This window comes from Cucumis sativus, chromosome 2 (genome assembly GCF_000004075.3).
Source record: "Cucumis sativus cultivar 9930 chromosome 2, Cucumber_9930_V3, whole genome shotgun sequence".
NCBI lineage: Eukaryota > Viridiplantae > Streptophyta > Magnoliopsida > Cucurbitales > Cucurbitaceae > Cucumis > Cucumis sativus.
Genome location: NC_026656.2, coordinates 10,056,141 through 10,128,229, shown reverse-complemented (window position 1 = coordinate 10,128,229; position 72,089 = coordinate 10,056,141). Strand labels below are relative to the sequence as shown.

General features: G+C 30.3%; 4 protein-coding genes across 7 annotated transcripts; 3 read left to right on the top strand and 1 right to left on the bottom strand.

Moving 5' to 3' along the window:
- The first annotated feature begins 12,862 nt into the window (after positions 1–12,862).
- LOC101207524 (protein NRT1/ PTR FAMILY 5.2) lies at positions 12,863–18,550 on the top strand. Its single transcript, XM_004147112.3, has 5 exons — positions 12,863–13,087; positions 14,242–14,459; positions 16,258–16,823; positions 17,191–17,737; positions 17,981–18,550. The coding sequence occupies exons 1-5, from the start codon at positions 12,970–12,972 to the stop codon at positions 18,308–18,310; spliced, it is 1,779 nt and encodes a 592-aa protein (XP_004147160.1). The 5' UTR covers positions 12,863–12,969; the 3' UTR covers positions 18,311–18,550.
- A 3,143-nt stretch (positions 18,551–21,693) lies between these two features.
- Positions 21,694–31,410, bottom strand: LOC101213374 (methionine aminopeptidase 1B, chloroplastic). 3 transcript variants are annotated; one of them, XM_031881469.1, is made up of 10 exons: positions 30,907–31,402; positions 30,727–30,808; positions 29,649–29,886; positions 29,298–29,459; positions 29,184–29,225; positions 27,967–28,038; positions 27,473–27,552; positions 23,771–23,868; positions 23,571–23,618; positions 21,694–22,137 (listed from the first exon to the last, which is right to left on the bottom strand). In XM_031881469.1, exons 1-10 carry the CDS (start codon positions 31,046–31,048, stop codon positions 22,055–22,057), a joined length of 1,047 nt encoding a protein of 348 aa, XP_031737329.1. In that variant the 5' UTR covers positions 31,049–31,402; the 3' UTR covers positions 21,694–22,054. The 3 variants fall into 3 exon arrangements, with proteins under 3 accessions (XP_031737329.1, XP_004147182.1, XP_031737330.1); XM_004147134.3 differs by having other exon boundaries at positions 21,694–22,117; positions 30,907–31,387; XM_031881470.1 differs by lacking the exon at positions 21,694–22,137 and adding an exon at positions 22,166–22,468 and having other exon boundaries at positions 30,907–31,410.
- A 7,554-nt stretch (positions 31,411–38,964) lies between these two features.
- On the top strand, positions 38,965–48,947 carry LOC101213610. 2 transcript variants are annotated; one of them, XM_031880527.1, is made up of 24 exons: positions 38,965–39,360; positions 39,460–39,677; positions 39,829–39,934; positions 40,334–40,435; positions 40,523–40,582; positions 40,756–40,834; positions 40,969–41,116; positions 43,288–43,414; positions 43,543–43,723; positions 44,075–44,103; positions 44,247–44,398; positions 44,511–44,613; positions 44,794–44,889; positions 45,667–45,722; positions 45,922–46,045; positions 46,159–46,221; positions 46,323–46,382; positions 46,470–46,631; positions 47,303–47,340; positions 47,445–47,538; positions 47,685–47,821; positions 47,949–48,029; positions 48,146–48,251; positions 48,629–48,947. In XM_031880527.1, the coding sequence occupies exons 1-24, from the start codon at positions 39,184–39,186 to the stop codon at positions 48,707–48,709; spliced, it is 2,580 nt and encodes an 859-aa protein (XP_031736387.1). In that variant the 5' UTR covers positions 38,965–39,183; the 3' UTR covers positions 48,710–48,947. The 2 variants fall into 2 exon arrangements, with proteins under 2 accessions (XP_031736387.1, XP_031736386.1); XM_031880526.1 differs by having other exon boundaries at positions 47,267–47,340.
- Positions 48,948–55,663: 6,716 nt separating this feature from the next.
- Positions 55,664–65,988, top strand: LOC105434591. The gene is made up of 24 exons (XM_011650837.2): positions 55,664–56,011; positions 56,111–56,328; positions 56,480–56,585; positions 56,986–57,087; positions 57,175–57,234; positions 57,408–57,486; positions 57,614–57,761; positions 60,160–60,286; positions 60,414–60,594; positions 60,984–61,012; positions 61,152–61,303; positions 61,417–61,519; positions 61,693–61,788; positions 62,390–62,445; positions 62,604–62,727; positions 62,875–62,937; positions 63,038–63,097; positions 63,182–63,343; positions 64,011–64,084; positions 64,190–64,283; positions 64,410–64,546; positions 64,677–64,757; positions 64,874–64,979; positions 65,739–65,988. Exons 1-24 carry the CDS (start codon positions 55,835–55,837, stop codon positions 65,817–65,819), a joined length of 2,616 nt encoding a protein of 871 aa, XP_011649139.2. The 5' UTR covers positions 55,664–55,834; the 3' UTR covers positions 65,820–65,988.
- Positions 65,989–72,089: the final 6,101 nt, after the last annotated feature.

The window sequence follows — 72,089 nt, the reverse complement described above, 5'->3', positions numbered from 1 at the left end:
TCAATGTATACTTAATGTATACTTTTAGATACCTGGATGACTATTTGATTTTTTGTTTTGTTTTGTTTTATTTTTTTAAATTATGCCTGTAGACATTACTTTCTCTCTAAATTTCTTCGTTTGTTATCTACATTTTATTGGTGGTTTAAAAAACCAAACAAAAATTTGAAAACTAAAAATTAGCTTCTAAAAACTTGGTTTTCAATTTTTGTTTTTGAAATTTAACTTAGCATTCGTATTATTATTTTATAAGAAATAATGAATAAATAGATTTGATTTTCAAAAACAAAAAATAGAAAATGAAATGGTTGCTAAAGGAATCCTTATTTTTCAAGTTTTTAAGATAGCTTTGAAAATACATGTGATATTTTTTTTAGAGAAATAGTAAAAAATGATAAAAATGACAAAATGTTTATAAAATATAGCAAAATTTTAAATTTTAGTAATAATAGATATTGATAAACATATATAAGTTTCTATTAGTGATTTTTAGTGACATTGATAGACACTGATAAAAGTTTATAATTTTGTTAGACATTGATAGACACTAATAGATATTGTATGATATGTCTATCATTGATAGAATTTAAAATTTTGTTATATTTTACAAAAATATGTAAAGATTGACAACATATCATATAATTGTAAAAATAATTAGAGGTTCGTTATCTCTAACAAATTGATATTGGAGTCATCCTCTCGACATAGTCATACAGTGAGTGGAATTCTTGGGTGTTGAACAAAGAAATGAAGTGTGCCTTAGAAAATGTAGTTGTCAACGTTGCTTATGTATGAGTCTTTAGTAAGATTATTTGCTCAAGTTTAATTTAGATGGATGAGACAACTTTGTGGTTCAACTTGTAGGTGAGAGAAAAGTCCCACGTAATAATAAGCTAGATAAAACGATAAATTGTGAATTTATAAAAGGGGATAGTTATCTTCAATGGTATGAGATCTTTTGGGTTAAACCAAATTAAAACAACATTGCATTCGACATCCTTAAAAAATATAGCCAATACCAAATCACTAAAGTATAACATTTGTATCGTTGACCTCAAGGATAAAACGTTCGATTTTTGTATTCCACATACGTATGTCTATGGATACATACACATTTAGTAATGACATAACAGTTTGAGTGTTTGAAATTTCAAATAAAAAAAATAAAGTTGGTCACGATAAAAGAGAGAGTTGACATTGATTATATGATATTGTCTATTAAAGTACCAAGGGACCAAATATAGATTTCCATTGATAAATCCTTTTCAATTCGTTCACAATCCATGATGAGGAATGTGTGCTAGGAGAAAGACTTGAGGAATTCATTAATTTATGAAGAGTAATTAATATTTATAAGGGAGTATGGGAAAAATAGAAAAATACCCAAATATAATGGTCCAAATTTATTGTTTTTTTATTTTTTAAATTTATCGGAAAAACTCGAAAAATATGGTTCTAAAATCTTACACCTAAATTATTTAAAACTTTAATTCAAAATTTAGAAAGAAAAATGTGATAATTATGAAAACTAAACTTAAAATGAAGAAAAGTATGAAATTTTAAAATTTAGTAATAAAAGAAAAATCATACTTTCAAAGGGGGAAAATGACAAAAACGACATGTTTAGGTTTTAAATTTCAAAAGTAGCGCACTTTTTGAAAACTTACATTTTTATTTTTCTCAGACAATCTTGGTCGTAATTGTCCCTTAGATATAATTTTTGTTTTTAAAATTTTAAATAAAGAATATGTTCAAATTACCAAAATACCCTTGTTTTTTTTAACGTTCGATATTCACTTTTGTCAAACAAGCTTCTCGTTTCAATCGAGTTTGAATGTTTTGCTCTCAAGATTGACTGATTTTTGTGCGGCAAACCATACAAAGTGTATCCCAAGCTTAAATCTATAGAGACAATTAAACTTTGAACTATTTGATAGTTTAGGGGTTCATTTTAAGTTTATGATTTAAGGTTATTTGTGAAATATGAGGTAGATGAGTTATTTGTGAAATTTGAGGCTGTTGAAATTTTAATTTTGTATCTGGTTTTAAGTTAATGCAGATGATTTTGTTCTACAAATTTCAACAATAACATCCATTTGGGCTCATGTAGATGTTGAATCTCAAGCGAGATTGATGAAATTGTCTTGAGATTTGCTACGTTCCTCTGCATGATGTGAGGTTCTCGGTGGCAATTTCGTCTTAGATACATAACACATAACGCATGTAAAACCCTAATCTTGTGGCATCCCGACCAAGATTAACTTGAGTTTTAGGACAAAGATTACTGATTTTATTTTGTTAATATGTGTTTTCTGTTTGATAGATGCCTTTTGTCACCAAAATCCACAGTACAAATTTCTTCCTTGAAAACTTAACCTGTTGTTCAGATTTAGCGAAGACTGTCTCGAACACTACACACTCGATCGAGATTTAAAACCCTATATTAATCTTAGAACAAATATAAAACAACTCGCAACATAGATCCTTAAATAAGCACATAGATTATGTACAAAATATTTAAAAGAAACGACTGCTAGCCTAAGCAACAAGCAAATTACAATAAAAACGTAATTTGTAAACAACAGTAAGCTATATTCACATTTTTTTTCCTTGAGGGCTTCCAAAGATATGAAATTTGGGAGGAGGGAAAGGAGAGAAAGCACAAACAATTGCAAAATTTTTTCTATTTTTGATAATTTCTTAAAAAGAAACCTAACATGCTTTATTTTGATTTTTTTTATTTGATATAATTATGTTTAGGGGGAATTTTAAATATAATAAAATAAACCAAAATATTCACAACATATACAAAAATTTCATATTCTATCAAAGATACCGACATACTTCTATTAGTGGTTATTAATGATAATAATAGACACGGATAGAAGTTTATCAATATTTATTACTAATAAAATATGACGTTTTGCTATATTTTTTAAATATTTTATACAATTTTATCGTTTAAAATAATATTTTTTATATATCTTTTTATAATTTAAAACAAATTTGCAAATAATCAAAACATATAAATTAATGTTTGAATTATAAAATTTAAAAACAATTTTTAGAAACAGATTTCGAGATATTTAGTGGTTTGCCGAACACATATTTTTTGAACTCTTGAAAACATAAAATAAAATCTCAATAACATATCATAGATTATGTTTACTATTATATTTGTAAATTATTTAAAATTTGAAAATTAAACTTTAATATATTGATTTTTCTTTTCTTATTATAAACTATTTACGTTTTGGAGAAAAAAAAAACGAAAAATTCATTACATTTAATTTTTTATAAAAGGTAAATATTTTATCAATTTCACAAGTTTTAAAAAGAAATGTTTTTTCTAAAAATTAACTATAAATAGTATATTTAGTTAAAAAAGACTATCATCATTCTAAAAAAAATTGTGGATAAACAAACACAATTTTCAAAAACTAAAAAATAAGTTATGATAGGAGACTTTTATTTTTAAATTTACGGAATTTATAATAAAGGGTGCATCCACTTATAAGTTTCTATTTGACAATTAAATTATTAAATTCATATGCTTTTTTAAACATATACAAAAACCATAATTAAAACATTAGGATGAACCAAATATAATATTTGATGATTAGGTAGAAAATTTAAAATGAAATCATTAGCAAACAATACCTAACAATTGTTCTCACATCCTCTTGACATTAGAAATTTGAATTCACACTTTGATTTTGAATTTGTTGAACTAAATAAGAAAATGATTGGTTAATCTTCCATTACTATAACATTTTCATACCACTCTGTACTGTGAATGTGATATAAACTAAATTGTAGCAGTATAGCAATGAGTAAGTTTATTGAACAATCAAATCAACTTTATTATAAAAGAAAATGTGAAATTGAAAAGTCAAAAATGATGTTCCATTAGAAATTTGATCCTATTTTAGCTAATAGGAGTCAACGAGAAGAACATCAATGTATGGATGATGGTTACATTGCCATACCACATTTCTTTCCCCTACAAATTTATTTCATATAAGTCCTAATATTTTATATACTTTTTCTAATTTTTGCTTTAATTTTTTTATATATATATTTTTTCTTTCTAGGATTAAAACATTCTTCACCAAAAAAAAAATTTAATTTTTTATAAACTTATTAAATACAAAATTGAGAGGCTAAAAATATAATCAAAAACCTAATGGATAGATAGGTTAATGTTTGTTTTTTTTTTCAGATGTCAAATAGGTTGCTATGAACAGAAAATTGTAATGAATTAGGCACCATCTAATTAGATACCAAATCAACAAATTATTGTAAATTTGAACTCCCAAAAAGCTAGGATTTGGATATTCTGCACTTAGTTTCCTTACCCTATGGATTGTGTCACCTACTGGATTTGAATGGCTTGAAACCAGTCAATAAAAATAGACCCAAACCACTTTTTTGCACATCTTATGAGGTTATTCAAAATTTAATTGATTCAGTCAAGCTAAGTATTGCTCCTATGAAACAACTATGTTAAAACATAGACTAAACAGAAAACAGAAACAATAAAAATAACCTGCAAAACAATAAAACGTTAATGGCTGAGAGGCATGAAGCAATCTCTTTAAGACGTTTCGCGACTCTGTTAGGAGTGCAAGCAGTTTGAAGATGGATGCCTCTTCGTTTCTAGGATAAAACATCCCAATCACCTTTGTCTCAATCAAAATTACTACATCGAAATTAAACAAAATGCTAACATTTTCTTATTGTTTTAAAGAGATAGAGAGGAATGAAAAATAAGGAAGAACAGAGAGGAGGAAGTAAAAATCTTTTAGATATTCTTTAACAGTGGAGAAGAGCCTTTTTATAGATTTGATTCACACCGATTCACATAGACAAAAAAAATGGCTCAATGGTTAGAAAACGGTTCAATGGTAAGAGACGTAAATATGTAATAGAAGAAAAATAGATTTAAGAAAATAAAACACATATATATTTAAAGAAATGACTTTGAAAGGAAAATAAAAATTGTTTTCTCTATAAAAAAAACAATGTTATCTTTTCATCTCTTTTAAAATAAGGGTACCATTGGGATTGAAACCCACAACTTAAGGCAAAGTATTTAAAGGGGCTTCCACATGCTAATATAAGTTATAAGTTATGTGGGATTATTTATGGTAATAAGATATATTTTTTTTCAAATAAAAGTTTTCATCACCAAATATGCTTTTTTTTTTTATTTAGTTTGAGAATATATTTTATTTTAGTGAAAAGTAATTAACCAAACTTTTAGATATAGCAATTATTGTAAATTATCACTCTTTTTTTTTTTTTTTATTGATATGCTTTTTAATTCTTATGAATATAAGAATATAGTTTGAGGATATAAAATATTGTGAGTGGATTTCGAAATCAAGGTCAAAAGAGTCAAAAAGAGTAGAAGAAGACTGAAGGAATGTGCATAGGAACAAACAGGGTCTGGTCGACCTTATTGACTTGGTATAGCCTAAACGTTAGGGAATGAAATCTTGTGTGACTAGCAAGAATGTTGGGTCAGTTGACCTCAGGTCAAAGAAGATCCATGCATAATTCGTCCAATATAGGATATGGAAAAAGTGTAAGCACCCTTTCACTCTTTATACGACGAAAAGCCAAACAATAAAATGAGTAGAGGTAGAATGCCTCAAAGATGTGGCAAACACATATAAACTACCCAAGGCGATGAGTAAAGGCGATGGACGCCAAATAATGTGAAAAACCTTGGAGGCGGTAAATGATTGAGACACATAGAAGATGACAAATGGTTCTGAACACATAACTATAAGTGTGATAATGAGACCAAGTGAATAGCTAATATGACACTCTGCCACGACTTAAATTGAGATAGCTTTAAATATTCCAAGTGCATGAATAAAGCAAGGGCACAAACTAGGGGTAGCTAGAAATCTTGAAAAAGACTCAACGACATTCAATGGCAATCGTTAACGATACTGATTTTTCTGGACCTACTAGTATATGTGTAATTGTGTGTGTGTTCAAGGTTGAACACTCAATCAGAAAATTTAGAGAAAACTTCATTGAACAAGGCAACAAAAGAAGAGGAAGATAAAGTTTAGAATTTAAAAGTACATAATCCTCAATACACATTCTCATAATTGATTAAGTCTTAGTGAGAAAATACTTTACATAAATCTATGCTACTCAAGTAAGAGATTTCAACATTTCTAAAAGATTAACTTATGGATGCATGACTGGGCTTTTTCCAACGCCAAAATGTGTCAAAGCATAATGAATGTTTGATTTGAATATTTAAAAGAGTGATTTTATAAAATTGTCACTCATTAAGCCTTTGCATCATACAATTTTTGTTTGTTGTTACGTTTTTTCCCTCCCAGATAGCAGAGTTCCAAGTGCCTATTAAACAAAGAAGTCCTTACACTTTTATTTGTTCTGAATCCTAGGTATTGTCGCCTACGAGAGTAAAGTCAAGTATTAGAGCGAAAAGGCTTTTCCATGAGATAGAAAATGAAAACTATTAGCTAGATTTGTGAATAAGTGATTGCATGATAATGAACAAGGAATGTCTGTCTTTCTGCTAAAGAGAATGTATTGAACACTATGTCCATAATGGATCACAACATTGTTAAGGATTTTGTTCTGTTATGCATTGAAACTTATAAATTTGAATTTTTGTGAACAAATTCGCTTTAAAAGACGTTTTAAGATTGTTTACTTCTGGATGAGTTGAATTTTAATGTTTTAAATTAAGACTTGATATGGGTAGCTTCAAGTTAAATTAACACAAGCTAGTAGAACATGAGTTTATGAGAGCGAATGAGTTCATGAACACGTGTTAATTTTCTCCAAAATTCAACAAGATTTATTGTCAAATTACCCAACTAATGTATGCCAGCGCACATGCAAACCATATATGCATAACAATTTGACACTTAACGTGCAATTAGTTAGAAGATTAAGTGGAAGAGAACTTGATGAACAACACTAATAACTTATCATAAAAAATGGGTTTAATTAGGTCCAACGTATAAACTGTATTCATAAAAGTGGAAGAGAACTTGATGAACAACACTCATAGTCTCTACTGATACTCGAATGAATAATTGGTTTAATTAGGTCCAACCTATAAACCGTATCCGAGAGGACGAAGCCTTTTTGTTCAAGACTTGGAGTCAACATTTAAGGGAACAACCTATATCCTAACCCTAAAAGTAGGAATAAGTGACATTTAATTTCATCTTGCACCCTACATTCCCAACTATCCCACCGGTCTTGCCTCTAAAATATGAGGTTTATTAGGTCATTGTTGATGAACTATCTAACCTATGAAAATTTAAGGATATTTCCGTGTGAACAAGAGTTCATAATTAGCTCAAGATTAAGGTCGAACTACCTATATTCAAAATAATAAGTTCTAGCTAGTTAATGGTGTTATAATATAAAAATGATTATTTCATAGTTGGTCTTATACAATCTCATTGGATAGGATGCCCTCACTCACATGTCTCTACATGAGCGTCTTGGGATCATTCCGCTTATACTAACTATAAAGTAGGTTGCATCCATAATGTTCCCAAAATAAGATGTCCAACCTTATTCCTATACTATAGACCATTTAGACTATTACTCGAACTGTTGATCCTCGTTTATGTCCCTACATAAAGTTCAAGTACTCATACTATAGTTAAGGAAACTTACGTATTGAATTTTGAGTTTTATCAAAAGCAAATCTCTTATTTAATAACAATTTATTGAACAATACTTCAACAACAATTTTATCGAATAACATAAACTTTTAACATTCACAAATCAGAAGTTTTAGAACATAAAACCCAATATGTTTAAGGTGTTTGAATTATTGAGTACGCGGTGAGATTGTTTTTTCAAACAAAAATGAGTTTCATGGTTATCTTTTCTTTTTGTTGATTGTTATTAGACAATTAGTATGTTAAGAGTTAGTTATCAACATGTTGTTATTTCTGATCCAAGCTGGAAGGAGATCTCTGGTTGGTCGTGTGATAGTTCCATCAATGAAACTAATCTTATTATTCACAGAGAGTCCAATGGTCATTGCTCGACTCCAAGAGAGACATAATTCTCCTCAATCAATTGCTCCGTGACAAGTACTAAGTTCGTATTATCGTTGTGATGAAGGAAATAAGGATTCAAATATCCTTGGTTTTGATCGAGAGAGGTTTGGACAGAGGTATCAGACTGATTTGAATCAGGATTTTTCTTGGTTTTTCGGTGAGGTGTGTGACACATTGATGGTCGGAGTCTTCATCGTTGCAGCGGAAGGTTTCAGTGGCAGAATATGAACGATATTCAACCACCATAAAGTTTAGGAGGAAAGGGTGTGCTCTGATACCACATTGAACAGAGTTTTGAATAAGCTTTCACTCATTTTATTTATGAACAAGTGAGAGAATTTATACAAGTTTGTACATGAGAGTTTTAATAATGGTTGTAACAGAAATGAAACTATTTTAACAAGTTGGAGGTTGAAGAACGAACCTTTTCTCTTCTCCTACAAGAAGAACAACAAAGGTCAATCAGATCCTTTGCCTCCTTAACACCTGCAATGACATTTGCAGTAAGTTCAAACTCTTCAAAAGGTAACCCCACAAACAAACAAAGAAAAGAAAGGCCTATGTGTACCCATTGCAATCTTCTTGGACATATAGTAGACAAATGCTACAAAATTCATGGATATCCTCTTGGATATAGAACAAAATAGCAACAGTAGAGAAATAATACTACTGTCAATTCAGTAACAACTCAGAATGATGAGACTGCACCTCAAGGGACAACGAAACTCAGTTCAATTCCAAAGATTAACAACACTACAGAAGCCTTGATACAGTGTCAAAATCTTCTTAATCAGCTTCAGTCCCAAATAAACACTTCCAGTCAACAATCTACCTCTCACATAGCAGTACTTCTTATCCATCTTCCTTATGGATAATAGACTCTGGAGCATCCACTCATATCTCTTGTTGCAAGTCTCTTTTTGCATTAATTTAATCATGCTCTATATCAATTTGTTTGCCAAACAAACAAGTTTTTTAAGTTAAAAATGCTGGTATTGTAAAATTATCAGAATCCATAGAGCTGCAAAATGTATTATACATACCAAAATTTTCATTCAATCTTATATCAGTGAGTGCATTGACAAAGGACATGTCAGTAAATATTAGCTTCTCTAATAACACTTGTGTGATTCAGAACAAGTTCTCTTTGAAGTAGATTCACAGTGCTGAACTTCTATACGGTCTCTATGTCTTCAATTTTACAAGAGACTCCAATGTGCATTTATCTATCTGTACTGTAACTAATAATGAAACTTCTTTGTGGCATCAAAGACTTGGTCATCCGTAAGCCTTGGTCATTTTTGTAACAACTATTGTTAAAACTCTCATGTACAGACTTGTATAAATTACCTCACTTATTCATAAATAAAATGAGTGAAAGTTTATTCAAAACTATGTTCAATAATTGTTAAATTGAGGTTTGTTTGAAAACCTAAGTTATGCAATGCGATTTATAACAACTCCGAATAAAACAAAATTCCAAAGGAATGTTGTTGCTGTTTTTCCTGCTATTAGTTAATGTTTTGGGTTAGAATAGTAGCTCGATGTTCAAGTCACACCTCCAATCGAGTTCTAAGATGGCCGGATCAAGAGGTGAGAAATAATGGATGAAAATTGGGTGCTTAAGGAAAAGGGTAATGGAACTTTGAGCCAAAATTAAATAGCCCAATCGACCTTGACCTCGGTCAAGAATAAGGCAAAGGTTAATCTTCTCTATTAAAGGACCAGAGCATATTATGACCTATTTGGGTTGTGGAAAGATGATGATATGGGTTGAAAGCCCAAAACCAACCTTCTCGACCTCTATCTTGCCCAATGACAAGAAAGGATATGAGGTCGAGGCCAACCTTCTCCATTTGGTACGCCTCAGTCCATTCAGCTTGGGAGACTACCTATCTTATCTAAGATTAGGAAATTCATATCCTAATTAATTCTAGATGGACAAAGATAAACCCTATATCAAATTCTTCTATAAATACACATTTATAACTTCAAAACTAATTCTGACTTCTTCACTACTTTATAACTTTCTCTTACAACTCTCTCTTACTGACTTAGGCATCAAAGTCAATTTTCTTTGTTATGCGGGCTCTTTATTCTACAAATTACAAATTCAACCGTTGGTATCAAGTGAAGGTTAGGTGCACTTTTCTTAATCAATTGCTAAATTAAAATTTGACATCAACAACAAATATATATCTTATGAAAAAATATTCATATAATTTGGTACGAGTGTAAAACGATTATCCATAAGCCACACATAACCAATAACTTGATCTACTTGTGGGAGTGTATTATTCCAAAGTCAACATCTACTACTTTTTTTCTTATTCTTTTTAGAAAATTTCAAACAATCGAATCTTTTGCTTGTAACAACCCACTTGGCATAGACAATCTTAGAACAGAAAATGAATAATAAATGAAAGAGCCATTTAAATGTTTGATGCTTATCCATCACAAAAAAATACAAAAGAAAAAAAAAACGTTCGAACAAAAGGGTATAAAGAATGCTTCATAATATCCAATTCTAGAAACGTAATTAGGTATATAGAGAGTAAAAATATAAGTGGAAAAGAGAGAGAAAATAGAAATTATGGGGACAGTTTAAAGGTTAGGGATTCTATTTCAAGTTAATTGATTTGTTTGAAAATCATAACTATAGGGAACAAATTATTTTTTAAATTTCAAAAACAATCATTTTTAAAATATCATAACTTCTGTTTTTAGGTACGAATTAGAATTTCCATATTTATTGTTTTTATAAGACTTATTCTATTTCTTTTAAGAAATTAAGTTTTTTCAAAATAGTTTGTAAAATGAAAAATATTTTGAAAAACAGAAAAATCTAAGTATAATGAATTTTGTTTTTAGGAGGGTTGTTATACCAAATATAAATAGTTTGTCAATTTTTCTATTCTCGAAAAATCGAAAAATCACCTTAAAAAAATGGCGAACTATTTAAAAATTAACGGAAAAAAAGCATCAATAGACATCAATAAATTTCTATCAATGAAGCACGTATTATTTTCTATCATTGATGGTATCAGAGATATAATTCTATTAGTGATAGATCACATGTATTAATTAAGTTTCTATTGCTCTAGACACTGGTAAACTAATTCTACTAACATTTGGAATGTAGAAAATTTGGTTATAATTTGTAAATAGTTTGACCTACTTTTCTATATATTTAAAAAACCTCCAAACATTTTTATCATTATTAATTATTTTGTTTTAATGAAAAATACTATTGAAAAATTTATGATAACATGACTCAACTTACTTTTTTTAAATTGCAAAAGTAGCAAATTTAAAAATCAATAATCCTATGAATACCGTTTTAGTCCTACGATTATATTTGGTTTCACAAATTTTTCCATATTTTCAATATACAAAAACGAAAAAAATTGTGTCATGATTTATTTTTTTTCTAAATATTTTTATAATTTGTTGTAATTTTTTTTAAATAGCTCATTTTACTGTATATTTGAAAGTATCTCTATTTTTAAATCAATAAAAAATATTGATTTTGTATTGGTGAATATAATCATGTATGATTCAATATGATTGATAATTAATAAATACGTTCTGGATATAAATTTTAACTATTTTAATACTCTTTCATAGATCTTTTCATGCAAAATTGATAACAATATGTAGTTTGTAGGGTTGGGAAGACTTAGACTTATTTTCTATACCAAATAATACATCAACTTCGATATCAATTAGTAGTTTCTTTATGCTATACAATAATTATTACATTAAATCAAAACAAAATCAGACATCCTTCCAAAAAAAAAATTTAAGAAAACATTTACCTTCTAATTACTTTTGAATGTGTGGGAAGGTAGCTATGTATCGCTACCTCGAGTTAAAAAATGATGTGAAAATAACGTAGAAGTCTTAATCTTACCAAAATTTTGATAGTGATGAGTATTTTTTTAAAATAAATTGTACGAATTAAACGAAAAGTTAATAAATGAATCTCAAATTGGTAATCATTTAATTTTTTATTATTATTTTTGAAAGTTGGGTTTATTTCTTTTCAATTCCATAAAATAACTTGAATTTTTTTGAAGTAAAGGAGTTGAATTTTTAGCCCAATTAAAAAGAAAAATAATTTTTGTTTTCTTTTAAATTTACATTCATCTTAAAAAATTTGTTTGATTTTTTAAAACATCCATCAACTATGAGTAGAATAAGTGTTTATAAGCTTAATTGATTTTTAAAAATTTCAAAACAACCAACCAAACGATTACATTTTCTCAAACAAGGCCAACATCATGTCATTGATTTCACAACTCAAATTGGAAATGATTACCAAACAACAATTTAATAATTAATACTATGAAATGATGTAAATTGGAATGAAAGAGGGAGGTCAAAAGTGTCACTTAAAGAGAGTTAATTTGGGTGAGAGAAATAGAATCCATTTTTTTTTTTGTCTTTGAAAGGGTTTGATATTATTTCTCTTGAAAATTGTGTTAGTTGTACATTTTTTTTCACATATGGAGAGAGGAGAACAAACTTAATTATATTGTTATTCCATCCAGAAAGATGATTTTCTAAAAAGTATTCTCTGATAAGAAAGTTATATTGTTTTTGTTCTTCATCTGTTTGCTTCTCAGATATGTGTGTGCATATACATACACACGTGTATTTTATTATATTGATATACAATAGAAATGTACAATACAATACAAAGCAATGACTTTCTTTTTTCTTTTTTCCTTTTTCCTTTTTCCCTCCTCACTTGTCTCTTTGTCTATAAATATAGAATTAGCCATTAAATTTGCATCTGTCTCTGTGTGTGGCACAGCACAGCACAAATTCAGAATTTGAACTGTTGAAATATACTTATATATAGAGAGAAAAAGAAGAGAGAGAGATGGGCGTAGAAGAAGGTTTGGCTGATGACTACACACAAGATGGAACTGTGGATCTCAAGGGCAACCCAGTTCGTCGCTCCAAAAGGGGCGGATGGAGAGCTTGCTCCTTTGTTGTTGGTAACTCTCTTTTCTTCCTGATTTCGAATCTCCTCTCTATTCTCTCTCTTCGTCTTTTTTATATTTTGTTGAGTGTTTGTTTCATATTTGTTTATGTGTCCTTTTAGATGACAAATCTAAATTATTTTATGTTTAATTTGCATCCCTGCTCATTTGGTCTCTGTCATGTATATTCATATCAGTGCTTCTAAGGGATGGAACAGAATCATGGAAGGCTTCTTGATGCTTTGTTGTGTGGGTGTCTGTGTCGTCTTTATTTTCCATGGAGTAATTCTTGTTGGTTGGTGTTATGGAGGGATTTTGAAATTGTTAATGTCACTTTTTGTCAATTTGAAATCTGAAATATTGTTTTAGTTACTTAAAATTAACTTAGTATTTATGTTTATACGAGTGATAATTGAAAATGATAAAAATAATTTTAGCTATTTTAATAATCACCCTCTCCAATATACTATTAGTTGTATATGGTTTTAGTAAAATTATGATACAAAGATATTTCATTTTGGATTCATGAAAAAGAGTGTTAATACTCAATCACCCCTAGACTATGTATAACAATGATAGCAACATATCAAAGGTGGAAGAGAAAACATAACTTTTTTGTTTTGGTTCTTTCCATTAGGTAGTATTTTGGTGGAATGGAGTATCTTATCTACCCATTATGGTTGGTTCATAATAATTCACATCCAACCTATCTTCAATTTTTTTTCTCTCTCTCTAGAATTATATATGGATATAGACAAACACTAGCCGCTTTAGTTTAGCTCATCACATCACAAAACATATCATACATTCAAGTGTAAAGTTGAAACGTAACCCTTAGCTTCTTCAAGTTGAAAAAAAAATCATTTATACATATATATTCTAGCTCGACTTAATCTCATAGAACAACCTACCCGACTCTACAATATTTAATTAGATATTAAATTTTGCGTATAGGTGGCCACCATGGATTGATTGAACCCCTAACCGATTCCTTGGTCCTTTGATGTTCTTATAATTTGTTATGTTGATACTATTAACAGAGAGTATGAATATTCTTTGGTTGCCACGTCATGATCGTTTTAGATAAGGCTTTAAGAATTTTATTTTCTAATATAAAGTAGTTAGAATTATATTTAAATTTTGTTGTTGATTTGGGTTTGTGGGTGCAGTGTATGAAGTGTTTGAAAGGATGGCATTTTATGGGATATCTTCAAATTTACTAATATATTTGACAAATAGACTGCACCAAGGGACAGTGGTTGCAGCCAATAATGTGACCAATTGGGTTGGAGCTGTATGGATGACTCCCATCTTGGGTGCTTATATTGCCGATGCCTATCTTGGTCGATTTTGGACCTTCATTGTTGCCTCTATTATTTACTTATCGGTATATATATTCTCTCTCTCAAATTATTAGAGTTTCACAGTTTTGTTTTGTTTCATAATCATTTTATTTTTTATTTCAAATAATTAAGTTTATAAATATAATTTAAACTACAATTCTTTTTGTTTTAATATTTACTTGCTTTTTATATAAAGCATTAAAAAAAACTTAGAAATAGTGTATAATTTTTGTTTTTAGAATTTGATTAAGGAATTCAAGTTTTTTTTTTATTTTCTACTGAAACAACATCACCATAAGAGAGGAAGATAAGTACAAAGTAATTTCAATAATGAATAGGAAGAGATAAACTAGTAAGAAATATGAATTTTAAAATGGAGTAGAATCCAAATCAAACATATATTATTCTTTAAGATACTCACAAATCAAGGAGTCTCGTTCAAATTTCTTCTTCTAATTAGTATTTTTAACTAGTTGAGGTTTGAATTATTGCATATAGTTTGGAAGTATATGTGAAATACGTAGGGTGGTTCCTAATTTTATATATTATTTATTGGTTGAAATTTGGACAAAAACTCTTAAGAAGGAACCAATAATTTAGACTCAAATGTTGACAACCTTGGCTGTCTTTTCTTGTTTTCTCTCAAATTTCTCATTTTTTGCAATAAAATGTTTTATTCAATCACTGTCAGTCTGACATTTGCTGTCACACTTTTTGACCAAAAGTCTATACTTTGAGTAAACTTAATTTTTTCATCAGCTTTATTATCATTAAAATAAGATGTCAAGTTCATTATTCATCACACATCTTTAAAAGAAGTTTGTCCTATTACTCCTTTTGGTAGTTGAAATAGCTAAAGAATAAGACTACGAGTTCAAAGATTATATGTTATTAAAATATAAACATAATATTTCTTTTGACTAATTGGAAAACTCTTATGAATATTATTGGTTTTCTTCCTAAAAAATATCAGACCTTTTAACTTTTTTTTAGATCAGAAAGACTTAAACTAAAGTTGAGGGAATCTTTTGGAACCTGAAAAATGTTTGAACATAAACTGTTTGTTTGAAAATTTGCATTTTCCAAATCTTTACGCAAACTAACTTTTAGGTATAGTTAACATAGTAACCAAGTTGACTAAATAACCAAAGTTAGAAAGAATTTAAAGTTTGTATTGGTTTTATCTCTAAAGTTTTAATATTATAAATTAAGTTTATAAACTTTTATAATTTATAAAATTCCATTAACTGAAGACTCAGAATCTTATTAAACATTAAATTTTAATTTGTATTTATTTATTTTATTTTAAATTTTTTTTAAAAATTTACTAGATATATAGAATTGAAAGTTAAAAAAATAGTTTGGTTAGACTTCCTATCATCAATGGTTGTATTTAGAAAAAACAGACTTCAGAATTTTTGGAACTAAACAACACAGCCATATAAAAAGTTTACAAATTAAACTTGTAATTTTTCTTATTTCATGCCATCACTATAACCTTCTTCATTTCCTATTTCATGTAATCACTATAAACTTGGATGACTTTACATTTGGTACGTGGTATCAATTCATATTGGGTCTGTTGCCCAAGTGAACATAGTTAATGATGAAATTGTTCTTTTTTTCTTCACATTTTGAATATATTTTTTTCTTTTTTTAAGCATAAAATATGTTGGAACAAATTAATTGAGGTTAAATCCTCCAACCTTCATTCTCATTTTCTTTTCTGTGAGAGTATTATTTGATATAAGATCACTATTACATATAAATTTTCTATGTATTTTTCTTGAATTTTATCAATACGTATGCCAACATTGTACCAACATTATGTTATACACACAGGGTATGTCACTTCTAACAATGGCTGTCTCACTCCCAACCCTACGGCCACCGCCGTGTGCCGATCCAACCTCCGGTCATTGTGAGAAGGCCTCCTCGCTGCAGCTTGCTGTCTACTTTGGTGCCCTCTACATCCTCGCGATAGGCACGGGTGGAACAAAGCCGAATATATCGACGATTGGTGCCGACCAATTCGACGACTTCCACCCGAAGGAAAAGAAGCAAAAGCTCTCGTTTTTCAACTGGTGGATGTTCAGTATTTTCTTTGGCACACTTTTTGCTAACATAATTCTGGTTTACATTCAAGACAACATTGGTTGGACCCTTGGTTATGGCCTTCCCACTCTTGGCCTCGCCATTTCTATTGGTATTTTCGTCGCCGGAATTCCATTCTACCGCCACAAGGTTCCTGCAGGAAGTCCGTTTTCTCGAATGGGTAAGGTTCTCGTGGCGGCCATAAGGAAGCGAAAACTGCCGCTGCCTAGGGACGTTAAGGAATTGTATGAGTTGGATTTGGAGGAGTATACGAAGAAGAGGAAGTTTAGGATGGAGGCCACTCCCTCTTTGAGGTATATGTTTGACAAATTTATTAACATTTTCTTATTTTAATTTTAAGGGAAAACATTTAAGTTTATTTTGTTGTCTATTTAATGTTTTCTTTTAGTTTAAAGAAAAAGTTAATAGATTTTTCTCACTCGAGTTATAGTTAAAAAAAAAAAAAAAACGAATAGGTTATCATACTACAAATTTCTCTAATAATACAAGGTGATATTTATGAGTTCTCATATTGAATCTTTGTTAAAATTTATTATTTATGTTAGACAATGAGTTCTAACTGAATATGTTTAGAAGGAAAGAAAAAACTAAAAATACATTGAAAAAATTGAAAAAAAATTATGATATTAACCCCATATATATTGTCTTCTTCTCCATCAGCTTCTTGAACAAAGCTTCAATAAAAACTGGTTCAACACATCCATGGCGGCTATGCACAGTAACAGAAGTGGAAGAAACAAAACAAATGATCAGAATGATTCCAATTCTATTTGCAACTTTTGTCCCAAGCATCATGTTGGCTCAAGTCAACACTCTGTTCATAAAACAGGGAACCACTCTAAACCGAAAAATCGGCAACTTTGAAATCCCGCCGGCCAGCTTGAGCGGTTTCGTCACCGTTTCGTTGCTTATAAGCATTGGACTTTACGATCGAGTCTTCGTCAAAATAATGAGGAAATTCACCAAAAATCCAAGAGGAATCACTCTGCTTCAGCGGATGGGCATTGGGATTGTCCTCCATATGTTGATCATGGTCGTTTGTTCTCTTGTCGAGCGGCGGCGCTTGGCGGTCGCCAAAGAGCATGGTGTTGTTCAAAGTGGCGCCCAAGTTCCATTGAGTATCTTCATTTTGCTACCGCAGTTTATTCTCATGGGGACTGCTGATGCCTTCATGGAGGTGTCTAAGATTGAGTTCTTCTACGATCAGGTATATATATCGTCTCGTTTAATAACGATCGTTATAGTTTAGCAAAATTAACTTGAAATGCTATATACACTGAAAAACTACTGCAAAAAATGTGGGTGAGAACTAAATATGAAAAAATTAAGTACAATATTTATAAAGAAATATAACAGTCTACTATGATAGATCACGATAAACCGTATCATGGCTAGCCAAGGTAGAACGTAAGCATTTGTGTCTGATCATTTATTCATATTCTTAACACAGGCACCAGAAAGCATGAAAAGTCTTGGGACTTCGTACTCGACAACAGCGATCGGGACAGGAAATTTTCTCAGTAGCTTCCTTCTCTCGACTGTTGCCAACCTTACCAGGCGAAATGGACGGAAGGGGTGGATCTTGAACAACTTAAATGCATCGCATCTCGACTACTACTATGGGTTTTTCGCGATTCTAAACTTTTTAAACTTCATCTTCTTCCTAGTGGTTTCAAGGTATTACGTATACAAAGCTGAAGTTTCAGACTCCATAAGATTGCTCACTGAAGAACTCAAAGAGAAGGCACCATCTAAAGAATCGTCAAACAACCCACATTGATTAAAGAGCCTTCTAAATGACTTTATAATTATTATCTGTAATCTTATGAGTTCTAATTTTCTTTTTAATAATCCATTTATAGTCTTGCTAAGTTTTTTCTTTTAATTTGCATGGGTTTGTGATGTAATATAATAGTTAAATACAGTTCACTCATGCAAGAGTAAAATTTAGTTTTAGTTTTTGAAATTAAAACATATATATATGTTTGATAAATGAGAATAGTTTGGCAAATTTTGTGCTTGTTTTTTTTTACCATTTTTGTATAGTTAATTATCATAAATATAACAAAATATCAAAATATTTACGGTTTGAGTAACAAAAATAAAAGTTCAAGAAGTCCATAAAATATTTCCATAAATTGTTTCACATTTGCTCTTTGATATGACAGACCATTTGTCACTTCTTCTTCTTCTTTTGTGATTTTATTCATCTTCTCTTCCGGGTTTCTTCCTCTTCTCTTTCAAATTTTCTTTTTTCGTTTGTGACGATAATTTAAAAATATCACAAATTCGTATTTTATGACAATTTTCTGTGTCAAATATATGTCAACCGTGACAGTTTTTTAGAAAATTAAATGTCATTGTTTTGCTATTGACAAGAATTTTTTTTTTTGAAAAGGTAATGATAAAATTATACAACAACAAGGAGGACCTCACAACCTGAGGTTAAGGCATAAAAGCGGAAAACGATCACATTGAGAAGAAAAATAAAACCCAAAAGACCGGCAACAGGCCGAAACAACCAAACAGATTCAAAAACCAACACCACCTAAAAAAACGAAAAAATCCCACAGCTCCGTGACAAGCGCAAAACAAAAACCAAATAAAAATTAACTGTCTAGAAACCGACACCAACGAGATCAAATAGAATACGAAATAAAATAGCCAAACCAAAGAAAAAAAAACAATGACAACCCCACAGCTCGGGGACAAGCATAAAATAAAAGCACACTAGATAAAACCATGAACTTCTTCCGACCAAGAAGTAGCACGAGCCCGAATGCATGACCGAATGAGTTGAAATAATCATAGGCTCACAAACCTGACCTCCATGAAGACGATGATTACGCTTCTGCCAAATGAAGTAAATCGTAGCACACTAGAGAAAACGCCACAACTTTTTTCTCACCCCCTTCCCTATGCCTTGATGATTACGCTCCTCCCGCCTCAAAGAAGCAACTGAAGCGGAGGAGGGAAAGGAAGATCCCAGAGGATGTCCTTGTGATGGATTGTGGACGTCGAAGAAAGGAGAAAGAGATCCGAGTCTTATCCACTACGACACAAAAGGTTGCAACTTAGTGAGAAGAAGAAGGATGTGAGAATATCAAAGTTGGTTTATTTTCATGCAAAGTAAAATTGTAACTTGTATATATGTACTCGAGTAAGGTTTAAGTTAATAAAGAGGAGTTTTAAGTTATAGTCATTATTTCTTGAGTTGTTGCAACTGCAATAGATGTGAAGGTCTCTAAGGCTCAAATGGAGGAGCTTCACAAAGAGATGAAAAAGAGTTATTTTGCTTACTAGGCGTTTAACGCATCATCTTACGGGAGGTATGCATTGAATGTCTAGGTAGCACACCCTTCATTTGATCGCGAAGTGTGACATTATGGGTGGAGCGTGACAGGTGGTATCAGAGCATAAGTTTTTGGGATGAGAAGAGTAAGAGCTGGAATGAAGGCTGAGTGGCTTGATGGAGTAAGGTTAAGAGGTTTGGTGACAGGCAAAAGTCGGTTTGTCTGGTTCGCCAAACTGAGGAAGAGTCCTTAGTAGTTAACCCAAGTAGTCTGGCTGCGTGATGCGAACCGTTTTACCAAGTTGCCGTTGTGACAAATGCAGTGTACGCGAAAGCTGAATCTTATCACATGACTCCTCAATGATGCATGAACTAATTTTGGCTGCATGCATTGTCACGTGAATTCCTTCGCATTGGCATGCAAAAGCTAACTTTGGCCGTATAAATTTCATGCGAGAGCGATTTCGACCATATGACTTTGGAAGTGTGAGAGCTAATTTCGGCCGCCTGATTCTAACGTGCGAGAGCTAACTTTGGATGCACATGAGCATGGATAAGTTAATTCGTTAGAGACCTTGACTTATGTTGATGTTGATTATGATGCGATGTGGTTTGTTCTCTAGTACTTGGTCCTCTTTTTTTTTTTTTCTTGGTTGAATGCATATGTTTGATTTAAGGAAACAGAGCACATAAAGTTCATCTTTGAGTGTGGAAAATTTGTTGATTCTTGGGAGAAAATTCTCTCTAAATCTTCTAGAGTAAAACTTGATCTCTCCTCATCAAATAAAGATAACTCCTCCATTTATAGAATTCTCAGTTAAAGTTGATGAGCTTAGGCTTTGTTGGTTTATGGATTAGACCAATGGACTCAACTACATAGATTTGGTCATACTTAGCATTTGAACTAAATTAAGTTTATTTTTTTTATTCGATTGAACTTTATCCAAAATAAATAATATTTAATTGAACAAAAATAATTAATTTGATCCAACAGTCATAATAAAAACACGAGACATCATCAGAATTGGACAATTTATATCTTTAATTTCAATTTAAGACACAAGTTAACTTTTAATTAGTCCCAAATTTAATTATGTGTTTTTGTCATTAATTTAGTAAACGATTGTCATTAATTTAGTAAAGACAATTTGCAATTGGTTCAAAATTTCTCGTTCAACAACCACTCGTATCTTAAGAAAACCTTGAAAGTAAAATTCTAAAAACAAAAAAATGTTTTTGAAAATAATTCTTTTTAGATTTCAAAACATAACATGATTTTTTATTAGAAATTCAACAACCAAACATAGAAATTTATAGATAAAAGTGGTTTATAAGTTCATTTTAAAAATTCAAAAACTAAAAGGTAAATGGATAATATATAACACATTTAAATTTTATATATTTCCAAATATGAAATCTAAAGGTATGACTCATCAATAACATCACCCAAATATCACTGATTTAATTTTAGGTTTAAATATTAATTCGTTCTTTATTTTTTTTAGTTTTTGTTTATTTTGATCACCATACTTTTAAAATACTCAATATGATCTTGATCTCTAGACTTTTAAAAGGTTCATTTAATCCCTATACTTCAACTTTGATTAATTTTAATCATTATACTTTGAAAACGAACATTTTAGTCCCAAAACTTAAAAAGATGTCCATTTTGATTTCTTCATTTTCATGGTTACTTCCATTTCTTGGGATCTAAATAGTCATTTTTTGATAATTCAAGAACCAAAATAAATATTTTGGAAAGTAGAGAAAAAAAAACCAAAATTCAAAGTAAAAAAAAACCAAAATTCAAAGTATAGGAACTAAATTTAACCTATAAAAGTACGGAAAACAAAATAAACAAAAACAAGAAGTACAAGAACCAAAGTCGTTTTCCTCTAATAACGTGTCAAATAGCAAATGGAAGGACTACGTAATATCCGAGAACTATAGATCTTTTCCGTACATAATGGTATACAGGCATCACCTAGGACATAAGTAACGGGATCAAATCCATCTTCCCCTGTGTATAAAGAATTAACTCACAGATTTGAATTATATACTAAAATTCAGCTGCTAAAGTTAGATGTAAGATGGACTAATGGATGCATAGTAGATATAGATATATCACACAGCTAATACATGTAATTTCTCAAGGGGTGGTCAAAATTTCAGCTCCCGTTCTAGTTATCAAAATAGTGTGCTCAAATTGAGCAGCTGGACTACCATCAGCTGTTAAAGTAGTCCAATTATCTGGCCATGTTCTGCAGTCAATGCCTCCCATCGTAAGAATTGGTTCTGCAATAAAGAAATTAAATCTACGAATATGAGAGGTAAATAAAATGATACATTTGAAGGTATGTTCAGTAAAGTTTCATTAGAGATGAAACAAAATTTAACAAGATTGTAATTGGAACACTCCCTATCTCCCTGGCTTGAAAAAGTTCCATAAGAGAGGAACAGTTTTAATATTTCAACAGTCACCTTTCCTTTATTTGCATGTTTTAGCTTTTACTTAAAAGGTAGTGTCCTTAATAACCACAACTGCTAACTACTGCATCTTGAATTAGATCGTGCACACACGTAGTTTTATCCTTACACACTCTCCCTCTCCCCCTGCTGTGGACAGTGGTTTTTTCTTATCAGTTTCTACACAGACAAGAAAGTGGATAGTTAGAGTAGTTTTTGCTACATCACAGCAAATAACTGACCTCCACAGCCAAAAATAAACATAGTGAGTAACTAATTAGTTATAAGATGGTTTCTTTGCCTGGAAAATTCTCTCAAATTCTTCATTAACCTTCATTATTCGAGAAAAACTATTCCTTTTTGGAAGTTTAAAATGTTTTTTGGCCTATATCCTTTCTGTATATTCCTTTTGAAGATGTGTGAATTGTATCTTAAAAGACTATTTGAGATTGATTTTCAGCATTCCTTGTGAAGTCAAACACGATATCTAATGCCAAGTTATCAGCTTGGATTCGAGTCATGACAAGAAATTAGATAGAATTTGCAACTCACAACAAGTTTCTTTGTCAAATAAAGTTCCTTAAAAGGTAGATTGAGATTCTTTGCAATACTCTATGAAGCTTTCGGAAGTCTGTTTCAACTTCTATGGGCAGTTCGTTGTTTATTCTCTTGATTCAATTTAATGTATTAATTCTCTGTTAAGGTTTTGACATTATCATTTGTTAGGGGTTGCAGTTCCTTTATATTTCTTTTTACTTTTTCTTCAGTCCTTTTGGAGTGTTTCTTTTGAGCAATAGTATATCTTTCCATCCTTTCAATGAAAGGTTTGACTCTTGTGAAATATATATATACTTAAACCAATGGGAGGGCCTTCTTCCTTTGAATTTTCAGGTGAAGAAATAGTTTTCCCTTTCTTCTATATTTGACCTTTTAATGATGATGTTTTTTTCTTTTCAGGCAAAAAAAAGGTGGAAAAAGAAATTTCCCACTAGCAAATCACATTATGAAATATGAATCAATTTTCTTCGACCATTAATGTACTCCACATCACTTTGATAAACTTTTAATAAAATTATCTGCACACAAACATCACATGTATAGTGTATTCATTTTGTTCATTTGCAGTTCAATGAAAATTTATTTTCTCCTTTCTATCCTCGACAATTCAATGTAGTGCCTATAAACACATTGAATTTCAATGAGATGCTAAAGATCAAAGTTACCAACAGCTTATAAAGCTAAATTTACCCAGAAAGGCAACAATGATTTTAGAGGCACTCACCAATTGTAAAGGTTTGACCTTCAACCATATGTCCAGGTTCCTCATTGCCTGGCCATACCAAATAACAATGAGTTACAAAAAAACAGACAATCATTTAGGTAAGAACTAAGATGCAGCAAAAGGATACCCAAAAGAGAGAGAGAGGGAGAGAGATGGAGAGAGGGAGAGAGATGGAGACAGAGAGAGAGGTAACCACTTACGGTGGTGATATATAAGTGGTTCAGAATGAAATACAGATCCCACACCATGCCCAACAAAACGGTCCACCACCCCATATCCATACTTTTCAGCATGTTCACTGGCAATTTTACATACTAGTTTAAAGAAACAGGTAGCTTGTAGAAATATATCAATATTTTAACGTGGCACAGAATAAAATAACAAATAGCACATATGCATTATAGTAATGAAGTTTCAGCAGGAGCACATTGCAAAACTATATATAAAATTATGATAACCACGCTTAACTAGAATTTGTAAGACTGTTTAATTCTACAGCTTTTAATTATCAAGTGCATTGTGTAAAAAATTGTCGCCTCCTGATCAAATATGTACACTTGCATAAACATGTAAACATGCGGAACATTGGACAACCAATAGTAAGCCATCCTGGATAGAGCAAATGCTAGGTCCACTTAAAAACAAAATTGCACCAGGAATGGAGTTAATGGGTTCTCTTTCTTTTATGGTGAGCGGTAGCTTATCTCTACACTCAAGGTGTGAGAGAGAACAACTGTTTTAGTATATGTCATACATGCATGGTTTTTCGTAGAAGCCTTAGGGACTCCCATTATCATGCTTGAGATAAGCCCTCAGAAACAAGGCAGAATTTATCGCTTAATGTGGTGAGCCTACCTTTGAAGAGCTATGGTTCCAGAGGAACTAGAACTTCAAGATCTTGTAGAATTTTTTAGGATTTTGGGACATTACTTCTTACAAAATTACTTTTGGGACATTAGAATTTTTGTGGCAATTATTTTGAGTGCCTACTCAGTTCTTTTTGTATTATTACTCTACCTGATATGTGAAAATTAGAAAGTGGTTGGTTATTCCTTTGTCTTGAAGTTTTCCTGTTGTATATTTCATCATTTTTCTAAAATTGCCCTATATAGGAGCCTTTGTGTGTTTAGAATTCCTCTCTAGTAAAAGCCTTGAGAATAAGAAAACTGTGATAAATTTTCTTGGGAAGGAGTTGACGAGGGAGAGATAGAGCAACTTCCTCTATGTATTTATCAATAGCTCAACTTTCTTAATTTCCTTTTATCATCGTCTGGGTGTTGATGTTCATACGAGCACATCATTAACAGTGCTAAGAAAAACTTGAAAAGAGATGAATGATGGGAGAAGAAAGCTTCCATGATTCTCTGTTTCTTAACTATTAATGATACAAGTTTTGAATGAATGGCCCAACATATTTATTTTTTCTAAAATAATTTCGTTTTACTTTGTATTTTCATTACAAAGGGCTCAAAGAATGGAATGAACTATTTGATAATTCCATTGTTAACAGGAATGGCCGAATGTTCCCAGACCATTTTCCTTTGCTCTTAGAGGCAGGAACAGGTCTTTGGGGATCCCACACCATTCAGATTCTACAATAGTTGGCTGTTGAATGTTGCTTTCTCAAAGTCTAATTAAAGAAACCTTGGAAGATGATCATTCTGCTGGTTAGGCTGATTTTGTAATAAATCAAAAGCTGCATAAAGTGAAAGACAGATGAAAAACCTGGTTGGCTGACTACAAATTAGAAAGGAAAGAAAGAGAATGACCTAACTTCAGAATTGGAATTCTTTGATGTAAAGGCAGTAAAAGAAGTCCTCCTGTCCTCGAGGAAGACATTCAGCTAGCAATCAAACGTTATTTCTTGACCTTGTACTCTATAGAAGAAAAGGACATAATTCAAAAGAGCAATCGGCTTTTTTGACCTCGTATTGTGTAGAAGGGACCTAATTTATTTTGCAAGCTATACTGGATAATCTTATAAAACAATTGGATTTTTTGAATGGTGTTCAGGGCAGAAAGTGAACTGGGAGAAATCGACATTGTATGGGATAAACATTGATGAAAACACTCTGCTATCAACAGCTTCTCAAATTAATTGCAAGGCTGGATCAGTCTTTCACATACTTGGGGCTGCCACACTACGTGATTACCCAAAAAATAGCTTTTTTGGCAACCAAATACAACACAAGGTGCACTTGAGACATGACAGATGGAAGAGATACAATCTGTCTAGAGGAGGCCACCTAAACCCTTTGCAATGCAGTTTTGGCGAATCTCCAACATAGTACATGTGCATTTTTCAAATGCCAAATACAGTAAGCAGTAAGAGCGGAAGGGGTTCTAAGATGAATCACCTTGTGAGATGGGAGCTAGACACAAAAGCTTTGCAAGAAGAAGGGAAGGGAATCGGCAATCTGAAAAATAGAAACCTAGCCTTGTTATTCAAGTGGAGCTGGAGGTTTTTGAAAGAACCTGATGCATTTTGGTGTAAAGTTGTGAAGACCATACATGGAGTCGATCTGCATCAGTGGCTCACTTCTGGGAAGTTTGGTCGGAGTTTACGGAGCCAATGGATTAATATTTAAAAGATTTACAGTCGTTTTGAATTTCTTGCAGTCTTCAAAGATAGAGAATGGAAAAACTATCTACTTTTGGTTTGACCCACAATGTTCAGACCAGCCTTTTGAGCTGACCGTCCCTCATCTTTTCCAGTGCTTCTGCCCCCAATGGCAGCATCAGTGACCATTGGAATTTGGTGACTTTCTCACGAAACTTATTGCATAGAAGACAACTAAAAGATGAGAAATTGTCAGAATTCCAGCAGCTGCTATGTAATTTAGAACTCTTCATCCCTCTATTCAAGGAATTCATCCTTGGAATCCTCTAGTAAGTTCATGGCTTAAGTCTTTATCAAGACAACCTTATTTGAACAGGATCCATTATATAGGTTGTACAACTGTGTCCTTGAGTTCTAAGATTAGGTCTTTATCAAGATGTCTGAATGCATCATCCCCACTTGATAAAGACATCTTCCAATCCCTGTGAAAATACAAGAGTCCAAAAAGAATTAATATTCTTATTTGGATTGTGATGTTTGGGTCCCTGAACTAGTTCAAGCTCTCATCCGCAATGCAACACAAGCTTCAAGCTCATTATTTATCTCCATGTATTTGTTCTCTTTGCTTAGCCAATGGTGAAGAGTTACAACATCTGTTTTCTCAATGCCCCATCTCTAGTAAATGTTGGTGGAAGCTCTTCGGATACTTTAATATACTTTGGGATTTTTGTACCTTCATTCCGCGATAATATTTCCCAAATGTCAAGAGGTCCTTTGCTTTCATCTAAAGCCCAAATATGATGGTCAAATGCAGTCAAAGCCTTTTTGCCTGAAATTAGGCTTGAATGCAAGCAATGAGTCTTTCACCACACACCGATTGGGTGGTCGGATTGATTTGGTTATGCTCGGCTCCTTGGTTCCTCTTAGTGTCCATAATTTAAACTCTTTGCTCATTATTCAATCCAAGAAATATGTCTCAATTGGAATGGCTTTCGTTTCTCCAGCTTAAATTACATTTACGTTTTAATAATGTATAGCAATAAAACTCAATGAACTATTACATTTGTTCTTTGGATGTATTTAGTAATGGAAAATGACGAGAGTGCTAAGGTTGTGTCAACCTAGTTGAGATAGTAGAATACACCCACTGATCCTACTTTTAGTATGTTCTCCACGATCATTATATCTCTTTGTATTTTGAGCATTAGTCTCTTTTTATTATATTATATCAATGAAAAGTTTTGTTTTTGTGTAGAACGAATTAAGCTTTTTGAAGAATTGGTATTCGATCATCAGATAAAAGTAGTTCCACAAATAAGCAAATTGAGAGTATATGAAATACCTGATTCTCTTCCCAATTTTCTTAAAACTAGCACCATCCTTGCATACAGCGATACCTCTATCGAGACATTCCTCAGTAACCTGAAATACCAAAGGAATTTAAACAATAAAAGGGAAAAAGAAAAGCAATACCATAGAATAGAATACTAGGATTAGTATAGAAATAAAGCTAGTACACAAAATTATTTTAACAGCAAAGAAAAAAGAGAAATTAGTACACCAGATATGAACAATTTATTCAAAAAAATTATTTTTTCTATCTTCTCTCTTGTATGTGAAATAGAGATATAATCAAATCAATAAGGAACATCCTAGGGGGGTTAAGGAGGATGCCCTGAAACTATAAAAAAAAAAGGACAAAAACAAAGAGGCAAACAATAAGCCTACCAAAGAAGTGGCAAAGGTGATGCATTACTTGCACTACAAACTTAGAATAACCTTCAATTTTAAGCCATTCATTATAAAATAACTTACTCCGAAAGTAACAAAAAGTACCTTCACGAGATTCCTCATTCCGTCACTTACATCTCCACAGAAATATGTCTTTGATGTGTCTCCATGATATCCCTAACATTTGAGGGGGAAAACTTAGCTATCTGTGAAGAAAACTAACACGTACATACTGCATGGAAACTAACCAAAATACAACGAATAGGGCAGATCTCACGTGCAGTTGTGCATGCAAATTTTTTAACCTTAAGAAACTCACTGGAAACTTGAAAACTCATTACCAGACAATTGGGAAATTTAACCCTAACTTGTACCGTACTTCACTTGAAGTCGAACATACCATTGGTGCTATTCCCAAGAGGTGAAAACAAGTTTTCCTATATATCTATCTGTTGATATAACTGTATTCTCTATATTGAGTGAATATATATGATAAATATACCCTTTTTATATTCTTTTAGACTGAAACAATTACACCAATGTAAAAGAAGCTATTTTTTAGTTGAATCCAAACTTTTTCCATTATGAAAAGATATCTAAATCCATGATTCCACATACTCCCTTCAACGTTCTCTTTCTTTTGTTTTGGAATCCTTAAATTAGGACAAACCCTATTCCTTCAAATCATTAAGGTAATGCTCGGGACAAGGAGTGGAGTTGTGAAGACTGTGAAGAGTTGTTTAGTCGTGAAGCATGCTCATAGTGTAAGGAGTTAATAAGACATAAAGTTGATGTTTTTTGGGTCATGTGGCACACGAACTTCTTGGGCCAAATAGGAGTGGAGTTAACCCCCAAATCCAACTTCTTGAGCCAAACACCCGACTAGAGTTAACTCTTTGAGGCCCATTATTCAAGTTATGATCGTCCCTTCAATGGTTATAACGAAACATAATTCTGTCAATCTTATTATCATTATGTGAATAGTCTCTTAATCCAAGATTTGAATCTCTGTGCTTGGTTGGGTTTAAAGGAAATCCCAATAACATTCATGTTTTTATTTCATTTTGGTATTATGGTGACTAAACAGTAGAGAATAGATATTTTCATCACTACATAGCTTTCAAAATATAGGTTTGCAGCATGTATGTAGAGTTTAATAAATCCAGCATTTAAGTAGATTCTAGAACGAAGATGTTCCAAGACTAATGGAAGAAATAGCACTGCCGCTATTACACAAACAATGCTATATGTACGAAACAAAAAGCAGAAAACACATATGGAGATGAACTAAAATCTAGAATGAGAAACAATTAAGAACATACATTTAGATAGACCGTCACATCAATGTTTATTATATCACCACTCTGCACAAAAGAATTATTGTTAGTGTAACAACCATGAATTTTGTGTCAGTATTTGACATACAAATATGGAACCTGTAATTGACGAGAGTCTGGTATTCCATGACACATGCATTCATTAACTGATGTGCAAACACTCTTTGGAAATCCGCCGTAGCCAAGAGGTGAAGGATAAGCACCAGCATCAATAATCATCTGATGCACTGCTTTGTCAATTTCATTTGTTGTTACTGAGGGCTGAAACAAAATCATGTGTCAAGAGAAACTCAAATATCATTTGACATTTAACATATCCACATCCTCCGAACAAGATGCCTAAACAACATTAAATCATAAATAATTACACACAATTTATCAACAGGGTTCCAATATCAATGTGCTAGATGATAAAGTAACTGATGTTGAATGTAGAAGCCAAAAACATACTCTAACTAGAGTTCCAGCATAGTCTAACACACGAGCGGCAAGCTGACAAGCAGCCCTCATTTGAGCAATTCCCTCAGAATCATGCATTTGATACTCACTTGAAATTTCTGGCAGTATAGAAGAACCAACATAAGGAGGCTTTTGTATGTGATCGGGCACAGGAAGACGTGGAGATACCTTCCCACGCCTCAATGGTTGTCTCTTTCTAACTTTTTGTACAATGCCAAGCTCACGCTCTCTACATGAAAAAATAAATAAACTATAAAGGTAGATAGAGCTACAATGAAATAATATGGAAGGTGGAAACTACAAGAAAAGTAACGACTTTCAGGAAATGACATCTGATTACAGTCTTTATTCATAAAGGAAGGACCATAGATAGCTAGCCGCATAAACCCTTTCTCACGGCTGAATATGAGTAGACAACTGTTTTTCCATCATATTGATCGGTCGACTCAATACTTTTTCTAAAATGGAAACAAGACTCGTTTATATAATGAAAAGAGGTTATTGCTCAAAATATAATCAAAGTTAATGCTAATCAACAGAAGCACGAGAAAAGAGTTTAGTAAGTACACTCAAATATCCCAACTAGATTGACACATCCATAGGATCCTCATCTATCTCACAAAATGTAGTCACTACATTGATATAACAAGATTACAATTTGAAATAAAAGTGTATAGAGAAACACCTCATACATTGGATATAAAAATGAGAGTAACGCCACGTATCATTCTACAAATCTTCTGGAGAGACTTGTAGAGGACCAATTTCAAAACTTTTTGGATTTCTCATAATTAACTACCCAAGAGTTCTAATCGAGGGATGGTAATCTATTTTCTTTAATAAACATTCAAAAATCGTAGATTTCACGATATAATAAAATGTCTAACTTAGCAAAGAGCACTACTATTAAGAAATACCACAAGACATCAAGCAGCCTAAACCAGCAAGTTAAGTATTATAAGCAGGGGATTCGACCGGAATCAAATAGAAAATAAACGTATAAGATGAAAGCATAATAAACAGTCTCGTACGTGCTTAAAGAGCCTTAAAGCCCGTGAGTCTGCAGTACCTCCTAATTCTCATGGCTTCCTCCAGACCCGATATTTTCTTGGATACAATGACAAGATTCTCATGAAACGGCTTTTGTTTCCCTGCAAAGAAAGAGAAAAAAATGGACCCATTACCGAAACGAATGATAAGAAATAGAATTAGAAGCAAGCTACAAGGTTTGAGGGAAGTTCGGGCATACTGGAACGATAAGAAGGAAGAAAATTAAGTGGCGCGCCCATGAAGGATGAGGACTTTGATGAAGATGAGAAATCATCGCCATGAGAGACTGAAGAGAGCAGCTTCAATGATGAAACTCGAACGAGTGAAGCGCCAGTTGCCATTTTTTGCAAGAACTTTCAACTAACGAACGACGGTAGCATGAGATGGAAGATAACGTTTTTGAGAAATAGGGGTGTAATTGAAAATGAGCGGGATCCGGTCGGATTTTTTTCATTATAACCGACCGGTTTAATTTGATTATGTAGGGATAAAGCGGGCCGATGTTCTTCTTTTCTTCTATGGTGCTAGAGAGAAAGATGGGGAATGATGTTACTGGCAGGCTGGTGAAAAAGAAAACTTGAATAGAAACCCTATGGTGGAGTGAACTTGGAATTCAACCCAACTGAATTGTGGTTTAAGTTTTAATAAAAACTCAACCAACTTCAATCAAACCAATTTGATTTGCTTTGATTCATTGGTTTGGTTTAGTCTATAGGTTTTATACCCCAAATAAAGTTTAATAAAGTTTAGGTGTTTTGAATAAAACAAGTATTCTACTTGAGTGGTGCCATGAAGGTGTAGTTAGGGGTTTTAGCTAGACTACACGAGAATAAGCTGAGTTTTGAGCTAGGCAAGAAAGGGCCTGACGAGGAAAGAAAGCTAAGAAAATTTAAGAGGACTTACTAATCTAGATTTGTCAACAGGTTACATGTAAGGTTAAAGTTAAACATGATTAGAGAAAATATTAAACTTACACATGTAGATCATAAAGAGCTATCAAGCTAAGGTGAGTTTAAGGATGACTAATCTAGTTTAAGTTTAGTATAAATAGACTTTGTTAAGTTTAAGAAAAAGTTACAAAGAAACTCTAAGCTAGCAAAAATCTGTCAAAAAAGGACTAGGCGAGAAGAGGAAAGAGGGAAGGTCAGACGATAAGAAGGGAGTGGAAGGGAAGGATGAGAAGAGGAAAGAAAATAGAGAAGTTTTTCTTTCAAGTCATGTCATGTTTATTGAGGATTTATTTATGAAAATAGAATATTATAATATTAAAGCTTATAAACTAAAGTTTCGAGACTATTTTAGTGTAGACTTGAATTTTATGTAAAGACATAAATGTGGATCAAGTTCGAATATATAGTCCAACCGTTGTGGATCAAGTTTGAGTATATAGCCCAACCGTTCTATAGTATATGAATAAAGATTGGGTGCCTTATTCTGAGGACATTTTGGATGTTGTCCGTTTTGTAGTTAGTACAAATGATGTGATTCTGATTCGTTTATGTAGAGACATGGAAGTTGGGACATCCTATGTAAAGAGTTTACATAAAACTGAAACTACAAAAATAGTCACTTTTAAGTTATAACATCATTGACTATATAAAACTAACTATTTCAATTATGATGATCCAGGTAACTTAGTCTTAATCTTGTGTTAACTATGAACTTCTGTTCACACGAAATCATCCTTAGATCTGCATAGGTGAGGGCAACTTAATAACGTTGTCCCAATAAGCCTCCAATTATAGGGATAAGATCGGGTGGATAGCTAGGGACATAGGATGCAAGACAAAATTCACTCCTACCTAAAGCATTAGTAGCTAATGTTGTTCCCTTAAAGATTGAATTCAGGTCTTGAACATGGGGCCACACCCTCCCATTGGCCCAAGAGGGATTCAGTTTATAGGTTGGACCTAAAACCAATTGTTCAATAGTGGATCAGTTGGACCTAAGGAGCAAGATGTAGTCGCGGGGGTAAAATGATACTTTGACAACCCAACCGAGATTACAAACAACTTGTTAAGGATTAACTTACTAATCATGATTATATCACATGGATACAAATATACTTATAGTGAGGAGAGTGCAACTACGGGACTTTAGTGGAATGACTCGTTAGTTAATAAATGTTGATTAGATTGGTCTAAAGAGTTTACCAAGTTAATCTTGGATTGTTGGAGCCCATAATCTATAGGTACATTAGGTTCTTCCACTAGCTCATAAGAAATTAACTTAGAACGTTTTGTTAGAATAATTCGAATTGTTCAACTTAGGTAAAGAGAGAGAAACTGATAAACATATTTGATATATATTCATATTTGGAAACTGTTCGGAATTGATGGAAATTGTCAAAATTGTGAAAAGTCAAAGTGTTGAGTTTTGACTTTGAAAAGTCAAACTTTTACCAACTTTATATTCAAATGTGATTTAATTTCGAAAAAATAAATGTAGATTCATGTTCAAGAGATCGAAATGAGTGAAGACGGACAAAATGGTAAAAAGTCAAATGTTGACTTTGGACTTGAAAAGGTCAAAGTTTGACTTTATTTTAAATGTCAAATTACCATATTACCCTTAGAGTAAAATTGTTGAGATTTGGCAAGCTCATTGCATGTGATTTGCAAGTAGTTTCATGCATGTAAGACATTTAGCCCACAATTGTTAGTAAAATGCCAAGTGTTGCATGTGAGACACATACCCCATTAATAGTTAGTGAAACGTCAAGTATTGAGATTAGGAAGCTCATTATATATATGCATGTAGTTTGCTTATAAAAGAGTCTATTGCAAATGTGTAAAAACTCTTGACTTTTGAAAAAAATTGTTATTTGGAATTACAAAATAAACCCAAGAATCTCAAAGCTAAGTTCTTCCTCCTAATTCCACCACTCTCTCTATTTCTCCACCTACGAGTCCCACAACCAGGATCTAAGTCTGGAGAATAGCAGGTTAGCACTAGCGGTAGTCCCGACTTCAAGTGCGTGAGGAGATTACAAGCTAGGATAGAAAAACTCCAAATGTGAGTTTTTCTATTAACATTTTATTCTATTAATCAAGAGTAGTTATGCATGTCAATCACTAAAATGTTTAGTTGCAATTAAAGTAAAATTTGATTCTTATTTCGCTGCACATATCTATCATTTTCGATTCAAACAAACTTTTATTTTTATCCATTACGATGAATTTAATTAGAATTTAAAGTAAATTTTTAGTTAGTTTTTGTATTTTTGGATTTATTTCAAATTCATCAACTAAATGAATTGGATTCTGTTATTGCATTAGAACATTTATATTTAAAAAATGAGCAATTTAAGTTTTAAATGAGTTAATCTTTTTACCTTTCAAATTTTAAGGGGGTGTTTGGCTCACCAACATAAAATGAGCTAAATTAATATATAATATCTCTCCTTTATTCCAATTTTCAACGAGCCTATCGTTTTGCCACGTACTATTGACAATAACTACCATTGCCACACTCCGAGAATCAACTTTTACGACCACTTCACATGACTACTTCAGACGACAAACTCGAGCGACCATCTTAACATGACCAACTCTGATAACCAATTCTCCACTATGATAACCACCTAAGGGTGATTCGGAAAAATGGAGTGTTTTTAAAAAATATTGAAAAAAATGAACGTTTTCAAAAAAAAAAAAATTGTAAAAGGAATGAATTTTTGGGCATTATTAGAATGCGTCTCTTCCCATTCTACCTTATTTTCTTTTTCTTTTTAAATTTCTCTCTCTCGCAAAATAAGGAAAGGAAGCCATGTCAGTGGCCCCATTTCATATACTTTATTATTGTTAATTAATAATAATTACAATAATAACTACAATAACAACAATAACAATATTTATAATAATAGGAATAGGAATAGCAATAGCAATTAATAATAAGGATAAGGATAATAATATTATAATAAAGATAATTACAACAACATTAATATTAATAAATATAATATTGATAAGGGTGATAATATTATTATTATTAATAAGAAGGATAATAAGAATAATATTTAAAAATAATAACTTATGGGTAATGGAACTCACTTCACAAAATGTCAAAAAAATTCACTTATTTTACTCAAAGAGTTTGAAAATACCAATTTTTTCCATTTTTTTAAACCACCACCTTTTTCCAATTGTCCCCACCCCCGACAACAAACTCCAATGACAATCACTTTCGATGATCAATTTCAATGACCACCTTCGCACGTGATCAACTCTAGGCTTTGATAACAAACTCCAAAGACCAATTCTAAGATCATTTTCATGCGACCAACTTTTGGCTCCAACAACCACATTCTACCACAAACTCTAATGAAAATCACCTTTGATAATCAGCTTCCACAACCACCTTCAACTTCAAGTTTCAACAAACCATCTCTGATGATAAACTATGATGGAAATGGTCTTTCATGATTAACTCTCTAATGATAACTAACTCTAAAGATCAATTGACATTCACCTTAGGAAACCAACATCGACGAAGAACACCTCTAGTGATCAACTTCAATGATGATCAAATTTAGTAGCCAACTTTGTTATTCGATGATTCTCCAAATTTGAAGGACTTAAATGTGGAGTTCTAGAAGAAGTGTGATTACTTTTCATTGAGACTGTCAAGATGACAAGGAGAAGAAAAAGAAGAATATAATGACAATGAAATCCATGAAAAAAAAAATTAAGAATAAAAAGTTTTGATTTCTCTTTTGTTTTCCATTTTGTTTATCTACGTGCATGTAGTGGTTAATTGTTGTTTATTACCAAAAAGAACAAAAAAAACTTTAAAACGTAAAGAAACAATGTAATCCATATTTTATATTCAAACAAAGATAGGTAAAATTATTGAATAAAAAAAACTTTAAACAAAAATAGTCACCACAAAAATATATTATATTTGTAATTATAAAAAAAAATCCACAAAGTATGAACTCAACTTTATACCCTAAATATATACATATGAACACGAAACAACTCTAAGTTTAGGAAGAAAAACTATATGCACCCCAATACATATATATATAAACTCCCCAAACACAAACTCTAGATATCATATTTCGACTCCTACCCAAACAACCCCAAGTGGTAATAGGTGTGGTGGTTAATCTTCATTAATGCAAAAATTAATATAACAGGTAGAAAAAAAAAGTAGGAATAGCATTTAATAGATGTTTTACCCTAGCACAGAATTTGATTGATTGACAATTTATTTACCATGTCAAAAGCTAAGTATTTTAATCAATTTTGTGATTAAATTTTACTCTTTTTTTAAAATAAAGAACTTTGGAGATAGGTGATCAAAAGAAGAATTTCATGTCAATTTCCGTTACACTTACCTCTCTCCATTAAATAAAAAGTTTAGTTGTACAAATTTAATTTTTTAATCAAAATTTGTAAAATAATAATAATAATAAATTTCATGGTAAGAGTAAAAGTAGACATTTAAAAGTATATATATGGAGCAAAAATATACATAATGAAATTTAACTTGAGAAATCAAATGGTATTTTAACTTAATTTGTTTGTCTGGGGAACAATATTGAATTTAATAGATATTGGCTGAAGAGTTTGGTTGTATTATGGCTATATAGCCTTTTAATTTAAAAAGCATTTATTATCAATAGACTTAAAATTGTTGAAATAAATGTAGCATTAAAATCAATAATTAGAAGTCCTTTAATAAAATTGACCTTTTATTTTACAAACAATAAATTAAACTTACAAACTAATAATTAAGCTTGTAAATGTATATTGTATGAAAAATTAAATCATTTTAGTTTTTATTTTTAGTTGGTGGGTTTTGAAAATTACACATATTTTCTCTCTATTTCTTTCGATCTTTTAATATAAGTACAAGAGATCATAATTCTCACCTTGACATGAAATATGTCACACCCTACCTTGCACATATCCTTGCTTGTTATGTGAGACGCGATGTGAATTAAGTATCTCTAATGTGTTAAACGGCAGAGACACCTAATCTTGAGGCTCTTAAACTCTACTTAATCACCTAGTCTTTACTTAGTCTTAATTGTTACAAAATAAATTTTTTAGGCGATGACCACTTAATACAAAATAAATTTTTTAAGCAAGGCGTTTTACAAGTCTTTACAACAACAACAAAAAATACAAAAGAAAAATACTTGACTATAAAAGCAAAATGCCAAACAGACTTAGTGAGGTTTTATGAAAACCTTTATGCGAAAAACCTTTTGTAAACATCATTTTGCATAAACACATCTTTTCACAATATGACATATCACTCTGCTTATTTCACATAAACACTCATTAGTCAACAATCATTCCTTTCACCAAGGATCCCGAATCATTCTCTACGCCAGGTCTCATTATTTAGCGTTTAGACAACTGGTCAACAACATCCGAATATATACAGATTTGTCCTTGTTGCTCAGGTCGAAGCGTAATGCACATCTTTTATACATTGTCCCGCCTCATCTCACCATGCACATTTTCTATATATGGTTGTCTTTAGTCCTAATGTGCACATAATAGTCAATTCATTGTTAGGAAGTAGACTAATGGTTTGAACAGTATTTCATAAATATTGATTCACATAAAACCATGCTTTGAAATATAATAAAACATGTTCTAATTCATATATAGCATGAATTTTATTTAAAAATCTCTTTAGAAACATATATATTGAAACCATCATTTCAAACTGTTAGAAAATTTATAAGAAAGCTGGAAATAATTTAAATATTTTAAAGAAAACACTCACACTACTTGGTTACTTAAACTCCCTTTGCTTCTGGTCTTCTACTTCTCATGTAGACACTTAGGTAGCACCTCAGCATTTAACTTTCTCTTCAATTTTCGCAGAATAACAATACTTAATACTTTGGTTGAGGACCCTTATTTATACTAATCCTTATACAAGCTTAAGTCACCATTTAAGCTCTATTCAGCTCGCCAACTCTTACTCTTGGTGGTGCCGTGTAAGCTTAAGCTTGTTTAACTTAATTAACCATGCTTAGTTCTTAACCTTACACATGACCCATTAAAACACTTAGAAATTTTTTGAGATGTTTTCCTTACTTCTTCTTGTCCAAGTCTTTCATCTTCCATAGTACCTTAATCGCATAGTCACACAAACTTCAAAAGTCTTTTCGTCCAACCCTTCTCGCGAACTACTTAAATAATAACTCTTATTGCCAAACTCCAATCAAAACGTCTTCTTATAAACACTTAGTCAAATTCTTAACTTAGGTGTGGGTCTTATAGAAATATAGATAACAAAGCAAAAAATTTAAAGGAGGAAGGAGTTGGTTACATGCTTTACCTTTCAAAAACAGAAAGCAAAAAATTAAATAAGCTCTCGTGTATATCTCAATGGAAGATCTTATGGGAGGACCTTTTCTACAAAAGCATGTCTCCCATGGCTTTTTCCCTACACTTGACTCCACCGGTATACAAAACTCGTTCATTTAAGATAGTGTGACATCTTTTTCTATAACACATATGAAAAAACAACGATATGTATCTTAGACTCTATCAAGTATCTATCATTGATAGAATATAAAAAATTACAATATTTTATAAATATTCTAAGTTATTTTGTTAAATTATATAATGTTAAAAAACAATAACTATACAATTTTTGAACATAAAACATGTTAAAAGTAAATTAATAATAATTTTGTTACCAAATAATATTTAGTGGGTAACTAGCTAAAACTAAGTTTGGTGAGAATCCCAAAATTTCATTTTAGCTACTAACAAACATATATCTCAAAATATAAAATACAACTTTATTTTTATTTTTATTTAGATTTCATTTCAATTAATGGAGAAGAAAATATTTTTAAAATTATTTAAACACTTTTGGTAAATCATATTAAAATACATTTGACAAAATACTTCTAATGAACCCAATTCTGTGATTCATGAGGTCATATGTATTTTATTCTCTCTCTCTCTTTTAAAGTTATTTAATTCTACTCAATTTTCATTTAGTTTGGTTGGAGATTCCATTTCAAAAGAAAACAGTGGGTTTCTCATAAAAAAAAAAAAAGTGTGCACAACTAGTTATTTTAAAATAGGGATTAATAAAAACTTAACAATAGGATAAATTATATTAAACATTTTCAAAATTTTATTCCACTTATCAAATATTTGTTATTAATGTATTCTCTTCTTATTATCATCACAATTTCGTCAAAATTATAAACACAAGAAATGGAAAACGAGAGTTTTATGACATGATCCTAAGTTATTACTGAAGGATGAATATCAATTATTGTACCCTAAGTAATTCATTACGTTTATAAAAATCCATCAGGAAAGTGAGATTATTCTATCATATAATCCCATTTTCAAAGTTGCTCCTTTGGATACTCTCTCTTGATCGTTTCAACCTTCTCTCTAGCTCCTCAGCCGTATATGCTATCTAATATAACTTAATTTCCCAATCCCATTTTCAGGAGGAATACAATTAACTGAGGTAGGGGAAGATGAAAGTGGCTGTGATCGGAGCAGGTATCAAGGGTCTGGTTTGTAGTTATGTTCTAGCCAAAGCTGGAGTAGAGGTGGTGTTGTTTGAGAGGGAAGAGTACTTAGGCAGCCATCGTTATAGAACAATTACTTTTGATGGCTTTGATTTGGATCTCGCCATCATGGTCTTCAATCCAGTATTATCTCACATCTCATTTGTTTTATATTTTTATGTGTTTGGATATGGGCTTATGATTTTTCAATTTAAATTCCAATAATTGAATATATTTTTATAGGTAACACACCCAAATACAATGGCACTCTTGGAGGATTTAGAAGTTGAAATGGAAGAATCAAATATGTCATTCTCAATAAGTATAGATAAAGGAAGAGGCTATGAATGGGGCACTCGAAATGGTGTTTCAAGTCTTTTTGCACAAAAGAACAACATTCTTGACCTTTCCTTTTGGCAAATGATTCGAGAAATAACCAAATTTAACGACGATGTCACCGAGTACGTATTGTTAAAAAATAACACTATTTCATCCCTAAGATTTTCAATAATATATTTTTTGCTTTTTAAATATTTTAAACGGTTATAATTTTAATCTAAATAAAAAGGACTAAAGTACAAATAACTTTTACAATTTTCATGTGTCATACAGTTATCTTAAAGCTATGGAAAACAAGCCAGGGTTGGATCAAAATGAAACCTTACGACAATTTCTTAACTCAAGGGACTATTCCGAAGTTTTTCAAACTGCTTATCTTGTAAGACATTTTCCTTTACCATTTCCTTTTATTTTTTTTTCTTATTATTACTTTTATCCCTTCCAAACTTAACGATGTCTCTCTTCACTCATCGTCCTTAAGTTTAACGGTGATTTAACATGGTATTAGAACATATTGAACCTCTATTTTGTAAATTTTTCAAAAGTGAAAGAATGTTGAAAATATTTACAAATATGATTGATATACTTCTATCAATATCAAGTCTATCGATTTGACAAGTTTATATATTTATAAATATTCATGTGGAAGTATTTTTTCTAATAATATATTATATGATAGGTTAAATTTATCAGTGACATACACACTATTTTAAATTATTGTGTTGGATTGATGAGATAACAAGTATACTTGTAATTAGTAATTAATGTTCATATCCAGCTGCCAATGTGTGGTTCCATTTGGTCGAACCCCATAGAAAAAGTTGTCAACTTTTCAGCAGTCTCAGTGTTTTCATATCTTCAAGATCACTGTCTGCTTCAGGTGCTTCTAATTACATCACTATTTTTCCTTTTTAATTAATTCAATACTTAACTATTTCTTTAGTAAATGGGTTATGTTTGTTTGTAGTTATTTGGTCATCCACAATGGCTTACTGTCAAATCGAGTTCAAATTCTTATCTGAAGAAGGTGAGCCTCCAAATTGTTGTTAGAGTGTTCATACAATATTAAGTATTTTTTGTAATACATTTCTTAGTTGGATTGGTCATGCATGTATTGAAGAAGGTATTCTTTTTATTATTATTTGTGATTTTCCCAATTAATTAATTATGCAACTGGTGCTTTAATTAAAAATCGATCAGCTACAAAAGGCACTTGAGAGTGCAGGATGTCAAATAAGAACTTGCTCCAAAGTTAATTCCATCTCAACTACCAAAGAAGGTGAGTAATTAAAGTTATGCATTTGATAATTAATAGATACAAATCCGTATTAATAGATCAAGATACAAATCCATCAGTTTTATTACTAAAGTATTTATAAATAAGTTGATTTAGGATGTTAAAATTTTGGTCAGGATGCATCGTAAGCTATGGGGTCCATTTTGAAGAAATATTTGATCAATGTGTGATAGCAACTAATGCAACTGATGCATTAAGCATATTAGGAAATGAAGCAACACAAGAAGAAAAAAGAGTACTTGGGGCTTTCCATTACGTTTTTAGGTACTTTTTTTTTCTTAAAATCTCATTCTGTCCATTTCTTCATTTGGTGAGATATTATATATATCCTAATCTTTTTAATCAAATATATATCTATGGGTTGACTCTTCACGCGCTCTAAGAACATATTAGATACGATTGTCATCTCGGAATCATAATGAGAGGGATATATATAACCGTGTATATTATAAAAAGAAGGTGAGATCTCTCCTTAATGTGTTTGTTAAGAAAAATCTTTTCCACTTGTTACAAGAATAAACATATAAAAATAAAAATGAACTTAGAAAAAAAACTAATAAAACAAAAAACATGTAAATTAATGTGGAAAAACTTCAAACTAGAGAAAAAACTACGGGAAAAATTCTGCTTTGTGAAAATTTATTACAATCGAATAGAAATATGTTTTCCAAACCCAATTACAAAATTACTCTCTCAAAACTTTTGACTACTCACACCATTTTTTCACTTTCAGCGGGAGAATACAAAGGAAAATTTAACTAAAGTTAGCACATTTAAGTGTTTAACGTGTTTCTAGTTTGGACGTTCAAAACCCAAAGAGAGATAGGTTCTTTTATAGTGTTTAGAGTTCGTAATTTTCTTAAAATCTTTTCGATATGAGACATCTGAATAGTACTTTTAATATTTTAGTTTCTTTTAAGAAATTTCTTTTTCGTCAATTTATGATGCAACTTCCACCTACTTGACTCACTTGAAGTCCTTTTATTAGCGACATAACTTTCACCACACACATTGCATAACTGTCAAGTCAATGCCTTGTGTGCAAACTTGTGGATCTGCGAACATCACATCTTCTATCATAATAGTCAAGCAAAGATATACCATGAGGATGAATTTTATCTTTCTTCTTCGAAAGAAGTTTCCATCTCCCATGGAGATAGAGATATGTTTAACAACTTACTCAAAGCCCTCTAACGAACCCTACTATGATAGGATAATCTTCTTTTCATGTGTACATATAGACAATCCACATTTTCAACAACTGTCTTTCTATACAAACTCTGTCCTATTCTTTCAATTGCTACGACTAAATTCTCTTGTGAAGTATGCTCAATAAAACCTAAAGTTTTTTTCTCATACATCAAGATTGGCTTCATATGTTCATAAGAAGGATAAGTGCCAAAATATGAGCCTAAAGGTCTTATCTTTTATCATCTATTCTCACTTTGATCACCCGCATTTAGTTAAAAAATGATGTCATTAACTGGAAGATGATTTATGATTTTTCGTACCTTCCACCATATATATGTAAAGCGTGAAACTGTTCCATCAAGAACAATCAACATTTGAGGTGCTTTATACTTGATACATTTGTTTCGGAGTTTCTTCCATAAAGCTCTTTGGTTTTGTTGAACTTCCATGCACATTTGCAAGAAATTCTTAGTCAAATTTAGCCTTATTGTAGTTGCAGCTCTCAAATCCATTTCCTTCGGATCTTCATTTCTTATACTGAACTTTTTAAAACCTTCTAAAATTGTCACCACCATCTCTTAACTAATTAGAAGCACTACTAATTGGTTTTCCCTTCAAGCTAAGGCGTTGTGTAACCTAAATTGTATAAGCATATTCTTGACTTACACTTGACATAAGTCGAAGTTGATCCTTCCACCGAATTTCTCTATCTCAAACTTTACTATACTCAAAATGCTTGGCATACTTTCTTTACGTACTTCCTAGCAAACAATAAATGGCGGTGAACACCTCACACAATTCACAATGTATACCACACAATTAGTTTCAAGATTTTTTTTTCTAACGTGGAAACTCGCACGATATAACTTAACATTATTTTGCCAAAACTCAATCGCTCTATCAAGAGGTTGTTTCTTTTGTTAGAAAAATCCCTTCTTCTTTATGTTTTTTAAAGCATGTGTAATGATACCTTATTAGTTAATCATGAGTTGTTTCACATTAAAATAAATTGGGGGCTATGAGCTATATAGAACTTATGTTTATTAGTAGTAAGAGCAATTGTCCTTGTTCTACTTCCCAACATTATTTCCATATTGAAATGATACAAAAAGTGATCATAATTGATTGGTCTTGACTTGTTATTTTCTTGCTCTTTCTTCTCTAGAAGCTACGTATGAATGAAACTAAATTACTAAAACTTTGGTTAACACATACTTTTCTTTTCTATGTATATATATTGGCAGTGATATGTTTCTTCATCATGACAAAGATTTCATGCCCCAAAACCTAAATGCATGGAGTGCAAGGAACTTTCTTGAAAATAATACAAATAATGAACTGTGTTTGACATATTGGATTAATGTAATTCAGGTAATTAATATCTCTTGAAGTTCGATTCCTTTTTCTTTAAAAAAAAATTGGTGCATCAATCTGATTTATCAATTATATTATTTTGTTTAATGTTGTCTAACTTTTATTTTCTTTGGAATTAATCCTAGAATAATCTTGGAGAAAAGAGTCCTTTTTTTGTAACTATTAATCCAGAACAAAAGCCAAAAGACATCTTGTTTAATTCTTCAATTGGCCATCCAATTCCATCTCTTAGTGCATTCAAAGCCTCAAATGAGCTCGATAGTATTCAAGGCAAGAGACAAATTTGGTTTTGTGGATCATATTTAGGTGAGATTTATTGCTCCAATATTCATTCATTTTCAAACCACTCCATAGTCGTAAACGAAGCTTTCAAATTTATAAAATCTCAAAGTTATGGACTCCTAAACTAACCCAAACTAACGTAAGTATAGAAATTGTGTCGATTATACAAGTTTGATAAGTTGATTTTATCCGTTTGAATTACTGTAACTTTGAGGATCCAATTAATTTCACAATTGGAAGTTCAAAAAATGTTTAATATAATTATAATCCGGTTTTACAATTTATTATTATTGTTTTTGAATGGAAGCATGATTCTAAAAAGAAACTTCTTTGAAGTATTGTTCTAGAAATGATGAGGTGATGCTTTTTCTTTAGGTTCTGGCTCCCATGAAGATGGGTTAAAGGTAATGAATCACTTTATGGCCAAACAATAATTCTTTTGCTTGTTTGGTTCATAACTACAACCAATAGTCTAATCAAACGTTAAAAATATTTTTATTCTAATATATTTAGATTATAAGTTTCACCTGAGGTTATATTTATGCAGGCTGGTACCATGGTAGCACAAAAACTTCTTGGAAAAAGTTTTACTCTTTTGAGTAATAATCCAAACCATATGGTGCCTTCTTTGATAGAAACCGGAGCACGTTATCTAGTCACTAAATTTTTTGCACGATATATATCTATTGGATCCTTAACGTAAGTTCATCATCGTATATTTTTCCTGATTCATCTAGTACTACTATATACAACCTTTTGTTAGTTCCTTGAGCAGAATTAACGAAGAACTAACTTTGGTTAATTAATACAGTATAATGGAGGAAGGTGGTAGACTATTTACCTTTAAAGGAACTGATAACAAATTTCTTCCAAATGTTGTATTAAAAGTTCACAACCCCAATTTTTATTGGAAGGTATGAAATTCCCAATTTCGTTTTCATGAATATTTAATCTGATAAAAGTAGTAATTACAATATAATAAATGAATATCAGTGTCATATTAATTATTATTATTCCTCCTCAATTTGTATTATTATTTAGTTTCAAATTAAATATAACTTTCATAACATTATCTCTCTTTCTTTGGTTTACAGATAATGACAAGAGCTGACATAGGACTTGCAAATGCATATATTAATGCAGATTTTTCTTTTGTTGATAAGAACGAAGGTCTTCTTAATCTTGTTCAGGTGATAATCTTTGCTGCTCTTTTTTTTTTTCATTTTTAAACGTTAAGTCAAATTTGAATAACTGTTGAAGTTGTTTCACTTTGTATATAATATTAATTATATTAGGAGTTTTAATAAGTGTATAAGTGATAATGAATGTAATTGTGTTTAGATGTATATGGATGATAGTTATTAAAATATGGAATTTAGATGTTGGTGTTTTGGTTTATCAATCTTGTATATAAAGCCAAACATTAAATAATTACTTAAATAATGTAGACAGCAGTCATAAATCAAATATGTTAGTTATACAATCATAGAATAAAAATAATTGAATATCATTATATTTATTATTAATTAAACTTAATTATTTATTTTAATTAATTACCAAAATAATTAAATAAACATAAATTAATTGGAACATTAATAATAATCTTTTATATAACTAGTTAATATAAATAAAAATTGGTAAATGTATTAGTTGAAATTTATTAGATTTAAATAACATATTTATATTTAATATTCCATTAAACTTAATAGCAATGATTAATTTATTTATTAATTAAGATATGTTATGACTAATCATCTCATAGGTATAAAAATAAACCGTGTATATCGATCAAGATATTACAAAATTCGTATCTGGTGAGTATTAAAGTTCTATAGATAATTTTCTAGGTTTTGAAAAGTGAAACCTCATGAATAAATAGGCAAATTGAAATTTTTTTATGAGAAAACCTTTGGAACAAACTGACCTCAAATGTTGATCTATATAGACATTGATTTTGTCTTTTGCAGATTCTCATAGCCAATAGAGATGCAAACTCTTTGGTTGCAAAACTAAATAAGAAAAGGTATATATTTTTTAGCAATGATCTTGAATGAAGATTTAAATTATTCTGAAAAAATTATTTAAAAAATGTGTATTTCCATTCAAAATATTTCAAATTTTTTTATTATAATAGAAATTTATAAAATGTTGAAAAACGAGAAGGGTGGAAGATTTAAATGACGAACAACCTCCTGTACTAATTTAGTTAATATTTTTTTCAGGGGATGGTGGACACCTCCATTATACACAGCTAGTATTGCCTATGCAAAGTATTTCTTTCAACATACTTTAAGACAAAACACTATTACTCAAGCTCGAACAAATATCTCTCGTCATTATGATCTGGTAATTAATTAATTAAAGCCTCAAATATATGTCTTTATATATTATAGTTATTTTACACATTATTTTCTCCCTTTGGCTGACAAAGTGTATTTGGATGGGTGATTGTGTTTAAGAGCAATGAGCTATTTTCTCTTTTCTTGGATGACACGATGACATACTCATGCGCTATCTTTAAGGTTTGTACATATTACTATATTTTAATCAACTGGTATTGAGAAGAATTCATTTTTCTACTATTTTTTTTGTTTTATGTTCTTTGATTTTCTCTGTTTAACAGAGGGAAGATGAAGATTTGAGGGTTGCACAGCTCAGAAAAATTTCTCATCTTATAAAAAAGGTGATTATATTTAAATTAATTAACTGCAAATATTAATTTCTAATCACCATTATATTTACACACACTGTTATTCAATTGAATTTGTAGGCAAGAATTGATAAGAACCATCATGTCCTAGAAATTGGGTGTGGCTGGGGAAGCCTTGCTATTGAACTTGTCAAACAAACTGGATGTCACTGTACTGCCATTACTTTGTCTGAAGAACAATTCAAATATGCTGAAGATAAAGTTAAAGTTCTTGGTCTTCAGGTATTAGTTATATATATAACAATTATAGAGATGAAATCAAACGTCTGATCGACCTTGAAAGAGTAAGAATTAGAGTGCATATGTCATTACTATCGAACTTATAAGCTTGCTTACTACAAAAAGAAAAGTTTGACTATTTTCAAAGATCACAACTTTCGAAGAAAACCTTTGATGTTTCTAATCATAAAAAAGATTCCGTTTTCTGAAAATTATCAATGACAATTGTCAAATCAAAAGATTTATTATATATTCACTGGACAATTATTATTTTCGAATGTTCCACATGTCTTTGATAGTTATTGTCAAATCATTTCTCGAAAATTATTTATTATCAAAGAGACTTTTTGGAAGGCTGTTCACTATCATAAAAGGTTTATAATGCTATTTTCAAAGATTTAAAAACCAGGTTAGAAAATACTTATATTTATCAACCATTGTAAATCCTTCTAAAACTTATCATCGGACTGTTTTGGACACAATAGTTCTCTTTCCAACCCTACATCAAGAAATATTAAATATATGTTGCTATAGAAATTAATTTGTAGACAATAATATATATGAACACAATGTTTCTTCTTAAAGCAACATATAAAATATTAACCGGTACCGTACGAATTATTATTGATAATTATCAGGATAACATCAAGTTTCATCTTTGTGATTATCGACAGTTGCCAAATACTCACAAGTATGATAGAATTATATCATGGTGAGTTGAATTAGAGGAAGAAATTAAAGTAATGAAGCAAAATTCTTGAGATACTAGCAAAGTTTTAATGTTAATTCTTTGTGGTTTTTGTTTTGTACATTTAGCGGGCTGCTGGAATCTGTTGGACATGAATTTATGGAAGATTTTTTTGGCTTATGTGAATCAGTATTAGTAGAGAATGGTCTTCTAGTTGTACAGGTCAGGAAAATTTTTAAATGGCCTAATTATTGAATATTAATCGATCTGATCTGATCTGAATATATATATAGTTTAGTGGATAAAATCGATATTGAATAAAGCTCCAACAATATATATGGTTTCTTAATACTCTTGGTTTTTTGTAGTTCATATCAATGCCGGATGATCGTTACGATGAGCATCGACTAAGTTCTGATTTTATGAGGGAATATATATTTCCAGGAGGATGTCTTCCATCATTGAATAGGGTAACAACTGCTATGGCTAAAGCATCTAGATTTTGGTACGTAATTAAGTACTGTTGATAATAAAGTATATATGAATAGTTATATATACTTGGAAGATCAAGGGGTAATTTCCCTATAATTAAATTAAGTACTTAGTGAAATAGTATTTGATTTAATTTGCAGTGTGGAACACTTGGAAAATATTGGAATTCATTACTATCAAACATTGAAGTGTTGGAGAAAGAATTTTGTGATGAATAAAAGGTATGAAGATCATATATTGAAGAAGCTTAAGTTGTATAAGTATATATGGATTGATTTTAAATTGAATTTTGAATCATTTTTAAAAGATTTGTGTTGTTTTTTGTTTTTTCTTCCAGGAAGATAATTGAACTTGGTTTTGATGAAAGTTTTATAAGGACTTGGGAATATTATTTTGATTATTGTGCTGCTGGTTTTAAATCTCGCACTATTGGAGATTATCAGGTATTTTATACATTATATTATATGATGTATTTTGCTCTTAATTTATCTTCTTTTAACAATTTTCTTCAAACCAATTAATTTATAAATATATATATAGTAAACCCTTAAACTTATCTAAATTTTAAAATTGAATCTTCCAACATATATAATTAGAAGGATTTGAATCAAAACGTTGTTGTTGACGAGTAAACACATGTTTTTGTAAGTTGAGCTATTCTCGGATGCAAACTTAATTAACTAAGTCAAATATAAGATGAACTTAAAATGAAACTCTTTTATATTTTTGTATGGGTAATTCATGTAAAATTATTAAATTCTAATTGAGATTATATATAAAAAATTCTAAAGAGATGTAATGTGTGTGTTAATTATTGCAGATAGTATTTTCAAGGGCTGGTAATGTTACAACATTCAACAATCCATACCAAGGAATACCTTCAGCAAATTCACTTCCTTAATTTACTCCTTACTTTATGATATCTCACAAACTTCAAGTATTACAAACATTTCTTCCTTTTAACAATATAAAAATTAAAGAACTTAATTTGATGGATGTGTATGGAGAAGATTTATTATTAGTAGTAAAATGATATGTATTTGGAAGAAAGATTATGAATGATCGATAGTGTTATGATAGTATGTGTTTAGAGGAATGATTATAATAGATAATATTATGATAGTATTTATTTGGAAAAAGATTACGTGGGAAGGATTATGAAAATTATTTATTATTATTTTTTAAATTCGTATTATAAATCAAATACACAAATATTTTTATATTTAATTTATCAAATTGTCATATTTCGTAAAACAAGTTACATTAGTTTTCTGAAATACGATGTCCATTTTCAACGTTTTGTATACAAGCCTTTCATGCCAATAAATTATTATTATTTTTTAAAATTTGTATTCTATCTTCAATACATAAATTATATATATTTAATTTACCAAATCATCTTAATCTTCGTAAAACAATTTCTAGTAATTTCTTCAAAGACGACGTCAATTTTCAACATTTTTTAAAGTTGGGTCGTTATGTGCAAATAAATTATATTTTTATTTTTTAATTGATATTCTAAATGCAATACACAAATTGCATATATTTTAACAATTGATTTAAACCAAATATTGACACCATAATTTCATTCAAACGAAACAATATACGAAGAACAAAATAGTTTCTAGGAAGGGAGTTATAAACTAAAGTCAATTACATGTAACACAATGGAGAAGCAAAAGTTATTATTATTAATAATAAATTCATATTCTAACTTCAATATACAAATTTCATATATTTAGCTTACCAAATCACCATAGTTTTCATAAAACAATTTGCAGTAATTTCTTTAAATACGACATCATAGGTGTTCCTTCAGGTTCACCGACAAATGAGAGTGTTCCCACAAGTTCAGTAGATTATGTGTGTTCAGAAGCACGATAGTTTTGGATACTTCCTCATGGAACCCTAATGGAAAGTTAACAGACATTTAACGGGAGTAGTAGTGGGTCCCTTACTGGGTATATTTTATATACTCACTCTTTCTCTATGTTTAATATTTCAGACAAAGGTAAATGATCTAGAAAGCTGGCGAGCGACAAAAAGGTCTTGTGACATGCCATATTGAGACATAGTTTTGCTTCCGCGTCTATGCATCAATTTTCAGTAATTTGTTTTTAGATATTTAAAATTAATTTTTTATATATTTATTTAAGTTTATTTTACACGCGCGGGTTATGTTTTCATGGTATTTTACTGAATTTACAAATTTTAGGTCTTTCGAACATTTACTTAATATAAATTTCGTTAAAATTTTAATTTTCCATTTTTCAAGAAAGTGCCTTTTACTATTGGTCTTTTGAGTAATGACCTCAACTTAATATAAATAGTTGGGTCGTTACAAGGTTATTTTAGTTTGGGTTCTAATAGTATGTGATTGTGGTTTATATTTTTACAATAAATACATATTTTTATTTTTCCAAATCCTTTAGCAAAAATTCAAAATCTTTTATCACAAAACCAAATATTTTATATATAAAGTGTAAAGTATCAAATGTCTATTAGAAGTATATCAAGTTATAATGGATATTAGTAATGTGTATCAAATGTGTCTAATAATAGTGTGTTGAGTGTTATTATTATTATTGTATTATCATGACAGCAACATGATACTTGCTTTGTTCATTATGTAAAGAAAAACATTTTATTGGGCTAAATTGAATTGTTTGGAAAAAAAAAATGAAGGGTGTATTATTGATTTTTTCTCCCTTAATAAGTCCAAATTATTTTAACTTTAAAATATATTGTCACACCCCGATTTAGGTTAGAGAGGAAAACCTAGATCGTGGTATGAAAACACTTTTGGAAACGTCTTATTCTGACTTAAACCTCTATATAACACATATTAAGAAATTCTATAGAAATTTTGGCAGCATCTTCCCTAAAATTTTGGGCTAACCAAACCTGAAAAGAGAAAAGATTCTCACTTCTATACATACATGCAATCCTCAGATTCAAAATCCCATCGAATGTGTCTCACTATATTGTCATTCAGACAATTCCATAGTCTAAAACATAGTTTATATCCAAATTAGATTTTAGTTACAAAATACTTACAGTCCAAAAGAGTCTCTCAAAACATGTGACCTTGGTGTGACCCTCGTTACTTCTATCCACCCCATTATACAATGGAAGCTTAAGTAAATATATACAATAACAATCTATAATCAATGATGGAAAGCGCAACAATGTCTTGGTCCTTGACCACTACTTTGAGAGAACATTGAAAACGTGAGCTAAAATTCAGTGAGTGACAAGTTTTTAGAAATAAAATTTTCATAAAACATGCTTACCATACTGTTTAAATATAACATTGATAACGAAATCATAATCTAAACAATGAAATCATGCATTATAAAAAACCACAAGTATTTGTCATCAAACCTATACCAAAACCAACCATGGCAAGACGACTAAATATACGACCAAGAATAGCTAGCACATGATCAAATAATCATGCGGCCAAAACTAGCTCACACATATTTAGTACTCCCCACGATAAAAACCCCCGTTCGATCTGACCATGGTACCATATTAAATACACGATCCGCGAAATAGCCCACACGTGATTCATATCCATAAGAAAACACGCAGCCACACGGAGCCCATGTATACTTAGCACCTATACCACAGTAAAAATCTTCATCCAATCCAACCACAGTAGCATACTAAATGCACGGCCATAATAGCTCACACGTGATCCATGTCCACAAGGAAACACGGAGCCAATGGAGCTTAAGCATATAAAAAGTTGTATGAGTTTTACAATGTTATTAGATCAAAAGTAAAATATAAATATATTTTAACAATCAATTTGTAAGCACATAATTAACTTTACATATATGTTTAAAGTAGAGTACCCACATTATTCTTTGAACTTTATGTTTAAATTCAAGAAAGATGAATGATGGTGGTGAGAAGATAAATGATGAATACACCAAATATACATAGCAAAGTCACCAAAATTAAAAAACTTACAGGACTTGAATGAAATTTTAAATACCTCAAAACTATAAAGAAGATTCCAATGGATCTTTAACATGGATGAAAGCCAAGTTTTACACAATTTCTAAAGTTGTGAGACTCATACTGATAACGTGTTATGAAATAAAGAATAAAGATACTAAATAAGAACCATGAAACAACACAAAGAAGAGAGAAAGTAGAGAACAATTGAACTCACACACGTCTATTTATAGAACATCCAATGGTATAAGTTACATATGGAATTCAATGGTATGAATGTTACAACATAAAATAAAGGAAGAGTTATAAGAAGATTGGTTATTTACCATAAAAGTTAATATAATATGTAGAAAAAAAAATAGCAACAACATTTAATAAATGTTTTAAACTAGCACAATTTTATTGATAGACAATTCATTTACCATCTTAAAATGTCTACCACCACATGCACAAACCAATTTTAGGGAAATCTCTCCCTCCCTCAAAGAGTCTTTTTCACACGCACATATAGTAGTAATATATATAGTCTACGTCCAAAACTAAAATATTTTAAACAATTTTTGTGATTAAATTTTAAAGAGGAATGTCAAATCAATTTTAGTTCTCGATTTGGAACATTCAATTTTGTTTGTGCCTTAATTGAGATGAACTCACACGAATAAGTAATTGGTGAATGAACATGTGTTTTCAACACTTGTACAATAGTCTTCTATCTAAATTAGGTAGTAATATTGATATGAATAATATTGATATATACTTCTATTCCTTTCGATGCATATTTGTTTCATTATTATTATATACCATTACGTATCTAAAACAATTTTATGTTATGACTTATATATACACCTGTATATTTAAAATAATACGTAAGCAAGCAGTAACGCATAAAGTTTTATTATTTCTTATCAAGTATGACCAAAATTGTTGAATAATATGATGGTCATATCCTTTAGCTAATTGTTTCATGATATTAATTTTCTTTCTTAATTATGTAATATAATATACAATATATAATTAACTTATTTTTAAGTTTATGGACTTTGGACCATTTATTCATTTTTAGGATCAATGGTACAACCTGGGAACGTACAAGATAAAAAATATCATTATAATATATCATATATCATTAAGCATTAAACATAACACACATAACATATAATTAAGTAGTAGACACGTAATATTCCATATATGTGTTATGGTATATATTAAATATCATTAAGCATTAAATATTAAACATCACATACCAAATACATCTTTAAGCAGTATACGTATAATATATCTTATATTATCAAGTATATATAAAATATCATTAGAAATACATTTTTCTAATTGTATTGATATAAGTCACATCAGGTAAAATTTGTTACAAAATTGAAATACATTTTTCTAATTGTATTGATATAAGTCACATCAGGTAAAATTTGTTACAAAATTAAAATTCAATGTAAAAAATGCACACGTACATTATTATCTAATATTATATTAAATACATAGGGTATATAATGATCTATTTAAATCAAAAATAGTTTCAATCACCATAATATTTTACAAATTAAATGAACTTCCATTATATGAAAATCAATGCAAATTTGATGAAAATATAAAATGTATATATTAGAAATTATTAAACGGCGTGGAATATATAAAAAAACAATGCAAAACGAAAGAAAAAATAGACGGAGAGAGATTAGAAAGTGAGAGAGATGGGAGGGAAGAATTTTTGAATAAAATCACCAAAATAAAAATATTTAAGAGATAATTATGATTATAATATTACCATAAAAGAACTAATCATATATCAAATTTTGATAGGATGTCTAATAAATGTAAACTTTAATCATAGTTTCCTTTTCCTTATTTAATTTTTTTATTTTAAATATATTATTAATAATAAAGATGGATGAATGGACAATTTCAACCCTATATTTGTGGAAAATATTAGTCCTCGAAAAATTTGAAAAACTTAAATCTATATTGTAATATGATATAATATTTTATACTTTAGCAGTTAAAGCTCTAATATTGAATTTAATATATATTGGTTGAAGTTTGGTTGTATTATTATGGCTTAATTATAGCATTAATATCAATAATTAGAATTAAAAGTGTTCAAATAAATGTAGCATTAATATCAATAATCAGAAGTCCTTTTAATAAAATAAACTAAAAAGTTATATAAACATTGACCTTTTATTTTACAAATAATAAATTAAACCTAAAAACCAATAAACTTGTATGGTTTTTATTTTTGTAGTGTATGAATTTTGAAAATCACACATATTTTAAATTTGACAAAATATTTACTAACATATAACAAATTTTTAGATTCTATCAAATAATAGACATTGGTAGATACGTATTACTTTTATCAATGACATTGATAGGCATTGATAAAAGTTTATCAATTTCCATATTTGACAAAATCCAAAATTTTGCTACTAATTTGTAAATATTTTAATTTATTGTACTATATTTGAAAATGTCCCTCGCAAAAGAAGAAAGTTTTTTACAACATTTTTTTTAAAAAAACTTTGACTTGATCTTAATTTAAAGAATGGATAAGAAATGTAGATAATAAAGCAAAAAAAATTTAAAGGAAAAAGGAGTTAATTAGATTTTTACCATTCAAAAACAAAAAACAAAAAATATCATGCAAGATCATATGAGAACACCTTTCCTACAAAAGCATGTTCCCCCGATAATAAACGTATAAGAAGGACATTAAAAAGAATAAATGATCCCGTAAATGACTTTACTAATATACAAAACTAAATTACTATTCAAGATGTTGTGACATGTCATCTTCCCTACCATCTTGAATAGTAATTGAGTTTTGTATAGTAGTGAATTATATAAGTGTCAATCATTTATAAAATTTAAAAATTTATTATATTTTGTAAATATTTTAAGCAATTACGTCATTTACAATATTTTTTTAAAATTATATGATACTACAAGACAATAACCATACAATTTTCTTTAACTTAAAACATGTTAAAAGTAAATTAGTAATAAATTTGTTAACCAACTAATATTTAATGGGTAACTAATTAAAACTAAGTTTACGAATAATCCAAAATTTGCATTCTAGTACCAAACATGCGTATCTGAAAACATAAAATACAACTTTATTTTTATTTAGAATCCGTTTAAATTGACTTAAAAAAATATATTTTTTAAATTATTTATTTTTATCTAAACGCTTTTGGTAACAATTTATTAAAATATCCTTGAAAAACTATTTCCTTGTGATTTAGTGAGGTCATATTTCATTTTTTTCCTCATTATATTTTTTCTTTTTCCTTAAATCCTATTTTTTATATGGGTTGCATTTATTTAGTTCTACTCAATTTTCATCTAATTTGGTTGGAGATTTCATTAAAAAAAACACTATCTCGTTGAAAGGTTCTGTACATTTGCTTTTTCTTAACGCATTTCTTTAGACAAAGACTGTTTTTTTCTCTTTTCAGATGATAAATATTTCGAAAACAATGAGTTTTTGAACAAAAAATGTGTGCACACCTTCGTCGTTTGAAAACACGAATTAACAAAAACTTAACAATTACATCAAATTAAACACTCTCAAAATTTGTAGAAACAATTTTTAAAATATAGAGACCATTGATAAACAATATTCAAAGTTGAAAACCAAAACCAAAATAGGATTTAGACCGTAATTTTACTACAGTTATCAAATATGTTTGTTACTGATCTATTCTCTTTTTAAAAAAGTTATCGACATAGGTTCGTCAAAGTTACCAAAACAAGAAACACAAAACAAGTAACGTATGGAAAACAACGGAAATAGAATTTATTCTACAATAAGTAATTCATCAATTACGTGTATAAATATCCACGAGGAAAGTGAGATTCTATCATATGATCCAATTTTAAAAGTTGTTTCTTTGGATACTCTCCCTTGATCGTTTGAACCTTCTCTCTAGCTCCTCAGCCGCAGGGAGTAGAAATTTTTCCATACACAAAATTTGAATCTTCTTCTAAACCCTAAATTTCCCAATTCCATTTTCAAGAGGAATACAATTAACTGAGGTAGGGGAAGATGAAGGTGGCTGTGATCGGAGCAGGGATCAAGGGTCTGGTTTGTAGTTATGTTCTAGCCAAAGCTGGAGTAGAGGTGGTGTTGTTTGAGAGGGAAGAGTACTTAGGCAGCCATCGTTATAGAACAATTACTTTTGATGGCTTTGATTTGGATCTCGCCATCATGGTCTTCAATCCAGTATTATCTCACATCTCATTTGTTTTATATTTTTATGTGTTTGGATATGGGCTTATGATTTTTCAATTTAAATTCCAATAATTGAATATATTTTTATAGGTAACACACCCAAATACAATGGCACTCTTGGAGGATTTAGAAGTTGAAATGGAAGAATCAAATATGTCATTCTCAATAAGTATAGATAAAGGAAGAGGCTATGAATGGGGCACTCGAAATGGTGTTTCAAGTCTTTTTGCACAAAAGAACAACATTCTTGACCTTTCCTTTTGGCAAATGATTCGAGAAATAACCAAATTTAACCACGATGTCACCGAGTACGTATTGTTAAAAAATAACACTATTTCATCCCTAAGATTTTCAATAATATATTTTTTGCTTTTTAAATATTTTAAACGGTTATAATTTTAATCTAAATAAAAAGGACTAAAGTACAAATAACTTTTGCAATTTTCATGTGTCATACAGTTATCTTAAAGCTATGGAAAACAAGCCAGGGTTGGATCAAAATGAAACCTTACGACAATTTCTTAACTCAAGGGACTATTCCGAAGTTTTTCAAACTGCTTATCTTGTAAGACATTTTCCTTTACCATTTCCTTTTATTTTTTTTTCTTATTATTACTTTTATCCCTTCCAAACTTAACGATGTCTCTCTTCACTCATCGTCCTTAAGTTTAACGGTGATTTAACATGGTATTAGAGCATATTGAACCTCTATTTTGTAAATTTTTTCAAAAGTGAAAAACTGTTGAAAATATTTACAAAAATGATTGATACACTTCTATCAATATCAAGTCTATCGATTTGACAAGTTTATATATTTATAAATATTGACGTGGAAGTATTTTTTCTAATAATATATTATATGATAGGTTAAATTTATCAGTCACAAACACACTATTTTAAATTCTTGTGTTGGATTGATGACATAACAAGTATACTTGTAATTAGTAATTAATGTTCATATCCAGCTGCCCATGTGTGGATCCATTTGGTCGAACCCCATAGAAAAAGTTGTCAACTTTTCAGCAGTCTCAGTGTTTTCGTATCTTCAAGATCACTGTCTGCTTCAGGTGCTTCTAATTACATCACTTTTTTTCCTTTTTAATTAATTCAATACTTAACTATTTCTTTAGTAAATGGGTTATGTTTGTTTGTAGTTATTTGGTCATCCACAATGGCTTACTGTCAAATCGAGTTCGAATTCTTATCTGAAGAAGGTGAGCCTCCAAATTGTTATTAGAGTGTTCATACAATATTAAGTATTTTTTGTAATACATTTCTTAGTTGGATTGGTCATGCATATATAGAAGAAGGTATTCTTTTTATTATTATTTGTGATTTTCCCAATTAATTAATTATGCAACTGGTGCTTTAATTAAACATCGATCAGCTACAAAAAGCACTTGAGAGTGCAGGATGTCAAATAAGAACTTGCTCCAAAGTTAATTCCATCTCAACTACCAAAGAAGGTGAGTAATTAAAGTTATGCATTTGATAATTAATAGATACATTGAGTTTTAATAATTATTAAGAGCAATTGTTTTATCAGGATGTAAAAAGTAAATAAGATAACATAAAATGTAAAATTTGGATCAGGATGCATTGTAAGCTATGGGGTCCATTTTGAAGAAATATTTGATCAATGTGTGATAGCAACTAATGCAACTGATGCATTAAGCATATTAGGAAATGAAGCAACACAAGAAGAGAAAAGAGTACTTGGGGCTTTCCATTACGTTTTTAGGTACATTATTTCTCTTAAAATCTCATTCTGTCCATTTCTTCATTCGGTGAGATATTATATATATCCTAATCTTTTTAATCAAATATATATCTATGGGTTGACTTTTTACGCGCTCTAAGAACATATTAGATACGATTCTCATCTCGGAATCATAATGAGAGGGATATTTATAACTCGTGTATATTATAAAGAATGTGAGATCTCTTGTGTGCTTGTTAAGAAATTTTTTTTCCACTTATTACGAGATCAAACATATAAAAATAACAGAGAACTTAGAAAAGAAAATCCAATAAAACTGGAAACACGTGAATGTGAATTTAATGTGAAAAAACTCCAAACTAGAGAAAAATCCATGGATAGAAAAATTAATCTACTATGTGAAAAATTATTACTATAATCACAGAGAAATTTGTCCCTAAATTCAATTACAAAATCACTCTTTCAAAACTTTTGACTACTCATGCCATTTTTCCACTTTCAATTTGCACATCCAAGTGTTTAAAGTGTTCTTAGCTTGAACGTTTAAAACCCAAAGGGAGATAGACACTTTTATAGTGTTTGGAGTCCGTAATTTTCTTAAAACCTTTTCGATTTGAGACATCTAAATAGTACTTCTAATAGTTTACTTTTGTCTGAGAATTTTCTTTTTCGTCACATGTCCATAAATCTCTACTTAAATTTATATGATGCAATTTCCACCTACTTGACTCACTTGGAAGTCCTTTTATTATCGGCATAACTTTTACCACAAACCATGCATAACTGTCAAGTCAATGTTTTGTGTGCAAACTTGTGGAACTGCTAACATCACATCTTTCATCATAATAGTCAAGCAAACATATAGCATGAGGATGAACTTTATCTTTCTTCAGAAGATCAAGTTGTCATCTCCCATAGAGATAGAGATGATGTTTAACATCTTACTCAAAGTCTTATGTTAGGATAATCTCATTTTCATGTGTACATGGGCGGTTCTATTAAGGAACCAGGGGCATCCCCTCACATTCTCGATTTTTGTATTTTAATATTAGTTTTGAATTATCAAATTACAATATATCTTAAGAAATGCTTTTTTTTTACTATATTCTGTCTTTGGTATAGTGGTTGTGCCCCCCTTGAAATCTCAAGGTCTTGGGTTTAAAACTCATCCATAACAATTTTTTTTTTTTTTTTTGTTAATCGTGCCCCTCCTACATATGATTTCTGGATATGCTACTGCATGTGTACATATAGATTGTCTACGTTTTCAACAATTGTCTTTCTATACAAACTCTTTCCTATTCTTCCATTAAATTCCCTTGTGAAGTATGCTCAATAAAACCTAAAGTTTTCTTCTCATACATCAATATTGGCTTCATATGTTCATAAGAAGGTTAAGTGACAAAAGATGAGCTTAAAGGTCTTATCTTTTATCATCTATCTTCACTTTGATCACCTGGCTTCAGCTAAAAAATGATGTCATTAATTGGAAGATGATTTGTGATTTTTCGTACCTTCCACCGTATATATATGTAAAGTGTGAAACTGTTTCATCAAGAACGATCAACATTTGAGGTGCTTTATACTTGATACATTTGTTTCAAGTTTCTTCCATAAAGCTCTTTGGTTTTGTTGAACTTCCATGCACATTTGCAAGAGTGTAGTCGTTGCAGCTCTCAACTTCATTTCCTCTAATACAGAACTTTTTAAAACCTTCTAGAATTGTCACCATCATCTCTTATCTAATCAGAAGCACTACTAATTGTTTTTCCCTTCAAGCTAAGACCTCGTATAACCTAAATTGTATCAGCATATTCTTGACACAATTGACATAAGTCGAGGTTGATCCTTCCATCGAATTTCTCTATCTCAAACTTTACTAGACTCAAAATGCTTGGCATACTTGCTTTACTTCCTAGCAAAACAATAAATGGCGGTGAACACCTCACACAATTCACAATATATACCACACAACGAGTTTCAAGGTTTTTTTTTTTAATGTGGAAACTCACACAATATAACTTAACATCTTGCCAAAACTCAACCACTCTATCAAGAGGTTGTTTCTTCTATTAGACAAATCCCTTCTTCTTTTTGTTTCTTTTTTGTTTCTTTTTTGTTTCTTTAAAGCATGTGCCATACCCTATTAGTTAACCATGGGTTGTTTCACCTTAAAATAAATTGGGGGCTATGGGCTGTATAGAACTTATGTTTATTAGTAGTAAGAGCAATTGTCCTTGTTCTACTTCCCAACAATATTTCCATATTGAAATGATACAAAAAGTGAACATAATCGATTGGTCTTGGCTTGTTATTTTCTTGCTCTTTCTTTTCTAGAAGCTATGTATGAATGAAATTAAATTACTAAAACTTTGGTTAACATATACTTTTTTTTTACTATATATATATATATTGGCAGTGATATGATTCTTCATCATGACAAAAGTTTCATGCCCCAAAACCTAAATGCATGGAGTGCGTTGAACTTTCTTGGAAATAATACAAATAATGAAGCGTGTATGACATATTGGATTAATGCAATTCAGGTTAATATCGATCTCTTCAAGTTACACATTTTTTAAAAAACGAAAATTGATGCACCAATCTAATTTATCAATTATAATATTCTGTTTACTGTTGTCTAACTTTTATTTTCTTTGGAATTAATCCTAGAATAATCTTGGAGAAAAGAGTCCTTTTTTTGTAACTAGTAATCCAGAACAAGAGCCAAAAAACATCTTGTTTAAGTCCTCAATTGGCCATCCAATTCCATCTCTTAGTGCATTCAAAGCCTTAAATGAGCTCGATAGTATTCAAGGCAAGAGACAAATTTGGTTTTGTGGACCATATTTAGGTGAGATTTATTGCTTCAAAATTCATTCATTTTCAATTTCTTTCTTTTTTTTTTTCTTGAAAAGTGGCAAAAACCACTCCATAGTTTTACAATTATTATCTCAAACTTTCAATTGTAAATAGAGCTTTCAAATTTATAAAATGTCAAAATTATAAGAAATTGTTTGAGAGGTTTGATTTTTATCATGTATAAGTCTTAAGGACCCAATTAATTTTACAATTGAAAGTTGAAAAGATGTGTAGTGTAATTGCAATAAGCTAGGGTTATATTTTAGAGGTGGTTTTACAATTTATTATTATTATTATTTTTAATGCAAGCATAATTCTCTAAAAAAATTATTTGAAGTATTTGTTCTAGAAATGATGAGGGTGATGCTTTTTTTTCTTTAGGTTCTGGCTCCCATGAAGATGGGTTAAAGGTAACGAATCTCTTTATGGCCAAACAATAATTCTTTGGTTGTTGGTCCAATTATGACCAATAGTCTAATCAAACGTGTGACACAAATTTTAAATTCTACCATATATTTAGACTAAGTTCACGTAAGGTTATATTTGCAGGCTGGTACCATAGTAGCACACAAAATTCTTGGAAAAAGCATTACAATTTTGAGCAATAATCCAAATCATATGGTGCCTTCTTTGGTAGAAATCGGAGCACGTTACGTAGTCACTAAATTTTTTGCACGATATATATCTATCGGATCCTTAACGTAAGTTTTTATCGTATAATTTTTTTATACATCTAAGTAATATTATACAACCCTTTTTTGTTAGTTTGTAAAGTAGAATTAACTTGGGTTAATTATGATATGTAATAATACAGTATAATGGAGGAAGGTGGTAGACTATTTACCTTTAAAGGAATAGATAACAAATTCCTTCCAAATGTTGTTTTGAAAGTTCACAACCCCAATTTTTATTGGAAGGTATGAAATTATTCCCAATTTCATTTTCATGACTATTTAATCATATTTGAATTATTTAATAAATTTGATAAAAGTAGGAATTAAAATATAATAAATGAATATACTATTCTTTCGTTTTAAATTAAATATACGTACTTTACATGGAATTATTATTTCTCTCTTTCCATTTACAGATTATGACAAGAGCTGATATAGGACTTGCAGATGCATATATTAATGCAGATTTTTCCTTTGTTGATAAGAATGAAGGTCTTTTTAACCTTGTTCAGGTGATAATGAATGTAATTGTGTTTAGATATATATGGATAATAGTTATTAAAATATGGAATTTGGATGTTTGTGTTTGGTTTATCAATCTTGTATATATAAAAAAAAAAACATTAAATATTTACTTAAATAATGTAGACAAGAATCAATGCAGTCATAAATCAAATATAGCATTAGTCACAATTATAGAATAAAAATAATTGAATATCATCATATTTAATATTAATTAAACTTAATTATTTATTTTTAATTAATTACCATCAATTAGTTGGAACAATAATAATAATTTTTTATATAACTAGTTAATATAAATAAAAGTTGGTACCCTAAATGTATTAGTTGTGAAATTGATTAAGTTTTAAATAATATATATCTATATTTAATTAATATTCAATCAAACTTAATAGCAATGATTAACTTATATTATTTTATTAACTAATTAAAAGCTATATTCTTACTCATCATCTCCTAGGTATAAAAATAAAGTGTTTATAGAAGATATTACAAAACCCGTCTTGTACATTTTAAAGTTTTGTAGATAATTTTTTAGGAAAGTGAAATCTAATGTTGATCTATATGGACGTTAATTTTTTTCTTTTGCAGATTCTCATAGCCAATAAAGATGCAAACTCTTCAGTTGCCAAATTAAATAAGAAAAGGTATTTGTGTCTGTGATCTTGAATGATAATTATTATACTAAAAACATTATTAAGAAAATATGTGAATTTCCATTTCAAAAATTTCAAAAATTTTATTATCATACAGATTCAAATGACGAACAACCTCTTGTATTAATTTAGTTAATAATTTTTTTCAGGGGATGGTGGACACCTCCATTATACACAGCTAGTATTGCCTATGCAAAGTATTTCTTTCAACATACTTTAAGACAAAACACTATTACTCAAGCTCGAACAAATATCTCTCGTCATTATGATCTGGTAATTAATTAATTAAAGCCTCAAATATATGTTTTTATTTATTCCTAAACTAACATCTATCTATATCTTTATATATTATTGTTATTTCACACATTATTTTCTCCCTTTGGCTGACAAAGTGTATTTGGATGGGTGATTGTGTTTAAGAGCAATGAGCTATTTTCTCTTTTCTTGGATGACACAATGACATACTCATGCGCTATCTTTAAGGTTTGTACATATTACTATATTTTAATCAACTGGTATTGAGAAGAATTTATTTTTCTACTATTTTTTTGTTTTATGTTCTTTGATTTTCTCTGTTTAACAGAGGGAAGATGAAGATTTGAGGGTTGCACAGCTCAGAAAAATTTCTCATCTTATAAAAAAGGTGATTGTATTTAAATTAAACTGCAAATATTAATTTGTAATCACCATTATATTTACACACACTGTTATTCAATTGAATTTGTAGGCAAGAATTGATAAGAACCATCATGTCCTAGACATTGGGTGTGGCTGGGGAAGCCTTGCTATTGAACTTGTCAAACAAACTGGATGTCACTGTACTGCCATTACTTTATCCGAAGAACAATTAAAATATGCTGAACGCAAAGTCAAAGTTCTTGGTCTTCAGGTATTAGTTATATATATAACAATTAACGAGATGAAATCGAACTTCTCTGATCGACCTCAAAAGAGTAATAATTGGAGTACAATGTATGTCATTACTATTGAACTTATAAACTTGCTTAATTACTACAAGAAAGTTGACTATTTTCAAATATCACAACTTTAAAGAAAAAAAACCTTGGATGTTTCTAAGCATCAAAATAGATTCCGTCAAAAGACGTTTACAAATGATTACTAACCATTGAAAATTAACAATGATAAGTGTCAAATTAAAAGGTTTATTGTATAATCCATAGATAATTATTATTTTCGAAAGTTCAGATGGGCGCTTTGATAATTATTGTCAAATCAATTGTCGATAATTATTTATAATCAAATGGACTTTTTGGAAGGCCTTCACTATTTTAAAAGGTTTATAATGTTATTTTCAAATATTTAAAAACCAGCTTAAAGAATACTTATATTTATCAACCATTGTAATCCTTCTAAAAACTATCATCCGACTGTTTTGAACAAATTAAAATAGTTCTCTTTCCATACCCTACCTCAATAAATATTAAATATATGTTGTTATGGAAATTAATTTGTGGACAATAATATATATGAACACAATATTTCTTCTTAAAGAAACATGTAAAGTATTAACCATATTAATTATCATTGATTATCAGGATAACATCAAGTTTCATCTTTGTGATTATCGACAATTGCCAAATACTCCCAAGTATGATAGAATTATATCATGGTGAGTTGAATTAGAGGAAGAAATTAATCAAGCAAAATTATTCTTGAGATACTAGCAAAGTTCTAATGTTAATTCATTGTGGTTTTTAATTCTTCTTACATTTAGTGGGATGCTGGAATGTGTTGGACATGAATTTATGGAAGATTTTTTTGGTTCATGTGAATCAGCATTAGTAGAGAATGGTCTTCTAGTTCTACAGGTCAGAAAAATTTGAAAGGAACTGATTTGATCATCTAATCTGATCAGTATATAGTTTAGTTGATAAGATCGATATTAATAAAGCTCCATTTAATATATGGTTTCTTAATACTCTTGGTTTTTGTAGTTCATATCAATGCCGGATGATCAGTACGATGAGCATCGGCTAAGTTCGGGTTTTATGAGGGAATATATATTTCCAGGAGGATGTCTTCCATCATTGAATAGAGTTACAACTGCTATGGCTAAAGCATCTAGATTTTGGTACGTAATTAAGTACTGTTGATAATAAAATATATATGAATAGTTATACATACTTAGAAGATTAAGGGGTAATTTCCCTATAATTAAATTAAGTACTTAGTGAAATAATATTTGATTTAATTATTTGCAGTGTGGAACACTTGGAAAATATTGGAATTCATTACTATCAAACATTGAAGTGTTGGAGAAAGAATTTTGTAATGAATAAAAGGTATGAAGATCATATATTGAAGAAGCTTAAGTTGTATAAGTATATATGGATTGATTTTAAATTGAATTTTGAATCATTTTTAAAACATTTGTGTTGTTTTTTGTTTTTTCTTCCAGGAAGATAATTGAACTTGGTTTTGATGAAAGTTTTATAAGGACTTGGGAATATTATTTTGATTATTGTGCTGCTGGTTTTAAATCTCGCATTATTGGAGATTATCAGGTATTTTATACATTATAGTTTGCATTTGTTCTTGTATCTTCTCTTCTTCAAACAATTATTTTATAAACAAATATAGTCTTTAAAGCAAATATACATTGACTATCGTTGTATTTGAATTACATTTTCAAGTGTTTAATTTTAGAAATAAGTTATTTTGAAGAAAAAAACTTGTTTAAAAGTCAAATTGATTTTTAAATGTATTTCAAACAATTTTTAGGAAAAAGAGTTTAAACAAAAATGAATTTCTTCAAAAACATTTTTTTTGTTAAGTCAATCTAAATAGACCTTAACTACCCTAAGTATTTGTTTATGTTTTTTTTGTTAGGAACATTTGCAAAAATAGTAAAATAAATTATGATAATAGAGTCAATTACATTTTCTAAATTTCAAGAGTAACAAATTTAAAAACTGACTGGCATCCAAAAATCTTCTGATATCATTAATTACTTGTCATATTTGTAATTTGCAAAATAGAGGTGTTATAAAATATTTTTGTCTATTTTTTTTTTTTTGTCATATGATGAAAATTTTCTTTTAATTAAATGGTTATTACGAGTATTTGCAACATTGTTCTTTGTCACTAAACACTATAGGATTGTTCTTGGTCACTAAACACAACTAACTAACTTAATTACAAGATAAAATGATTCTCTCTTTGATATTTTTGTATGGGTAAATCATGTAAAATTATTAAATTGTATTGGAGATTATATATAAAAAATTCTAAAGAGATGTAATGTGTGTGTTAATTATTTGCAGATAGTATTTTCAAGGGCTGGTAATGTTACAACATTCAACAATCCATACCAAGGAATACCTTCAGCAAATTCACTTCCTTAATTTACTCCTTACTTTATGACATCTCACAATCTTCAAGTCTTATAGACATTTCTTCCTTTTCATATACAAATAATTAAACTTTGGCTAATATTATTGGACATAATTTGGTTGCATTTTGCAGCTAAAAGTCTATGAATATACATAACATTATTGCTACAGATTTTATTCCTACGCACTCCAAGTATTAGTTAAAGATACTAACCCACTCTCTTCCATTTCTTTTCTTTATTAAGAAAAAAAGAATCTTCATAAGTGGAATGAGTTTGGTTCAATCATTATAATTTAGGTAGGTGTATGTAAGACTCGTACCTAAGATAAAAAGTAAATTGTGGACTAAGTGTTTAAGAGAAGACAATTTGAATAGTTTACGCGATAAGATCAAGTTGGCGATTTGAAGTAGTACGCGAGAAAAACAAGGCTATGCGATTAAGATACTACGTGACATGAATGAATTGACGAGAAGGAGTAAGAAACGTTTTCAGAATTTGCCTAAGTATGCTTAATGGATCACGTGTGAAGATTAAATCAAACATGATTAAGATTAAACATTAAGCTTATACGTGCACCACTAAGAGTAGGAGCTGGAGAGCTAACATAAGTTTAAATGTGACTAACCTGATTTGAAAGTAGTATAAATAGAGAGCTTCATCCAAATTATTCAGTATTGTTATTCTCAAGATTCTTAAGACAAACTTAAGAGATGAAGTGCTGTCATTTTGTCTAAGTGAGAAGAAGTGGAAAAGAAGCATTTCATGTTTAGTTCTTAAAGAGTTGAGTGTTTTCTTCCAAGTATTAAATGATTTTGATCAACTTTCTTTATAAATTCTTTGATGATTTCAATATAAAATTTTCTAAAAAGAATTATATGAAAAACTTATATGTTTTATGAGTTTCAAAGATGACTTGTGTATTAAATATTTTTCAAACCATTAGTTACTTCCTATAAATAAGCTAACTATTATGTGCACATAATGAGTTAAGAAAAACATGGAGTGAAAGGGACCTCATGGTGATGTGAAGCTGGTTAATACGTGTTGAAAGAAGCATGTTGAACTTAGCAGCCTAAGTGCAACAAAGACGAATCTGTATATTCTCGGATGTTGTTATTACAGTAGTCTAAACGCGAAGTAATAAGTCCTAACGTAGAGAATGATTCAAGATACTTGGTATAAGAAAATGATTGATGACTAATGTGTGTTTATGTGTAATAAATGTTTATGCAAAATGAAGTTTTCACGTGAATTGACGTGATGTGGTGAAGGGATATGATTATGTTTAAAATGATTTGATATGTTTGGCGAAATAGTGTTTATAAAAGGTATTCCACGAAAAGGATTTCAAAAACCTTATTGAGTCTTTTAGATTTACGTTTTTAAATTTCATTTTCTTGGGATCAGACGTTAAGGCCAAGTAAGGAAGAAGTGAAGGACTTGCTAGGCGAGAAGGCTGCCAAGGCGTTTACTTTCTAAGTTTAAAAGTTGTATTATTATTCTTTGTTTTTAATAATGTAAAGTGTGTTGCAAAACGCTTAGCTAAAGATTACTAAAGTTTGTTTTGACTACATTCTGAGTTAACTTGTTTATATCACCTAAAGATTGTGTAAGTTATTAAGTTAAGACAAACGAAAGTCATTAGGCGATTAAGAAAAGCCTAAGGACCTTAAGATTGAGTGTCTTTGGCGTTTAAACTCATCAAAGATACTCAAGTCATGTCGTGTCTCATATGACAACCAAAGAGATTTGGAGGGCAGGGTGTAACAGCAGAGTTAATTTGAATAATTTATCTTCAAAGTTTGATTCTCTAATATAAGAGTGAAGCAGTGAATCCTATTTAACCAAAATTCAACATTGTGGATGATAAGCGAACTCAATCGCTATATTTAAACTTCACACCATAAAATAAAAATTCCACATGTTCAAAAAAGCACACAATAACAATAACTATATTAATTTCCACATCATACATTGGCAGTTTTGCAAATTACTTTGTAAACAAAATGAGAGAAACGAGTTGGCGTGTCAATAAAATACATTAAATGATAGTCTCTATTCTTCTTGTAGCCCTGCCCCTACACAAACCCTTCAATCACAAAGCACTTGATCTAATACAACACACCCATATGAAAACAAACCGTCAACACTTTAATATATATATATATATATGTGTGTGTGTGTGTGTGTGTGTGTGTGTGTGTTATCATACACAGTAATATTTGTACAAAAAGATTGACTAATAACCATTTTTTGTCTTTTCCTACCAACAAGCTTAAAATAAGTACATTGCAACCCAAATTTTGCTACAAATCCTACAAAAAGACTTATAAATCAATCAATTGCTCAATCATGGCTTCAATGCTCCAACGGATTCTTGCAATAAATCAATCAGTTGCTCAATTATGGCTTCAACGCTCCAACGGACTCTTGCAAAACATAGTAAGAAAACAAAACCTCATTTTAGAGTATGACTCTACACATCAATATAAGAATATATAATAAGATTTTACCCTTTGTAATGCCAACACAAGGTACCAATTCCAACCCTAGTTAAATGGAGAGATAAATCAAAACTACTTCACCCAATTATTAGTTCATAATATATCTCAATATATTCCCTCACCCCACCCCAAAAGTATAACTTCGAAATCATTTAAACTAATATTAATAAAAACTCATAAGAGCAAAAAGAAAAAAACTAATCCAATTCTCCTAAATTACTCAACTTGCCAACATCCTAAAAAAAGTTTACAAACAAATCATTTCACAAGTAAACAAAAACAGAAAAATGTAGATTTAATCTTTTAGAAAATAGTTTCTGAGTTCAACAATAATTGATTTAGGAGATTTAATCCTCTAACTTCTAGGTCAAGTCCATATGCCACAAGCAACATGAGTAATAAGAATCAAGAAGCATAAATCATGAATAATAAAGTTACCTTCTGAACTGAATAATTAAATCAAATAAATTAAAAATGAGTAAATGAAAATGATAATATACCCTTGGAAGAGGCTAGCATTTATTTTATGGCATTGTTTTCCATGCAAAATCCACACTCTTATTGACCACCGGGACACCGTCCTCATTGTAAGACACTCGTATTCTTGGTAATTGGAACCTAACATATTTTTTCTTCTTAACTAAAGTCCAAAAATATAATTAAGCTCTATATTTTCATTAGGGACAAGCAATGTGATCCAAAACTTCCCAAAGAAGAAAACATAGAAGATACTTCTCGATATATCATATATGTATTCACTTACCAAAAAATGGTAGGAAGTAGATAACACGTCAAAGAAACTCACTAGTGAAATAAAATTTATATGAACTTGATTTTTCAAAAACCAAACAATTATCGAAGCGTTACTTATTTAGCTTGAAATTTTTGTCATATGTAATGATCAATCTCAACACTAAAGAATAGAAACTAAAAAGGATTTAATATATAGTTTCTTGTAGTTATTCTAGAGGACATTGGATTCTTACTACCTAACTAAAAATTATTAAATAATATTGAACATTACAGTGCGAAGAGATAGTGATCGATGCTCAACGTGATTAACATAATGTTTGGGGGAGATAGTCCAAACATCCTTAACATCAAGTAAGTGATGGCCCTACATAGAGCACATAGCAAAATAATTCATCAACTAGGCAAGAAATCATAAGCATGTCATGATATTAAAGAGACCATATAAAAAAAATGCAAAATGGAAACTTCAAAATAAATCAAATTAAAAAAAAGGTTCAAAGCCCAAGAAAATAACCTCGTTGTCCCCACATTCCCTTAAACATTTATGGTTTTCATTGTTGACCATCTGCAACTCTATCAATTATTTTAAAAAACCAACGGTAAAAGTCGGATGAACTTTGATCAAAAATGGAGATATCAATTGAGACCTTTAATATAATTAGGTCCTTCCATAGACCTTTATCAGAACGCATGCATTCTCCTTGATCGGCGAAAGTACAAGTGCCTCTGAGAAACTATAGCAATTCAGTGTTGCAACATGACACAACAGCAGAAGACATTTACAAAAATTTACTTGAAAATTTACAAATCTACAGGGAGTACCTAGAAGATCTTAAGCTAATAGGATAAGTGAATTTTAAACTATATTTGGCAGTTTATTTTCTCTTTAGTGACCTATATTGAATCAATAATTTTCAGCAACTTGCTTTGGTATTTATTTCCAAGAATCTGGACAAGTTTCACTAGGTTAGTTACCTTTGCAAAATTTGATACTGAAAAAATTAAAATCAGAAAAGAACATTTACATGGATCTTTACAGTGGTTTTAAGATTTAGAAAAGATTTTACAGTATTCCACAACATTTTAAATCGAAAATCAGCATTAATAATGAACATATGATTCAAGGTTTGCATTTACGTTTACTCACATTTTTGGTTCAGTTTAGGGCGTAGTTAAGAGAAAAGTTAACATTAGATACAACTGAACAGAAAATATTCCACAATACCTCTGAATTGTTCTCGCCATCAACTTTCTAAAGGCGAAAAATGAGTTTCTGAGCAGTCTTATTGAAGTTTTTAAGTCTCTGTCAAATCAATTTTAGTTAAAAAACTGCACTGAGGAATTGTAAAAGAGAAAAGATGTAAACATCTAAAAAATTTTAAGACCATCTTGTTCAAAGGGAATCCTCATCAATGACATATACCATGATGATAGACGTATATGATAGTTGCATAAAGTATTTGACAACAATTAATTATTCTATCACTCCTTAGACATTCAATATTGTTCTACTTTGATCAATTTACCTCTTGCAGACTATTGAACATGCAGGAAACTTTACTAAGAATGTCCTTTCAAACTCCCGTATATGGTATTTTAAAGAGATGGATAGCAACAGAAGGAAATCAATTAGTAACTACATCCTAAGATACACAGATTTCATATAGAAACACTAAAAATAGGTAGTTAACATAATGAGTATACAATTATTAACTAGTAATTAAGTACTCTTTCCATCTCTCATCCCTTTCCCTCTCTCTTAACTCCACCTTAATTCTCTAAAACTCCTCTTCCCTTATTTACATAACCATCTAAATTTTTTTCTCCAACTTCTATCTCTTTAGTATTATGTTTTATTTTGCAACCCCATGACAATTTTAGACTGAAATATGTTTGGTCCAAATGCAATGTCCATCTTAGGGCGTTGTATAGGAACTTATTGCTTATGGTGTTTATGTCTAATATTGTTGGTTCAAACTCGAATACGTGTAATTTTCATCTTAAAATATGTGAAAGAACGACACGGGTTTTCAATTTCTATCATGCCCATTCTAGGTTTTCTTCTCTAACCTAGATCGTGGTGTGAATCTACTGTTAACAAACATTCATTTTCAACTGTAAGAATAATAAAACACTTTTCAAGAAATTTTATAAACAATTTGACAGCATCACTCTTAAAATATAGGTTAGCCAAACCTGAAAAGGGAAGAGATTTTCATTTCTATACATCTATGCAATTCTCCGACTCAAAATCAAATCAAGTATGTCTCACCACAAACTCATCCAGACCATTCTAGAGCCTCAAACAAAGTATATAGTCAAACTAGATATTTAGTTACACAAGAATTACAGTCCGTTATAAATCTTTCGAAACACGTAACCATAGCATGGTCCTCACTTCTCCTAAATACTTCATGAAATAATACAAAGCTTAAGTATATACATACAAAAATGATAGTCTATAAACGGTGATGGGAAGCTCAACAGAAGCTCGGACCTTGACCTCTACCTGGGAGAAGAAAACATTGAAAATGTGAGCTAAAATTCTTTGAATGTTTAAATATGACATCAATAACAAAATAATAGTTAAAACCACATATTACAATAAACCGCAAGTATTTGTCAACAAACTTGTATCAAATCCAACCATGGCAAAGCGTCTAAATATACGGCCAAGAATACCTCACACATGATCAAGGAATCATGCGGTCAAAACTAACTCATGCATATTTAGTACCCACCACGTTAGCAACCTCCATCCAATTCGACCATGGTAGAATACTAAATACATGGCCGAGAATAGCTCACACGTGATCCATATTCACAAAGAAACATGTGGCCAAACTGAGCTCATGCATACTTAGCACCTACCACCGTAACAAACTCCATCAATTTCAACCATCATAGCATACTAAATATATGGTCGAGAATATATAGCTCACACGTGATCCTTATACACAAGAAAACACGCGGCCAAACTGAGCTCACGCATACTTAACACCATCCACAGTAATAACCTCCAT

Excerpts from the sequence above, each read along its gene's own strand:
- LOC101213610 (XM_031880526.1), top strand. The coding sequence starts at position 39,184 with ATGAAAGTGGCTGTGATCGGAGCAGGTATCAAGGGTCTGGTTTGTAGT. Across the intron at positions 39,678-39,828 it reads TTTAACGACGATGTCACCGA|TTATCTTAAAGCTATGGAAA; the intron begins GTACGTATTGTT and ends TGTGTCATACAG. Across the intron at positions 48,252-48,628 it reads GCACTATTGGAGATTATCAG|ATAGTATTTTCAAGGGCTGG; the intron begins GTATTTTATACA and ends TAATTATTGCAG.
- LOC101207524 (XM_004147112.3), top strand. The coding sequence starts at position 12,970 with ATGGGCGTAGAAGAAGGTTTGGCTGATGACTACACACAAGATGGAACT. Across the intron at positions 14,460-16,257 it reads CCTCTATTATTTACTTATCG|GGTATGTCACTTCTAACAAT; the intron begins GTATATATATTC and ends TTATACACACAG. Across the intron at positions 17,738-17,980 it reads TTGAGTTCTTCTACGATCAG|GCACCAGAAAGCATGAAAAG; the intron begins GTATATATATCG and ends TTCTTAACACAG.
- LOC105434591 (XM_011650837.2), top strand. The coding sequence starts at position 55,835 with ATGAAGGTGGCTGTGATCGGAGCAGGGATCAAGGGTCTGGTTTGTAGT. Across the intron at positions 63,098-63,181 it reads TTTCTCATCTTATAAAAAAG|GCAAGAATTGATAAGAACCA; the intron begins GTGATTGTATTT and ends TTGAATTTGTAG. Across the intron at positions 64,085-64,189 it reads TATGATAGAATTATATCATG|TGGGATGCTGGAATGTGTTG; the intron begins GTGAGTTGAATT and ends TCTTACATTTAG.
- LOC101213374 (XM_004147134.3), bottom strand. The coding sequence starts at position 31,048 with ATGGCAACTGGCGCTTCACTCGTTCGAGTTTCATCATTGAAGCTGCTC. Across the intron at positions 29,226-29,297 it reads CAGACTCTCGTCAATTACAG|AGTGGTGATATAATAAACAT; the intron begins GTTCCATATTTG and ends TCTTTTGTGCAG. Across the intron at positions 27,553-27,966 it reads GAATGAGGAATCTCGTGAAG|GTTACTGAGGAATGTCTCGA; the intron begins GTACTTTTTGTT and ends TTGGTATTTCAG.